Source organism: Meriones unguiculatus, chromosome 4, assembly GCF_030254825.1.
Source record: "Meriones unguiculatus strain TT.TT164.6M chromosome 4, Bangor_MerUng_6.1, whole genome shotgun sequence".
Taxonomy (NCBI): domain Eukaryota; kingdom Metazoa; phylum Chordata; class Mammalia; order Rodentia; family Muridae; genus Meriones; species Meriones unguiculatus.
The window spans coordinates 126,547,757-126,618,215 of record NC_083352.1 but is presented as its reverse complement, the minus strand read 5'-3'; the positions used below and the strand labels follow the sequence as shown (position 1 = coordinate 126,618,215).

Here is a 70,459-nt window from a genome sequence, read left to right as displayed (position 1 = left end):
ACTCCCTGCTCTCATCTTTTAGGCTATTGGCACTATGGGACTCTAAGATAAGTCAAAAAATCCTGGGGCAAGGCCTCCTGGGACTTGGTGACAAATGCACATTTCCCCCGCTAAAGGTTTTACTATCAGAAGGTAAGGAGCACCGCGTGGTGCCTCAGTGCCATAGTTTTGCTTTGTATTATGTCACGCGCTCAAAGAGATGGTGTTTGCAGCCTTAGATAATTAAGTTGTGTCAATCTTTGGAACTCTCGCACACCAGGGATTGTAAATAGGACTCTGTTTCTACAGTATGCCCAGAGTTCTACGAAATCCCACAAACATCAGTGACATCCTACTTGATTACTGTCTCCAGAAAGGATTACTTGGCTAAGTTAAATCGAGCCAGAGTCTTATTGCTAATGCTACAGACAGCTAAGATTGACTCCCTTTAGCACGCAGGATGTTTCCCCCTTGAATCAATGCCTGATCTAGTCGCTGGGAACCAGATGGGGGGGGGGGGGAGAGGGCCTTTGTTATTTCATGGGCTCATCACGCCATCATGTGGCCACTTGGTGGAATGACACCCTGAGGAGGTCTCTGGTTGGTACAGACATGAAGACAGATGTACTTACATCATAGTTTTCCAGCAGGAGGCAGGAGGATTTGGAGTTTGAGGCCAGCCCGGACTGCACAGCAAGGCCTTGACTCAAAAACACAAACAAAATAAAAAGTCAACCATATCAAGCCTACAGAATTTTTTTGATTGTAAAATCTTTTCACCTGCCAGGCCCAATTGACTCTGGTTAATATTTAAAGACAATAGAACAATTCACGTTTTTCCCACAGACAGAAAAGAAGTTTCACTTTAACATTAAATAATACATAAAATATCACCTAACATTGGGTTTGAGAATGTACCAGTTAGAAAAAATTGTAAATTAACCAGACAGCATAATTGTGCCCAAATTAGATCCCATGAGACTCCAACTGTTAATCTTTCATAGCTCTTGGGGCCTCTTAGTTTAACAAACTAAAGACAGACATAAAGAGGAGGAAAAAAATATCTAAGCCCAAACAGAAGGACTGGTTGCTACAAATGTCCAAACACACACACACACACACGCACGCACGCACGCACGCACGCACGCACGCACACACACACACACACACACACACACACACACACGCACGTATATAAATGGGTTTGGGATGGAGATACGGCTTAGCCAGCAAGTGCTTGCTGCTCAAGCACGAGGACCTGAGTTCAAGCCCCAGCACCCACATAAAGTCAGGTGTGCTGTAGTTCCCGTGCTAGGACGGCAGAGCCAAGAGGCTCCGCTGGGCTCGCTGGCCAGCCAGTCTAGCTGAATCGGTTAACACCAGCTTCTGTGAGAGACCCTGCCTCAGAAACTAAGGTGAAGGGGGATTGCAGAAGACACCACACTGACCTCTTCCTATATGCACACATGCCTGTGTGCATCCATGACACATGTGTACCGGAGCATGCTCGCGCATGTATGCACACATATTCATCTTGTTTAAAATCTAGTGATTCTACTTTTTCTAAACTCCTAGGAGAAATAAATGAGCTAAATATCTCACTGTTACAACTACTAAAGCCAGTTTATTTGCGCACAGTGGGCTTCTCTACCACAGGAAACCACCACAGATGTCTCAGATGAGGGCCACGGCTTCAGGGAGGAGCATTGTGTTGGAAAGAATCAGAACCAGGGCCATCCTTACAAATCCTTATACAAATACTGGGGTGGCGGTGCAGGGCTTAGGCGAGCTGGCTGTTCTTCCGGAGGACCAGAGTTCAATTCCCAGCACCTGAAACCCCAGCTCCAGAGGCTCAAATGCCTTCTGAGGGAACGTACGATGTGCACACACACGCTCATACACATACATTTTAAAATATTTTATGGGTTTTAGAATAACCTAATCCACAAATCCCTCTGTTAAATCAAATCTAGTCATTTAGCCAGATGTCAAGGGGCCCACCATGAATCCTGGTGTTCAGGAGGCAAAGGCAGACGGGTGTCTGTGAGTCTGAGGCCAGCCTGGTCTTCCCAGCAAGTTCCAGGCCAGGTGGGCTACACAAAAACAAGCAAAAGAAAATCATAGCTGCTTTTTCTCTCGTGTGCGTGTGCGGGTGCGTGTGCATGCGTGTGTGTGTGTGTTTTAAAACCACGTGACTCTGTTGTTGTCCCTTCCCTTTTCTGTGATCCGGGGGATTAGAGCAAGGCCTCATGCATGCGAGGCTGTGTACCCGAGCCATATTATTTTTGTCTTTTAGACCTAATAACCACAGTTTAAAACAGCTGGTCGGCATAGTGCTTGTGCTAACAACTTCTAAAAACCAGTTACCTTATTCAAATACATAAACCGCACTTGGTAAAATGCGCCACTCAAAAGTACACAGCCTGGGAAATTACTCACTGTGAGCACACCTGTGGAGTCTCCACTCCGGCCAAGAAGCAGAAGCATTTGTGACTGAGGACACTTGATTTTGCCCTTGCCTTGTGACCACCCACGATTCTTTTTCCATTAGCCACTTTGAGTTCAAGTCTGGCGCTACTTGTTTTTACTGCTCCTGCCTCTTCAGCTCACCAAGATGCCGGTGGGACTCTTGTATGGAGTGAACGCATGTCCATCTGTGTTCGTCACTGCCTATATTCCATTACCAGCGTGAAGCCAGCCATGCTGCCAACCACAGGCACTGGCGTCACTGAAGCTTGCGGCCGTTCCGAATACACTAAGCCGCCCTGCTCATCACTGGTTCCAGACTTGAGTGGGCATCTCTGTGCGGAAATAACAGGCCTTACATGCAGGTGCTCAGCTCTCGGCTCTGTTACCAGTTTCTCAAAGTGAGGCCCTGTTTGAGGACAGCTCCACTGATGCTGCCGTTCGCCAGGCCTTCTTACCTGTAGCTACTCTGCAGTCTTAGTTCTGCTTTTAAATGTGTGTTTCCTTAGTGACCAGTGAAATTAAGGCGACTTTCCTATTTTCACTGGCCACTTGGATGTTCAGTCTAAGACATCTCGGTTCTTGATGTGAATGCCTTGAGTTCTTTTGCCAGTTTATAAAAATTCTTTGTGCCTGGGACTAGAGAGAAGTGTCAAGGGTGGAGACCGCTTGCTGCTCCTTCCGGGGACTAGCATTCAGTTCCTGGCCACCACGTCAGGTGGGCCACAACCACCTGCAAACTCCAGCGCCAGAGGATCAAAGCCCTCCTCTGCTCCCTGGGCGGTGGTGCATGTGTGGGCGTGCAGGCAGGCGTGTGTGAATTTGCACACGCACACTCTCTCTCAAACACACACATCTTAAAAAACTAAACATAAAAAGGAATACAAAGTTGGAGGCAGAAGGGAGGTGAGGTAGATTTGAGAGGAGCTGGAGGAGAAGTCGGAGGTGAATATAACCAAAATACAGTGTATGAAATTCCTAAAATAAAAATGTATTTTAAAAACTCTTGATGTTTTCAGAATACAAGATCTTTATTGCTCCTTTACAACGGCTCCCACAAGCATTGCTGATTTAACATTTATTTAGTTTTGTGAACATGGATGTTCTGCCTGTATGTATGTCTGTGCACCACATGCGTGCCTGCTGCTCATGACGGTTGGAAGAGGGCAGCAGAGTTCCTGGGATGGGAGTTACTTACCACTGTGAGCTGCCATGTCGGTGCTGGGAATGGAACCCAGGTCCTCTGAAAGAGCAGCCAGTGTCCTTAACCCCCGAGCCACCTCTCCAGCTCCTTCCACAAGCTTAAGGCTCGTCTTTTCCCTCTTTCCAGGGCATCTTTTTTCATTCCTAATTCTAATGAACTCCAGTTAATCACTCCCTTACTTTACAGTCACCACCGTCTGTGCTCTGGGTCACTGACAGATCTCCTGTGTTCATTCCGGAATCTTTTGGTTTGGTCATTATTATTAATATCTACAGCCTTCCTGGATATTGGGTTGTGACAGAAGCCAACTTCGATGAACCTGTTAAAACGCCCTCTTTCCCCCAGTGCTTCACTGTGACACTTTGCTTGTGTAACCAAGAGCCCTAGTTCTCTTTCCCTTTTGTTCTCTCAGAAGTACTCCCTCTGGCCCCAGGGCTGTAGCTGAGTGGTAGAGTGCTTGCCTACCATGCGCAAGGTCCTGAGTTTGATCCCCAACTCGTCTTCCTCATTACTAGAGCTTATTGGAAATCATAATACCCAGCAATTTAAGTCCTATGTTTCTGTTGGAATTAGGTCAGCTGTTCTCTGCCATAAATCTTTGAATGAGCTCATCAAACTCCATAAGGCAGAGATCTGCACTGCACTTAGTACTGTAGTGCTAAGTACTCAGAAGAGTGCTAGGAGTCTTGGCTCCCCCTTTAGATTTAAAAGAAAAAGTGGATAAATTTTCTTTAAAGATTTATTTAAAAAAATTTTTTTTTAACCTAAGAGCTTTGCTTGGTGCACCACGTGCATGCGATGCCTTCGAGGGCCAGAGGAGGGCGTTGGTTGGATCCTATGGAACTGGACTTGCAGCCAGTTGTAGACTGCCACAGGGGCCTGGGAACAGAACTTTGGTCCTCTGCAAGAGCAGCCAGCCATCTTAACCTCTCAGCCATTGCTCTGGCCCCACCAGATTTCTTGAATCCATTCAAATGCCATGTGGTTTTGGCATTTAGTCATCATCATGCTTGTTCCTCTTCTCAAAGCATTTAAAATATTTTAACACGACCAGCTTCCAAAACATAAATTTCTTTCCATATGATCTGAGGCATTCTGGGAGGAGGACTGTCTGCTGAGGCAGAGATGCATCGCTGGACTTCTCTGGCACGTGACCATCCTCAAATTTCATATGTGTCCCAAATGGTTACGGGGTATTAAGCCTGTCATGAGGTTTCATTACCCACAGCTTTAGGTAAGATTTTAGAAGCAATGTGACCTACTGTTTACTACTGATTACTGTTCTTTTTAGTATATTTTATGAATTCTTTGAAAATTTTATACAATGTGTTTTGATCATAGTCACCTTCTACTCTCAGATCCCTTCCCACCTTCCTACCCAGCCCCCAACTCCTGTGTCTAAAAAAAATAATAACCCACTAGGTGTGGTGGCACACATGTTTAACCACAGCATTTGGGAGGCAGAGGCAGGTGGATCTCTGAGTTTGAGTCCAGCCTGGTCTACAGTGTGAGTTCCAGGGCTACACAGAGAAGCCCTGTCTCAAAAACAAACAAACATTTAAAAAGTCACCAAGCACCAAGGCTAACTGTGTGGTCTCTATACTCCTGGGTGTGGGGCTATCCAATAGAGGGTAGTTAACCTGCCGAAAACTGATGCACTCCTTCCCCACAGAAGCCATCAAATCTCAATGTCAGTGTGTGTGTGTGTGTGTGTGTGTGTGTGTGTGTGTGATTGTGAGCCCTGCCCCATCCTGTACTAAAATGCTGACTGACGGGCCTGATCCTGTGCAAGCAACCCCAGCTACTCTGTGTTTGAGTATGGTGGTCCTGTGGTGTTCAGAAGGTGCTGTTGATTCTCAGTCCACCCCGACCTCTCCAGTCCCTCCTCCTGAGGGTTCCTGAGGCTTGGGGTGGTGCTGACATCAATGTCCCGATTATGTCTGGGCTCTCCACTGTTGCCTGCTCTCTTCCCTCTGACAGTTGAGGGTACAAATTTTGGCCATGGCTTGATATTATGTTCGTTGAGGGTGGTTTGATGCTATGCACGTTTATCAGAATAATGGTTGTAGATTCCTCCTTGGGAACTTTATCTGCCTCTGAAATCACAGTGACACTAGCCTTCTACACCCTTTGGGCAGCTTGTACACTCCTCCGGTGTTCCAGAACAGGTCATACAGCATAGGAATTAGCCGTTCCTTCCAAGTTTGCTAAACCTGAAGTGATCACGCAATTCATCTACAGTTTATGTAACCAGGACACAGTATGAGAATAAATGAGCATCATTAACAATTGTGCTAGGGAAAAAATAAAACCAAAAACATGAGCAAGAGACTCAATACTCAGTACTCAGCCAGCTAGTATTCAGTGTCCATCCTTCATGCATCTGGCTCTTGATGGGAGGGGAGGTCTCTCCTATCGACCACCTGCATCTCTTCCAGGATGAGGCTTGCTGGACTGCTTTTCTTTGCAGCATTTTTTTCCTTATACATATTTACTCATCACGGAAACATTCGTTCTTCATTTTGGTTGCTGTCTAGCTATTTTCAGCTTTCTCTTGTTTTTAAGTTCATCTTCATTTTTGTCTTGGGAAAAAAACATCTCACGAGTCTGTTAATTTTGCTTACATATAGAAAGAATCACAGTTCTGGTGTTGTTACTCCCACTCTTGGGTAGCTTTTCCGATGACTCCTATTCCGGTGGCTCAGTTGCACTAAGGTCAAGTGGTCTAGGCTTTACTGACATCCCATACTCTTACTGGAACAAAATCCTGCTCTAGAGACTGTTTTATAATCTGCTTTAATTAATGGTTCATCTTCTTCAGCTTTGAGAAGTCCTGACGCACACCGACACTGTGAAACGTTTCTCAGAATTCAGACAACAGCACACCCAGACACTGCTTACTTTCTTCTTTTCCTCTTCCATTATGTGTGTGTGTGTGTGTGTGTGTGTGTGTGTGTGTGTGAATTCTTCAGGTCCACCAGTACATTGCAGGCCCACTGAATTGCTTGGTATAGTCCCCATGCTTTCTAGCCAGACTCTCGGAGTTTTTCTCATCTTGCAAAGCTGAAACTATGTGCTCCTGACCAGCAACCTCCCCACTCCTCCTTCCCGCTCCTTGACGACCGAGCAGTCTGTTTGATGATAGATTCCACAGATAAGTGACACTGGGAGGTTTTTGTCTCTCCCTGGCTTACTTCACTTAGCACACTGTCTTCTGAGTTTATCTGTGTTGTCACAGGTGCCAGGCTTTCCGTCTTTGTAATGGCTGGCTAATGTCTCGAGTTAATCATATTTATTATGATCTAGCACAAGCTCATCAGGGTTTTTGTTATTGGACCATCAGCAATGGGCATGTTGGATGTTTGTCATGCCTTGGCCGTGTAATGTGGGCAAATAAATGTCTTTGGAAGATATTGGCTTCATTTTCTCTGAGTAAATACTTAGAACTTGGACCGCTGTGTAAATACCTGTGCTGAATTTTTCTAAACATCCTAATAAATACTTCTTGCTGTAAAGGCTGCACCAATTTGCATTTGTCAAAGTGAAAAAATAGACAGTATAATTATTTCAAAAGTTCACTTTTCCTTTCCAGTTAAACATGAGTAACCGTGGGATGTTTAGGGGTCGGTAGAGCTTTTTTAAAGTTGATACATGAAAGCACATACACTGTACATCTATCTCACAGGGTCCGCATGAGGTTCCAAAGCACCTGTGTTCTGTGCAGTGTTTACATTGGAGAAACATATCCCTCCATTTTCAGGTAATCGCTCTTTCTTCAGTGGTGAAAACACTCAAGATCCTTTCTTCTAGCTTTTTCGAAACGGTACCTATATTGTTGTTAAAGGAAGACATTGAAAATGACAAGCTGAGGAAGGATTGGAGGAACCAGAGGACTCAGGGACACACCAGGAGAACAGGGCCTGTGAAATCAACTGACTAGGAGTCACTGGAACTGGCAGAGATCAGGGAGCCTGCAGGAGTATGATCTAGGTCTTCTGCGTTTATGTTATGGCTGAGTAACAGTGGGAAGAGGGCTGTCCCTGATTCTTTGCCTGCTTGTGGGACCCTTTCCCTCCTACTGGGTTGCCTTATCCAGCCTTGATGTGATGTTATGTGCCTGGTCTTATTGTGGCTTACTAGGCTTGTTTGGCTGACGTCCCTGGGAAGCTTATTCTTCTCTGAGTGGAGGCAGAAGAGTGGGGTGGGGTTGAACTGAGAGAAAGGAGAGATGGAGGGAGAGGCCATGGGAGGGGAGGGAGGGGAAATTGTGAAAGGGATGTAATGTATGGAAAAAACAAAACAAAACAAAAAGGAAATGACAAACTGTCTCCTCCTGCTATGAAAGGGTTTCTGGAGCATTTCTCAGGCATCCAGCCATGTGCAGGCACTAAAGAAAGTAAACTGTGGGAATGAACAGTATGTGTGTGTAGGAGCTGGTCATGGTAGCTTTTAATCCCAGCGCTTGGGAGGCAAGGGCAGGTGGATCTCCATAAGTTCGACTCACCATGGTCTACATGGTGAGTTCCAGGATAGCCAGAGCTGCAGGGAGAAAGAAAAAAAGAAGGAAGGAAGGAAAGAAGGAAGGAAGAAAGGAAGGAAGGGAGGGAGGGAGTGAGGAAGGGAGGGAGAGAGAGAGAGAGAGGTGAGGAAGGTCAGGGGAAGATAGAGAGGAAAAGAGGCCCAGGCCTGAGTGCCCAGTGTACAGATGCAGGCCACAGGGCTCAAGGGGATGGTGTTGGCTCCCCCAGGCCCCCATAGCTCCCAGAACAAGCAAGGGAGCACAGATTTATCTTGAACAAAGTATGGTTTCCTCAAGAAGACAAGAAAGGAATGATGCAGTTGTAGCTATATTTTCTGTATAGTCATTAAGACTCTAAAGGTACCTGGCCTTGGCTTAGATCAGAAGCCTCTGTGTTTTTTCTTGCTTAGTCTGTGTGTGTGTGTGTTTTTCTTTGTAGCACTTTATTTTATTACAATTTATTTACTTTGTATCCCAGCTGTAGCCCCACCCTCATCCCCTCCCTCCCTCATCTCCTCCCATGCCCCTCCCCCAGTCCACTAACAGTGGAGGTCCACCTCCCCTTCCATCTGATCCTAGCCTGTCAGGTCTCATCAGGACTGTCTTTCACAGTCTTCCTCTGTGGCCTGGCAAGGCTGCTCCCCACCCCCCCTCAGGAGGAGGTGATCTGTGTTTTAGGGGAGAATTGGAAGGACCAGTGAACCTCTGTGATTTTTCCTCTTTCAGAAAATACAAAGAGAATCACAAATGCATCACCATGACAATGTCTTTTGGTTATCTCAGTGGAGGAAGATGGGGGTTTAAAGCTTGAAATATAGAAATAAACACGAGGTGTGTGTGTGTGTGTGTGTGTGTGTGTGTGTGTGTGTGTTTGCGGCACCCTGACAATGCTCCTCCCTGTGGCCACTCGGTGGCGCTGTACCTCAATTTGCAGAAGCAGCTTTGCTTCTCCAGATTCTTCCGGAACTTGCAGACACAGAATTTTGTTGTCTGTAAGTCAAGGCTGCAGAATGTTCAAGAGTATGCAAGCACCCAAGAGTCTGCGGACATCCCTAAGCGTCACTACCAGAGCTGTTTTTCAGCACCTTCACAATACTGCACATATTAAAGATAAGAAAGCACAAACAGTGAGGTGAGCAAAACTCAACAGGGCACACTTGCCTGGAAAGCCTGACGACTCGAGTTTGATCCTCAGAACCCACAAAAAAGTAGGGGAGTACATAGCAAACGAGGTTGTCCATGGTGTGTGTTTGTACACATTAACCTTCCTCCCTCCCTCCCTCCCTCCCTCCCTCCCCCTCTCTCTCCTCTTACAGGGAAACTCACTGTGTCCTGAATAACGACTTTGAACCTGTGATTCTCCTGCCTTCAGCACTGGCTTTATGGGATGTGCCCCCACACCTGACTTATGTGGTGCTGGGATGAGACCGGGAGCTTCACCCATGATAAGTAAGCGGTCTATCACCACCGCCACATGCTCAGCCCAGCTGGACTTTTTAAAGAAATATTTATTTATTGCAATCTATTCACTTTGTATCCCTGCTGTAGCTCCCTCCATCTCCTCCCAGTCCCACTCACCCTCCCTCTTCTCCCTATGCCCTTTCACTAGTCCCCTGATAGGAGAGTACCTCCTCCCCTTCCATCTGACCCTAACTTATCAGGTCTCATCAGGGCTGGCTGCATCATCTTCCTCTGTGGCCTGGCAAGGCTGCACCTCCCAAGGGGAGATGATCAAAGAGCCAGCCACTGAGTTCATGTCAGAGACAGCCCCTGCTCCCCTTACTAGAGAACAAACTTGGAAACTGAGCCTCCTATGGGCTTCCTCTGAGCAGGGGATCTAAGTCCTCTCCATGCATGGTCCTTAGTTGGAGTATCAGTTTCTGCAGGCACTCCTGGACCCAGGTATTTTGGCTTGTTGTTCTCCTTGTGGAGTTCCTGTCCCCTCCAGGTCTTTCTATCTCCTTCTTCTTCCATAAGATTCCCGGTATTCTGGCCAAAGTTTGGCTATGAGTCTCAGCATCTCCCTCCTTACCCTCATGGGTATAGAGTCTTTCAGAGGCCCCTGTAGACCTGTCCTGTTCCCTGTCTTCTACTTCTGATGTCTATCCTGTTTGCCCTTTTGAATGAGGTTTGAGCATCTTCACTAGGGTCCTCTTTGTTGTTTAGCTTCTTTAGGACTATAGATTTTAGTATGTTTATCCTATATAATATGACTATTACCCACATTTAAGTGAGTATATACCATGTGTGTCTTTCTGCTTCTGGGTTACCTCACTCAGGACGACATCATGGCTTCACCACTTGGACTTTTTTCAGTTCTCTATTTAAAATGTCTTCAGCTACTCGGAATCCTTCCTTTCCCTGATGCCCCATCAGAGCCCATCCACACTTCACCCTCCACTTTTCTTTTTGATGTTCAAGACTTCCTGAAAACACTCTTGTCTCTTAATCAGAATACCATCATTGCTCCTATCACTTTAATATGCAAATTTACCCAAGAGATTAGTCCCATAACTAAAATAATCAAGCACTGCTTCTTCCTCAGGAGGCTGGTTTTGGGTGAGAATTTGTAAATTGTGGGTTAAAGGCTACCCAACAGCTGCAAAACCCAAACTTCTCAGGTCTATAACCCACGAATTTATAGCCCATTGTGTGGATTCAAATAGAAACTAATGGAGGCCTGGGGAGATGACTCACCAATTAGGAGTGCTGGCTGTTCTTGCAGAGGACTTAGGGTTGAGTCACCGCACCCACACGGAGCTCACAACCACCTGTAACTCCAACCTCGGGAGATCCGATGCCTTCTTCTCTTCTCCTCCACGAGAAGGCACACACATGGTACACATACATACATGCCAGCAAACACCCATACACATAGAATAAAAACAAACAAATCTTATAGAAATAACAAAGCCTGGAGCAGAAGGCCTTGTTTTTGCAGTCAGAGAGCGTGTGTCTTGGTCACAGTAGCCACTCACAGTTCCTTCAGGTTATCTAAGAGGTCGGCATTGAGAGGCTTCCAGAAGGGCAGAAGACACTCCATCTTAGACTCTAGGATATGGTGTGGCCTCTAGAGTGCCCAGAAGGACTAAAGCACGCCCGGCCTGGGCTGCGAGGGCGCTCACAGCCGAGTCTCTAGGGAAAGCGCCCCATGCTAACAGGTGGCTGCCTCCTCCAGTCTCAGCCTTGCTCCAGGAGGAGGGCTGTGGCCATGCTGCCTCAAAGAAGCAGATAAAGTTTTCTCTGCATTTCAAACTGAAGAGAGCCTTAGGGACCTGGATCCAGCCAGGAGCTCTGTGACATCTTCACTTCAGTTAGCTATAAATTACAAAATACTTTGCGTGGGTGATGGAAGTCATCACTGTTGCTCTTTGACAAATGGGAAAACACACTTGTGAAGGGGAGCACTCTGCTGGCCTGTACAAAAGCCCAGAGCACCATGGGATACTTACCAGCTCATGGTTAGGGCTTCTCTTTGTTCTTTGTTCTTTGTTTTTGTTTGTTTGTTTGTTTTGTTTTTTTCTTTAAAGATTTAAAAAATAATCTGTACAGGTGTATGGATGTTTTTTCTGCACATACATCAGTGCACCACATCTATCCTTGTATGCAGGGGGTCAGAAGAGATTTGAATACCCTGAGAATGCATGATGCCATGAGCCACCATGTGGGTGCTGGGAACTGAAACTGTATCCTCTGAAGGAGCAGCCATGCTCTTAACTTTTGAGCCATATCTTGAGCTCCAGATGGAACTTTGTTTTTGCTGATCTATCAGTTTTTTTCCTCTATTAATTCAAATTTTGTCAAAAGTTTTAACATCTCTTTTATCTGTACGTATATTATATATAATTAACCAATGATAAATGAACGTCATTTAAGCTTAAAAATTATGTTTGGAACCAACTCTTTGTCAAACATCTTTAAATATAATTTGGCAACTTGATTGTCCTTGATTGTTTAAACTTTTAAAACTTGGGTAATAAGATAAAATTAATTTATTTCAGTGATAATACATACATAAGTTTTAAAAAGCTATGTAGTAACTACAGATAATACTTTATCTGTTTCTCTACATTTAAATTTCTTTAAAAGTATCGAGGCATATGCATACACCTTTGACCCCAGCACTCAAGAGGCAAGGGCAGGCGAATCTCTGAATCCACAGCTAGCCTGATCTACAGAGTGAGTTCCAGGACAGTCAGGGTTACACAGAGAAACCTTGTCTCAAAAAACTTAAAAAAAAAAAGTATCAAGGCAGATTTTTGTACAGTTGTGAGACACTCGATTCTTCTGAAGATCTTCAATGAATGATAGATTTTAGAAGATATCTTCACATTAACTCTAAAAGACAATGAAATCAAAGCTCATGATAACAACTTTACAGAGAGAGAGAAAAAAAGGACACCATAAAACTGTACCCTGAGCTGGCAAAGTGGCCAGTTACATATGTAACCAGCACTCAGCAGGTGCAATAAGGACAACAGACAGCTGCAAGTTCAAGGACAGCTGGGGCTGCACAGCAGGGGAAAAGGGAAAAATGAAACCCCAAACAAACAACAAAAGCCTTTCCTTTACCCAGCGGCATACGCACCCAAAGTAATACTGTGTGCACAGCTGAGGTGCTACCTAAGTTTGTGACAACCACGTTCACAGATGCCACATGCTGAAATGATGACTCGATTCTCTCAAAGGCCTGTTTATGTTTGTATGTACATTCTGACAAGTTATTATAACTAACAAAAACCTGCCCAAACTACAAGCCAGCCATGAGGAATCTGGGTCTTTACCCCAAGCAGTCTGTAAAATGACAAATAATTTAAGTCTCTGGCAAACTAAAAAAAAATCTCTTATTTATATTTCTTTCCCACTGAGACAGATTCAAAGTGAATAAATATAAACTTCTTTTAACCCACCCTCCAACAACTAATAAAAATAGAAATGTTTCCCCTGCTTGGAAGTATTAATGGGAACTCAATATCACTATAAAAATCTCTCAACTGTGTGTCCTTACGCCCATCTCGGGGAGGCCGTGTTCCCTTTACAGTTACTCATAAACCTAGCAACGGCTTGTCCGCGTTCCTCATGTCCCCTCCAGAGGAACACCGAGGCTATTAACTAATATCAGAGTTGCCCTTCTCCCATGTGAAATCTCTTTCAAGTAGACACCATTAAAATTATTTTAAAGACCTTTGAGATTTTGATCGGGTCAGCACATGTTTGCTGTTTATGTATTTGCTATTTCATTTCTGAAAGCTCATAAAATTCCTTTATTTCTAGCTGAAGTGAACCCTTTGTAAAAAAAAAATTATTTTTCTAACCTTTTGTGGTGTCAGTTAAAACACACACGAACAAACAAGCCGTTGAGTTTTAAGTTTGTATTTAGGGGCTGGAGAGATGGTTCGGCAGTTAACAGCACTTGCTGCTCTTACACAGGACCTGGGTTCAATTCCCAGCACCTACACAGAGGTTCACAACCATTTGTGTAACTCCAGTGCCAGGGGCTCTAACGTCCCCTTCCGGCCTCCACAAGCACCAGGCATGCACGTGGTGAACAGACATTCAAGCAGCCAAAACACTCATGCACACAAAATGAAAATAAAGCAGCGTTTTTAAAAGTGTGTGTTCAGTGCTGTGATGCTTAGGTATGGTACAGGATTATATAATTGTAAACACTTGGGTGATTTCTTTACTTGCAAAGTACTAGTTGACTTACCGTATTTGCACGCTAGAAAGCAGCTTTCCTGATGGCCCAGTTCCTCTATTGCTTACCGCTTCACGGGGCAGGAGAGGTTTTCCTTGAGTTTAAAGCGTTAGGAATGTGTTGGTGTGTTTACTGAGTCAGTGAAACCTTTACACCCTGTCTAGTAACCTAGAGACATCCTGGGAGGGAAGCCCTGTTGGCGGACTTAACGAGTCTGTGCAGCTTTGGAGGAGCAGAGGCTCCGGAACTAGGTGCCCGGCATCTGCAGGGAGACAGCCCAGGCTTGCACACTCCTCGCGAGCCCCGGGATTCTGATGCCGACCTCCAGGGGGCAGCACCTCGGCGCACGGAACCAGGCGGCGCGGCAGAGCTGAAAGTCCTACCCTCACCATCACAGGAGTACAGCAAACAGGTTCCCCTTCCGACACCCTTACGAGAGCTCCTCAAATGAAAACACCGGAAGCATACACCAGACAACAGCAGCGACAGCGGATTTCTCGCAGACTCCTGCAAACACTGTTAGTGTTTTCAGGTCCCCGAGGAACCAATCTTGCTCTCTTTTGATGACTCACAGCGGTCAGCTCTATTGTTCGTTGGCTTCACCAACCTGTTGACTGGCATCATTTGCTGGGTGGTTAAAAGCTCTCAAAACTTTTGTTGGAAAAAAAAAAATCCAACCTAAATAACGTTTTGTCCTTTGGGGAAACGTTTTGTCTTTCATGGGAAAAGTAAGAAAATGCCAACCTTCCTATATAATGAAGACAGACCTCACTATTTATGGTACTGATGAAGCACAGTTGACGTTTTAGGGGAAGCTTCTAGAATATATGTGGGTCAGGGTAAAAAGGAAATGGAAACCAGCTTGAAAGGAATTGCTGTCCAAAGCAACTTGAGCTGAAATTAAAACAAGTTGAGTATCAAAAAGAACTGTTTCTCTCTCTCTCTCTCTCTCTCTCTCTCTTCTTCAGGTATCAATCACTGTGGCCTTTCTCTTCCACAGATTAAAATACCTAGCCCTAGACAAGAAGCAACTGTATGAGGAAAGAGTTAGAACAGCCACTGGGAAGCTGGGACCCGACTTCAGTGCCAGCCTGAAGACCGAGGGCAGATCCCTTGCACCCGCATAAGAAGCCTGGTGTGGTGGTGCACACTTCCAACCCCAGTGTGAGAGAGACTGACGCCAGAAGATTCTTGGGGGCACACTGGCCAGACATGCACTCCAGGCTCAGCTCGAAACCCCGTCTCGAGGCCTAAGGTGAAGAGCAACAGATGAAATCCCAGCCGCTGAGCTCTGTAAGCATGTGCACACACACAGGTGTGGTGCTCAAACTCCCTATAAGCCCATCTGCCAACTCACATGGGTACTGGGAATCCAACCTAAGCCCTTTGGAAGAGCAGCCAGTGTTCTTAACCACCGAGCCATCTCTGCAGCCCTCATTTATTAAGTTTTAGAGTTGGCATACAGAGTAACTGCTTCCATTGCCTGCTTCATTCTGGTTTGGTTGCCTCTTCTGCTGCCCTCCCTTAAGCTGCCTGCCCCTCATTCTCTCCCTCAATACTGCCCTTTCTGCTTTGTCTCATGCACTGCACACACACACACACACACACACACACACACACACTTCTGGGTTCCTCATGTGGTGTATGTCTGGGGCCAGCTTGTTTCATTTAACATGATTTCCAGTCCCATCATTTTCCTGCATGTTATGATTTAACTCTTCCTCCTGGAGAGTAATTCCATCATGTCTATGCGTATCACATTTTCTTTCCACATTTCCTATTGGCGGGCATCTAGGCTGCTACCATTTTCCCAGCCACTGTGACTGGTGCAGCAACAAACCTACACGTGTTGGCTTAGACTCCCTTGTTATATACCCAAGAGTGGTGGAGCTGGCTCACATGGTACTTCTGTAGCTCATCCTTTTCGTGTGATACTCACTCTTCATTGTCAGGTTGGAGTTAAGGCCAGACCACTGGGCGTGCCTAGGCAGATGTTTCCAGAAAGGTGTACCTGAAGAGAAAATCTGGCTCTGCCAATAGGCAGCACCACTCCATGGGACCCCAGACTGAGTTAAAAGGAAACAAGCAAGAGGGCTGGGGGGACTGGAGTCCTCGTGGCTCTTGCCGAAGACCAAGGCTGTGTTTCCCAGCAGCAACACGACGGCTCACAACCATCCACAACCCCAGCTACAGGAATCAACACCCCTTCCTCATCTCCCCGGGTACCAGTGATCAAGCAGCGATGCGTATAGGCAGGCAAAGCACCCATGCACGTAAAATAAGATAAACACATAAAACAAGAAAGTCAGCTGAGTGCCGGCTCTAGTCTCTCTGCTTCCTGACCAAAGCTGCTTTTTGCTCCCACCATGCCATCATGCTTTCCTCCTCATGATGGAGTTTACTCCCTCAAACCCTGAGCCAGGAGAGCACATCCGTTCCTAATTTGCTTTCGTCAGGCATTTTGCCAGCTGTGAGAGAAGTACCTGATACATCCCCACACCGATCTCACAGAGGCCTCGCACACGTATGCTCTCAAGGACAGTGGGCAAGCGGTCCCTGTTCACCACGCCTTCATTTTCTCTCTCTGCTGTGTTTGTTTGGTTGTTTGAGACAGGATCTCACTAGCTCTGGGTGGTCTGGAACTCACTATACAGACCAGGCTGGACTTGAACTCACAATGCACCACCATGCCTGGCTGTCACTCAATTTTTTGATGATAGCTATTCCAATCAGAGTAATATGGACCCTCAAAGTACGCTTAATTTGCATTTGTCTGATGGCCAAGGACACTGGATTCTTTTAAAATTATTTTTTGGCAGTTGTGTTTCTCCTTTTGAGAACTGCCTGCGCATTTCCTTAGTCTTTTACTGAGAGGATGGTGACAAGCCCCTCTCTGCTGTGTATGGGGACCCAGGCTTGTCCTGTGGGCCACCTCTTCACTCTGGTGATGTTTCCTTGGCCATACAGAACATTCTAAACTCCATGTAATCCCCTCTGCCAACTCGAGCTTATTCCCGGAGCCACCGGGCTACTTTCCAGGAAGCTCTTGCCTATGCCTGCAACTTGGAATGGTTTGCCCAGGCTCTCCCTTAGCAGATCCAAAGTTTCAGGTATAAATCAAGGTCTTTGAGTCACTGCGAGTCAGTGCGAGAGGTAGGTGCCTGGTCTCATTCTCTGCAGGTGGATATGCAGCTTGCCTGGTACCGTTCGTCAAGGAGGCTGCTTTTTGGTTTGTTTTTTTGTTTTGTTTTCCAATGTGCTTTTGAAAACCTTAGGTTTTGACAGATTTGATGGCTGTAGCGGTGGGGTTGTTTCTGGACACCCTGTGCTCTGCTACCAGGTTGTATGTCTCAAACAAAAGTCAAAGCTCTTCCCACACAGCAACAGTGGAGAATTGGAAGTCGGGTGTATTCTGAGTACCACTGATAGTGGAACCAAATGAAACCAGGAGGCTCAGATGACTGCAGGGGGCACTCTACTCTTATTAGTAGACAGCAGGGTAGTTTCAGAATAGGCCTTTTAAAATATATTTTTATATAAATAAAAATCCAAGCAGAATATATATATATATATATATATATATATTTTCTTTCAGGATCTTACTTTGCAACACAGTCTGACTTCAAATTTACATCAGACCTCCTGATTCTGCCTCCTGAGTGTTGGGATTACTAGTATAAGTCATCACACCTGCCTTCAGATTTAAAAACAAAAACAAAACAAAACAAACAAAAAAAAAAACTATCCCAAACTCTATATGGAAAACAAAAGGAGTCATAATAACTAAAGCAAAGTGAAGAATGACAGAGTCTGGGGCTTAAACCACCTGGCTTCAGAGCTTCAGAATCCATTACCGCAGAAAGACAACAAGATGTCCAGCATACAAATGGATGATACGCAGGATAGAGAGGAGTGAACCAGCAAACCCAGAGGTTGGCAGCACAGCTTCCTTCCGCACTCTCAGAGAAGTTTCACAGTCGTGACGCCTTAATTAACCGGAGGAGAAAGAAGCGAAACAGATTAAAAACCTACAAACCGAGGCAAAGGGTAATAATTTCTAAATAAAGTGATGTGTGGCAAAGTTCTGAGCTCCCTTAAAGAATGGGAGGGGGGCATGGGGAGAGTGTTTGAGATGGGACAGAAGCCAAAGGGAGTCCACTCATTAAGAAAGGAGGGAGACAGTTAGCTTTGCAATGCTCTGACCAGGAGACCCGACATGAGCACTTAAAGGAAGGCAGATTTAATGTGGCCCACAACTTCAGAGAATTAGTGCACAGTTGCTTGGCCCTAAGTATTTTCTGCCGTAGCCAGAATCACCCAGCCAGACAGGCCTCAGTCCCTGAACCGTGGAAACTGGGAGAGATGTGAGTGTCTACCGCCCCTTTAAGTCACCACACTATTGATACTGGTTGCAAGACAACAGCAGCAGGGCCAGGAAGATAGCTCAGTTGGTAAGGTGCTTGCTTCTCCTGCTGGTGAGTTCAAGTCCCAGGACACACATTAAAAAAGAGCAGGATGGGCTTCTAATGCCAGTGCTGGAGAGGCAGCCACAGGCAGCTCCCAGGGCTCACTGGCCAGCGAAGCTAGCCAAACTGGTGAATCCCAGGTCAACCAGTGTCACAGTCTCAAAAAAGGAAGTGGATAGCATGCCTGAGAAATGACACCTGAGGCTGGCCTCTGGCCACAGCACAGGCATACACACACAATGAAGAACTGAGCCGAATGGTAATTAAATTTAACAAAACAGCAGGAGATACTTAATATGCTTGTCCTACCCGGGTATCGGAAATCTCAGCTTGGCATGACGTCGTGCAGGTGAGGCTGCAACCTGGTGATTCACTGCCATAACTCTGATAGAGGAATTCAGCAAAGAGGGGTGAGCTCAGCGAGGCCACACAGGATGGAGGTGGGGTAGCGCCATTGAGCTTCTGTGCTTGGCACAGCTGCTCTTGTGAACTTGCCTCCTCTGTCTAACCGACAAACTGCGATATCTTGAGCCACATACTAGGTCTCACGATAAGATTGCCATTTGATCAGCTGAAGAGGAAGCCAAAGTTCATCAAGGAAATTATTGACACATGTCACAAAGTGCTTAAGGGCTCCCCAGATGTCAGGCATGGACGAAAAGCTGGGAAGGAGCCCTCTCTGAGAAAGGGAAAGAAACAGTAGGGAAGATTTGAAAGTGGAAAAGGGGAAGAGATGATTCATGAAACAAAGGTCTGGAGGAAGTGGGTTCTGCAGGGAGAGGCTGTGCGGAAGTGCTGCCTTGGGAGGAGCCGGCTTTCTCTTTTAAAGGGTGTGTCACAGAAAGCATACCAGAGTCATAAACCTCTGCTGACAGATGGCCATGGATCTGAATTCTAGCCTCTAGCCCTTGGGAAGTAGTGTCCGGCATCTATTTTACATGCCCCGGATCCACTCTGATTTGTATTTGGGTGATTATCATATGAGCTGCATTATGAGACCAATGTTGAGGAGAGCATGGCTCTGTCTCCTTGGCTCTCTAGGATGAAGGCAACGTGACCAGCAGCCTCCGCTTTTCCAGCTCAGGATGCTAATTCCAGGATCAGTTCACCTATCATAGCACTCATGGTCCCATGGTATTTTAAGAAGCCATTGTCCAGTGATTGGCAGCTCCCCAAAGGGTCAAGGAGTACAGACAAAGTCCACCTACTCACTCCTACTATATCCTGATGAAGCAAAACTAATAAAAGAACCAGATAAAAGTTTAGATGTTGGCACCGCAGAGTTTCAAGGAAGTACAAGTGGCACACAGGAAGGATCTTCTAGAACTCAAAACAGTACAATCAGTTTAACATCACAGTAACAGAAAGGCAACGGATGTCAGCAATAACCAAACTGACGGTGTACAAGGCGAGTGGGAGAGAGGGCTCATAACGGCCAATGAACAGCAAGAGGTGGAAACTGTCCGCTTGGGGAGAGGCTCTTACGCCCCCTTGTGGTTTTATTTCCGCAACTGAAGAGAGGTATGAATATTCAGATTGAAAGGGTTCACCAAATCCCAGGCATATTCATTTTTAAAAAAGCACAAATATAATACAAACGCTTTTTTTTTTAAGTCTCCATCCAATAAGATACAACCTCAGGATCTTCCACTTTAAATAGAGGCAATGAGTGTTGTCTCAGTTGCTCATAACCAAGGCAGCTTATGGGCAGGAAGGTTTGTTTGGGGCTTATGGTTCCAGCAGGTTAGAGTCCATCACTAGCATGGCAGGGAAGGGGAGAGGCAGGTTAGCACTGTGGCTGGGGCTGGAAGCTGAGCGCTCACACCTTGATCCACAAACTCAGGACAGAGAGTGAACTGTGCGGCTTTGAAACCTCAACGCCCTTCTCCAATGGTGTACTGCCTCTAGCGAGGTCGTGCCTCTTCAGTCACCCACACGGCTCTATCAGCTAGGACCAAACATTCAAACTGAGTCGCTGTGGGACTTCTGATTCAAACCGTCAGGAATGTATACAATGGAAACTGTAAAACCCTGAAGAAAGAGAGTGAAGAAGATACAAAAATTGGGAGGACACTACCTGCTCATGCTGTGGGTAAAGAAACATCGTTAAAAGGGCCCACACTGCTGGTGTGGATGAGAATAACTGTCACAGGTCTATGTGCTTGCACACTCAGTCCTCAGCTGGTGGCACTGTTTGGGAAATTTAGGAGGTGTGGCCTTACCGGAGGAAGCATAGCATGGAGTTGGGGGTGGAGGCTAACTTTGAGAGCTTATGGTCCGTCCTACCTGTAGTTGGCTCTCTCTGCTTTGTGCTTATGGTAATGGTGAAAGACATGCTTGTGGTAAAGAATGAAAGCTCTCAGCATCCTGCTCTAGCCGCCATATCTGCCCGCTGCTGGGCCTCCCTGCCCTGATAGTGATGGAGCTCTAAGTCCAAATAACTATTCCATCTCTAACTTGCATTGGACACGATTTTTTTTTTATCATGGCGACAGAAAAGTAACTAATGACTACCCAGAGTGGCCTATGTATTCAATGAATCCCCACCGAAGTTTCAATGCCATTGCTCACAAGAAGAAGAAAAAGCCAAAAATTTGCACGGAAACACACATACGTAGTACGTATGTACATCAAGGCCATCTTGAAGAAGAAGAGCAAAGCAAGACGCTTCAAAACATGTTATTACCTGATTCCAAAATATGCTACAAAGCTGTCGCAATCAAAACAGCCCAGTACTGGTATGAAAACAGACCCACAGAACCATAGAACAGAACACAGAGCAGAGCAGTAAGGCCTTTCTCCAACAGCGTGATCACATATGTCTTCCGCAAAGTCCCAGAGAACGCGCAGCTGGTGAGAGATTAGTCTCTTGAACCAGCTGTGCTGGAAAAGCGCATGCAGAGGAGAAACAGCTGACCTCATGGAGAGTAGAGTTCACCAGCGGTCATGGTGAGGGGGCCGGAGGAGCTGGAGAAAGGTTGGCCTTGGGGAATTCAGGTATAGCTTCAGGAAACTGTCCAATATTGCCTAAAAATATGTTCATTCGTGTCATTAAAATATTCTTTGGGGAGGCACCTGCAGCTGACATCTCTAGCCCACAAAGAATCTTCAGCTGACCCCACGCATCGTCTCACGTGTTGACGTGTAACGAGAGGCTGTGATGGAAGCCTCTCCACACTCTGTGCACGAAAAGGAAGCTGTCCTAGCATGAAATGTAATGGCGTTGTGTTAAAAATGCTTAATCTTGGCAGCATATACTCAACATTTTGGTGGGCACGTGATCTTCCTTGCTGTTTCTAGAATTAGGATGCTGTTTTAGCACACAGACAACTGAAAACATGACTCTGTGTAAACTTCCACGGTGTCCCTAACTCTCTCTCATTCTTCTGCCTTCCCTTCAAGCACCTAGAATACTGTCTTGAGTAGTGGACAATCAAAACTGCTGTTGGCCAAGAACCAATGCTCTTTATACTTCTCTTTGCATCATTCCATATCCGTGGCTCACTCTCTGGACTCCACCCCATGGAAGCAAATAAAACCTGAGTCCAGAGCCCCACCACAGAATGTTCTAGACTCTTGGGTGTGCTACATCCTCAAGGATCATGAAATACTTGCACCTGACTCTTTTGGTATTTCTTATCCTGTTCCAGCTGTTTTCAGGTAAGCACGACCAAGGAAATGGATGACAGTTAGGTTTGGAGACTTGCTGGTGGGAGGTTTGATATCCTTCCATTCATTGTGGGCAGGGTCCTCTGGGGGTGGTCCTCTGCTGCACTGCTTCACCTGCGTGGAATGATTGGGAGTGTATCTGGCCAGCATCCCCGGGGCCATGGGATCAGGCAGGGTGTCTTTTGAGAAGTCCAATGATCCCTGCCAAGGGGCTGTCTTACTTCAGCAATTTTCCCAGTCTCCATCGATGGTGAGTCCTGAAGCCTTCCTTAGACGTTAAGTCTGTTATCGCTTCCTTTCCAGACCTGTTTCCTGGTCTGGAAAGTGGCCACAGAGCAGTCATGTGGACGAAAATGTAGACCTCACTGCTTTTTCTCAGCCATGAAAGTCTGTCGGTTAATGATTTACACTATGATTAATAAACAAATGGTCAGAGTTATGAAATTACATACAGGCTTGGATGTTTTTGTTTGTTTGTTTGTTTTTTGTTTTTGTTTTTGTTTTTTTAGAAAAAAGATGCTTTCCCCTTTCTGGTGTGTGGAAACCTTTTCTTTGTGCGTATAAAAGTCCACATAAATATGGATGCGAGTGCAGTTCCTTTTAGATGAGATGTAATTGCATTACATTTGTTTCAAAAAATACTTATCTTGGCAGCATATACTCAACATTTTGGTTGGCACACGGATACCTTCCTTGATGTTTCTAGAATTAGTATGCTATTTTAGCACACAGATAACTGAAAGTGTATGCATCTATTTTCTATTGGGGGTGAAATCAAGCATTCCCAGGTCTTTCACAAAACAAACAAAAAACTACAACTGAGTTTTGCACACTTGGACAAAAATTTCTAAATAATTTTCTAGAAGTCAGCTTACTAGGTTATGATCTCAGTTTTTCTGAGTTTTTTTTTTTTTTTTTTTTTTTTTTTTTTTTTTGGAGTCTCCTTTGAGCCACATGTATCTGGAAGAAGTCATTCCCTTCTTAGGGCAAAGGGGCTTTAGAAGACCTGAAAAGGCATTCTTTGCACAAACTTACAAACTTGTAAAAATGTTGCTAAAGCAACTTTCCGTTGTAGCTGGTGTGAATGAAAAGGAAAGACTCTGAATTGATCAGGCAAGAACTGTGTGATCCAGTGAGGTGGCCAGCTCCACTGCCGTTCACATGGGGAGCTTGAGGAAGATGGTGTCCAGCTTCTGGGATTGTACAGGTTTGCCACACGAATATAAAGAGGAAGAATTCAAAGAAACAAGGAAGCCACCCAGAAGGGCATTGGGATTCATGGCATGCAAGACTGATAAATTATTTATTGCTCTTTAGTTGACTTAGAAAGGGTTATGGATGCAGCTTGAGGCTCTGAATACAACCCACAATGGCAAAAAGAGAGAAAAGGCGTCTAGAGAGTGAGAGAATGAATGTCTTAATTCCATATAAATTTTAGATAATCAACACCGGTAGGGAGGGGACAGCCAGCTCTCAGTGAAGAGAAGGGCAATGGATGTGAGCACACGTCTCACTTACCTCGAATGAGATACAATAATTTACAAGTTTCAAACGTCACTGAGGGTAGATGCTTCAAGCCACAGGGCAGAATTCTTACCTGTTTAACAGCAGGATTCATAGTTCTTCATCCTATCCACAAAGAAATGTTTTCCAGCACCAAAACTCCACCCCAGAGCCTTGGGCATGCTCTAACACTGAGCTATACCTCCAGTCTTCAACCCAGTAAAGCACACTGACAATCTGACCAGTGCATTTTAAAGTGTCAACTTGTCAAGCGTGAACTGTCATCAACAAATATTCTTTATGAGCAACAAAAATAACCCAAATTTTAGGCCACAGAGAAAGCCTCTTTAAACGATGGTATGGCAATCGTATTCATCACCACAGTAAATAAAACTAATAATAACGGAAGCATAAAGAACACATTACTTAAAAAAGAAAAAAAATGTTGACAAATAAACCCTGAGCTAAAAAAGAAATCATAATCACTAACAAGCCTCCCAAGAAGGTGGGAAGTTGGAAGGTGATTCCCTGACCACAAGGAGGGTGTGAAGAAGAGCTACATAGCAAATAGTGTGGGCACAGCAGCCAGGAGGCTTTTGCTTAATCTTTTCTTATTTATTTCTTTGCTTGCTTGCTTTCTTGTTTATTTTGCAGTGTAACCAGAGGTATTAGAGGACAGGACAAGAATACCTTGGTGGGGGAGGAATATTATTAACTAGGAGAGGTTCCCAAAGACACTCTTGTTTTTTGTTTCTGTTTTTGTTTTTTGAGACAGGGTTTCTTTGTGTAGCCCTGGCTGTCCTGGGCTCATTTTGTAGACCAGGCTGGCCTTTAACTCACAGAGATCTGCCTACCCCTGCCTCCCCGAGTGCTGGGATTACAGATGTGTGCCACTGTGCCTGGCCAAAGACACTCTTAAGTGCTAGCTACATGAACAGTCTCTCTTTGATGGTCCAGCCAGCTGTGCACCAATGACTATGCATAATTCTGGAAATCTGTTATGCTTCCATTAAAAGTCATTTTTTGGCTTTCGTGATATTCTAGTGACTGTCCAGCCTGCTGTACTTCAAGATGTACTCACTAAACTATGATTGTTATTTTCTTAAAATCAGTTTTCAAAGCTCAATAGGAATTCTCATTTCTTTTTGCTTTGTTTTTTTTAATTTGTTTTTTAAATTCTTTATTAATTACACTTTATTCACTTTGTATCCCGCTCGTGGTTCCCTCCCTCCTCCTGTCCCAATCCATCCCTTCCTCCACCCTCTGCATGCATGCCCCTCCCCAAGTGCACTGATAGGGGAGGTCATCTTTTCCTTCCTTCTGATCCTAGTCAATTAGGTCTCATCAGGAGTGGCTGCATTGTCTTCTTCTGTGGCCTGGTAATGCTGCTTCCCCCTCAGGGGGAGGTAATAAAGAGCAGGCCAATCAGTTCATGTCAGAGACAGTTGAGACAAGGTTTTTCTATGTAGTCCTGGATGGCCTAGAACTCACTACATAGACCAGGCTGGCCTTACAGAGGTCCATCTGCCTCTGCCTCCTAAATGCTAGGATTAAAGGCACAAGTTCATGTATCTACTAGATTTGTGCTTAGCATAATTACATACTTTTTTTTTCTAGATGTCTCTTTTTACTTGTTTTCACCCTGATACTTAAATGACATTTTAAATTAAAATTATGTATGTGGTTCCTCTTAAAGTACATAAGGCAGTAAATGAGGGAGGTAATTTTTATTAGTTTTTTGAGAATCTTCACAGTATATTTTGATCATATTCACTTCCCTAATACCCTCCAGATCCCCCTTCCCTACCTACTCATCTTTGTGGACTCCTTTCAAATATAGTATCTGCTGTATAGCCCTGCTGTATAGGCTCAAACTCTAGATCCTTCTGCGTTTAGAGGTGTGTACCACCATACCTGCTGATGAATAGAAGCCATTGCTGATTAAGTACTTGACTGAGTTCCCAGAAGTCAGTTTTCCAAACCCTGTAAATCTTTAGCCATGAGAGAGAAAAATAAAACTTTTGGATTTCATGTCATTCTAGCCAGGACAGAACAACAGACAACAAATGTGAGGCTGTGGGGAAAGGGAACCCGCACACACCGACGGTGGGAAGACACACCAGAGCAGTCAGAATGGGAACCGGCACAAAGGGTCCCCAAAAACCTAAAAAGACACAATATGTGACCCCGCTGTACTGCTTCTGGGTGAAAAGCCGAAGGGCTCTACAGCCATACCTGCGATGTTTAACGCAGAGTTGTTCAAAACAGCCAGTTTTTAGAGTCCGCTTGGCTCTTTGTCAGAAGGTAAGGTGTGGCGGATACGGGCATGGCGGGATTTGAGTCAACCGTTAAGGAATCCAGTTACATCATTTCCCACAAAATGGTTGGAATCATATTAAGCAAAATAAGCCACACACACACACACACACACACACACACACACACACACACACAAAACAAACAAACAGAAAAACAGTATCACATGTTTTCTCTCACTCGTGGTTCTTAGAATTCTTCCCAGGTGCCTAAGCCATTTCTCTTGGTCTGTAGATTGTATGACAGCTGCAGGGAAGCCAAGGGAAGGGAGGAGACCATGGAGAGAGGGAATGAAAGGGGGACTACGGAGAGGGCATGGAGTGGTTACACACAGCCAGAGGACACAATCACCCGGGACACATCACCTGTGTGAAAGCAGCAGGCTGTACGTGGACAGACGCCTCTGTGGCTCGGGGAAACTCTGTGGTTAATAACCTAGCATCCAGTCAACACCCAGATGCAGCAAATGGTCGATGCTGTTGGGTGTATTTCCTGATTCATTTATTTCATTTTTCTTAATTAAAATGTGTTTCATTAGAAAGCCCATTTAGGTCCACTTAACCATCAATGGGCAGACTTCTAGATTTGTTTGTTTTATTTTAGGCATCTGGCCGTTTTGTCTGCGTGTACCCATGTGTCCCGCTTGAGTGCCCAGTGCCTGCAGAGAGCATCAGATCCCCTGGAGCTAGAGTTACTCATAGCTGGGAGTCACAGTGTGACTGCTGGGAACTAGTACTTTTAAATTAAAAGGCTTCTCTCTAGCCCAACAACAGACAGATTTTGAAAGGTGAATCCAAAGCTCTGTAGGAGCAGGTCCCAGCAATCTTTGATTTAGTGAGCGAGTCCACAGGGCATTTTGTGACACTGTGAGTTGAAGTTAGGATCAATGCATGATTTCGTACAGCTGTGTTTCTGTGGTCTCCCATGCTGATTTCATTGTATTGCCGTAAGATGCTTTATCAAGCTATGATTGATAGATGGGAGCTGCAAGTATTTAATGTGTGCTAGTAGATGGACTTGGAGGTGAATATAGGCTCATTACTGCATACTGTCTTGCTTACTTATATATTGCTGAGAAGAGATACTATGACCAAGGCAACTTATATAGAGAAGAGTTTATTAGGGGCTTACAGTGTCAGAGGGTGAGTCTATGATACCATCAGGGCAAGACCATGGCAGCAGGCAGACAGGCGTCGTGCTGGAGCTAGAACTGAGAGTTCTCACGTTGAGACAACAGCCATGAAGAGAAAGAGGCTGAGACAGCAACCATGAAGGGAAAGAGGTTAACTGGGAATGGCGTCGTCTTTTTCAGCCTCAGAGACCACCCCCGGTGATACCCCTCCTCCAGCCAGGCCACATGTCCTGATATTTCCCAAACAGTCCCACCAACTGGGAACCAAGCATTCAAATACACCAGCCTATGGGGGACCATTTCCGTTCAAACCAACCACAGTACCATAAACCCAGTCATTGTGTCCAAGAGCTTCCTTCTTCCTGAAGCAAAGGTTATTAATACATTTCTGACAATTGCAGAGCCTGTTGGAGTCGGAGTCCTGTAACTGTGGAATAATAAGCCTGATTATAATTCAGCCAGCACAGAGTGGAGTTGGCCTGCTGTGTGCCTCATCTACACGACCACATGGCTGCTTATCAAGCCATCTCAGTTCCCGCTAGCTAGTGAATTCCTTTGGCATTGATGATAAGATCTTTGAGAACATGGCGTAACCCAACCTTTCGTTGCTTTCCTTGCATAATCTCCTTTAGTGAGTCCAGGGCTGTTGTGGAGATAATTGTGGCACTGGCCCAGTGGTTCCTTTGGATAAGCCTCCGTATTTTGAATTAGCAGCCTTCCTTTCTTCACTTACTTTACTTTCAGTCTGCAGGTGCCGCAAAGCTTGCTGGGTCATAAGAGGACACTGCAGGGAACGCTGCAAATCTGGGGAACGGGTGAAAAAGCCATGCAACAATGGGGACTACTGCTGCACTGCAAGCAAGATGGACCCTCGGCCACAGGCGCCTGTAAAAACGTTTGGTCATAATTTCAAAGACTATCCCAAATCTATGCCAGTGATATTCGTCAGTAACTACGATGAGTTAGCGTTCACCTGAAAATAATTTGGTCCTCTGCAGAGGGGGCGTTGCCAGCTCAAGGGTACATTAAACATATGACCTCCTCTCCGCAGTCTCTCATCTCTGCTCTCGTGGGGCTGGCGGCGACACTGAGGTAGCAAAAGCATGGGAAGCACCCAGTGCTAAACGTTCCAACAGCTGGATGGAAGCAGGAAACGGTCAGCATTCCAGGGACGTTTCCTCAGATAGAAACACCAAATTGTTTCGCTCACGATGGTTTTTCATTTCTTCTGGGTCTCCTTGCTGGTGCCCTATGTCTGTGGCTCCGTGTTCTCCATCCAAGTGTCTGCCTTCAGAAAGGCCACAGGGAGCCTCTGAGAACTCTCGTGTGTTGGTTTGCCTTCTAGTTCAATGTAGGTAACTCCCTGCTGAGTGCTTGTTGTGGTCCCCTCAGCTACGAGGAGCCTGGGAGTTCTTGTCAAAACACGGAAAATACCCCTAATTCGCCCATCCTGTGTATCACTAGCTTCCCTTTTACCCTAAGGGAAAAATGTTCTGCCCGAGGGAAACAGGGATGAAAGTACTTCTGCCTACTTTGCTGAAGTAAAATGGGCCAGGGAATATGTAAGTGGCAGAATTCTTGGCTAGCCTGTGTGAGACTCTCTGTTCAGCCTTTTCTCTCCCCTCTACTCCTGTGTGTGTGTGTTGGAGAGGGAAATAGACAGACAGACTGACAAACATGCTGGAAGATCATACAAAATGTCTTTCCCCCTCATTAATAAATGATTCAGGAAAACAGGAGATAGATACGAACAAATGCAGTTGTAATGTAAGGCACAATTATAGAGATATGCATATAGACGCCTAAGAATGCCTCAGGACGGAATTCGACCTTTGCATCACATCACTTACAAAGATCAGCAGCACACAGGTTAAGCATTGACTCGAAATTACAAAATTACTGCAAGGAAACATGGCAGAAAAACAGTCACTAGTCTAGGCTGCCATGCTTTAAATTTTACTCAAAGTCTCAGGAAACAGAAGCAAAAATAATAGACGGAGGGCACCACATCAGAGTCAGTGCTTCTGTACAGCTCAGGGAACACCAGAAACCTGAGGCTATAAGCTACAGACAGAGAGAATGCATCTGCGCCCATGTACAGAATAAGAAGAGATAGATCTCAGAATAGAAAAGACTGAACTCTATAGAAAGAAAACAACAGATATGGACGTTAAGCTGGAAAGGACTCTCAACAGACATTTCTGTAAAAACACATACAAGTGGCCAACAGGTATGTGAAAAAAAAATGCCTCCAAATCAGCCAAGGAATACAAGTTAAACCACACTGAGCTATTACTGGCACGTGTTGAAATGGCTAATGTCAAAAGGAAAACATATATACTGGAAGGAAATAGGCAAATTCCTCATACTACAGCTGCGAACGTAAATTAGGATGCCCATTACAGAAAACAGTCATATAGAAGTTGGGAGGGGGGTTGACAAAAAACAAAACTAAAACTAAAAGTCAAATTGCTGAATGATCCAACAATCCAGCTTCTCAGTATTTATCCGCTGGCTGATTTAAACTCCGCACACTCCACTAAGAGACTGGCTGGATAAAACTGCCGAAAGCAAATTTGATCTTTCCCGCTTAACTGGACCTTCAACAAGACGAGGTGAGTACTTACAGTGGGAAAGACAAGGCAGCTGAGTACAAGCAGCATCTCCCCAGAAGATGCCTAAAAAAGAGCATCCCCAAACCAGCAAAATGTCAAGAGAGCGCAGCTATGGGGTCGAGAGGGGCTGGCAGGGTTTAACAACTGTCAGGTTCAGTTCTGCCTAGTGCTAAAATCATCTCTGTTGAGGCATCGTTGCACCTGCTGACGGATTCCCCAAGCACCCTCTGAGGTGTAGAACAGAAGCCAAGGATTTCAGTAGGGATATGTCACCCAAGCATCACTCCAGCCAATTCTGCAGATCCAGTGAAAAGTGAATCAGAACAAAGAAAACCCCTCACTTTCACTCTGGGTTTTCACTCTTGTGGGTCCTGATGCCAAAGCCCGTGAGGTTGTTGTTTACATTGGGGGGGGATCGGTGAGCTCTGGCTGGTGAGCTGGCTCAGTGGGTAGAGGTGCTCCCTGGCAAGGCTAAGGACTTGAGTCTGATGCCTGGATCTCAGATAAAGATGGAAAGAGAGGGCTGGCTTTACAGAGTGGTCTCAGACTTTCACATGCACACATGCACACATGCACCCGGACATCATCCATCCCTCTTTTTCTTCGTCCTTCCTTCCCTCCCCTCCCCCACTAATAATAAACTATTAAAAAATAAACTCCATAAGACTCTAGAATCTGTTCCATACGTATCCTGCAGGTTATGCTTAAAGAAATTAACAGTATCATATTCTTCTGACACGGAGGTTGTCTCCAGAGGACAGTCTTTGCCACCCTCACTCTGCATGCTGAGCCCTGACCCTCGTGGTCCAGCAGCCCTAGGGACTCATGGAATGGGTCTCAAGAGAAAAGCCATCAGTTTAGAAGGCTGGATCTTAGGCTGTCACGAGGAAAGCTTTCAGGCAAACTGGCTGGCTTCTGGACCACAGAGATTCCAAATTTCTACTTCACCTGATTCTACATACCTCTTGAGTGTCAGGTCTCATACTTCACCAAAGCTTGGTGTTCTTTTTCTTTTTTTTTTAATTAAATTTTTATTATTTACATTAATTACATTTTATTCACTTTGTATCCCAGCTGTACCCCCTCCTTCCCATGCCCCTCCCTAAGTCCACTGATAGGGGAAGTCCTCCTCCCCTTCCTTCTGACCCTAGCTTATCAGCTGCCATGGGCTACATCTGAGCAGGGGTTCTAGGTTATCTCCATGAATGGATCTTGGTTGGAGAATCAGTCTCAGAAAAGACCCCTGTGCCCAGATATTTTGGTTCTGTTGCTCTCCTCGTGGAGCTCCTGTCCTCTCCAGGTCTTACTATCTCTCCCTTCTTTTATATGATTCCCTACACTCTGCTCAAAGTTTGGTTATGAATCTCAGCATCTGCTTTGATACACTGCTGGGTAGAGTCTTTCAGAGGCCGTCTGTGGTAGGCTACTGTCCTGTTTCTTGTTTTTTCTTTCCATCCCATTTGTCTTTTTGAGTGAGGATTGATCATCTTACTCAGGGTCCTCCTTCTTGCTAAGCTTCTTTAGGTGTACAGATGTTAGTATGTTAATTCTATCTTATAGGTCTAGTATTCATTTATAAGTGAGTATATATCGTGTGTGTCTTTCTGCTTCTGGGATACCGCACTCAGGATGATATTTTCTAGATTCCACCATTTGTCTTCAATTTTCATGATTCCCTTGTTTTAAATTGCTGAGTAGTATTTCATTGTGTAAATGTACTACAATTTCTGTATACATTCCTTCATTGATGGACATCTGGGTTGTTTCCAGCTTCTGGCTATTACAAATAAAGCTGCTATGAACAAGATTGAACAAATGTTCTTGTGTACTTGAGCATATTTTGGATATATGCCTAGGAGTGGTATAGCTGGATCTCAGGGAAACACTATTCTTAATTGCCCGGGAAAGCCAAAGCTTGGTTTTCATGTGATAAAATTGAGTTGGTGTGTTAAAGCTTACACTGACAGTGTACGAACGTCAGAACTAAGAGTTGCATGTTTTATGGACTGAACTAGCCCCAGATCTCATCAACTGTGCAATTAAATCTGAAATCTGGGGGCTGGAGAGATGGTGCAGCTGTTAGGACCACTAGCTGCTTTTAAAAGAAGCCACAGTTCCCAGAACCTGTTTTCAGGGGGTCACTATCGCCTATAACTCCAACTCCTGATCTGACGCCCTCTTTTGGCTGCCTCAGGTACTGCACTCTTGTATACAAACCCCAACACAGACATTCACAAAACAACAACAACAACAAAATCTTCTCATTAAATCTGGAGTCTGATTTTTAACAAGTGTGGCCCTCAATTTATAGGAAATAAAAGATTTTACTGAGCCTCCAATACTGCTCTGCTGAAAGATCCCAGCCCTGGCTGCCAGGGTTTCCTGTGGGCTTTCAAACAGCATCTCCCCACAGTCTCTATGGTCATCTTTTCTACTGCAACCATTGAGGTGGCTGGACTCGTTTTGGACTCGAAGCATTTGATTCTGTAATTCACTCCCAAGCCACCAAGGTCACAATTGAATTAATGATAGGGTCACTGACTACAATGAATTACCCACTTAACACTCTTCCACTGGCAGGAAGTTCAGCACTGTCTTCAAACCCAAGAGCAGCACGAACCCAGCTTCCACCCCCACAGCTTTATAGGAAAACACAGAGCCAGAGAGGAAGGACTAAAGACGAGGTTGGGCAACCTGGAAGCTTAGACAAGTGTTCTGTGTCCTACAGGTCTATCTAGACGCTTGGGTCTCTGCAGAGAATGCCCAGACCTCCAGTGCCCCCACGTAGGTACCCGGGTCAGCAGTAACACCCCAGTCACCGTGAGTACCCTTGCCGGAGGCAATTCTTGGCAACAGTGGCTAACTCTCGCCACTATACAGTGAACTCCTCACACTCTAGCGTGAGTCAACTCTACCATCAAGTTACACTGTTGGAATGTAAGTAAGCGCTTCAGTGTCTGTACTAACACATGTTCATTACCTTTAGTTTCCATACACCTTCACTGAGCTCATGCTTCGTGTCTCAGGGTCCTTGTCCCTACCCGTAGCAACCTTATAGTCTAATGCAGAGAGACACTGATAAGGAGAGAACTTCTTGGTGGGCGTCGGGGTGGGGGTTTGAGACAGGGTTTATGTGTGTATGGCTGGCTGTCCTAGAACTTGCCCTGTAGACCATGCTGGCCTCGAACTCAGAGCTCCATCTGCCTTGGCCTCCCAACTGCTTCTGCTGTTGGCTCTTCCTGTCCTTGCTCTTCTCTCCCAAATGATCCCAGGTAACAGAACCCAGGGAAGTGACCACAGTGAAGGGCTCGTGGTCCCTGGCCTGTGGGGCCCAGTGTGCAGCTGTTCTCCCTCACACAACCAGCACACCTTTCTCACGGAGACTGTGTCTCTGATAAGGGTAGGATGGAGGAGGAAAAGGTGTACGCCACCACCACCCGGCTGGAGGAGAGTCTTGAGAGCAGACTGCAGACTTAGTCTAGAGTGCGGGGGACTGAGGGCAAGGGGTGGAGCCCTGCCAAGAGGGCTGGAGAAGCTAAGGTGGAGTCCTCATGTGCGTTTTCCTTCTCTGGACTCCCAAACACGTCCTCAGGGCCTGTGACTTACAAGGTTCCCATGTGCTCTGAGGGCCTGTCTCAGATGCTCAGTCCGCACACCAGCCAGCAGGCTGATGTCTTGCTTGGGTACGCTTTTACATCTCTCTCTGGCTCAATGCACATTCCTCTGCCCCCCACTACAGAAAGGCCAATAAAACTCTTGGCCAGAGTCACACTGTACCCAGTGTCCTGGATGCCTAGCTCTTCCGCCTCCTACTTCCTGAGAAGCATGAGGCTTCTGCTGCTGGCTCTTCCTGTCCTTGCTCTTCTGCCCCAAGTGATCCCAGGTAACAGAACCCAGGGAAGTGACCACAATGAAGGGCTCGTGGTCACCGGCCTGTGGGGCCCAGAGCGTGGCTGTTTTCCCTCACACACACCTTTCTCACGGAGACTGTTTCTCTGACAAGGGTAGGTTGGAGGAGGGTCAGGTCATCCTCAGGGCAGTTTGCACGACCGGAGTTCCCCTCTCGCCATGGTTCCACCTAAGGAACAGGGCTAGCCTTGCACCCGTGTCCGTTTTATTCCCCGCTTGCACAGCTCTTGAAACAGCCACCCAAAGTCGCTAGCCCAGTGGAGTCTCCACTTTTTCAAAGTTTTGTTACTGCTTTTGAGGAGGGTCTTCGTCTTCCCACGTTCTGGAGTTTGGTGACTGAAATATCTGCAGAGGTGTTACATGGGTGGACAGAGATGGCTTTCTTTCTCCCTTGTGCCCTGAAAGTCTAGGGCTTGATAGCCACTGCTTTAAAAAAGTTACCCAAAGGTATGGCCAGAACCCTGATGCTACTGCTCTCCAAAACCTGCATCCTCCCTACTGGCAAAGATCACTCAAGGCAGATTTCAGAATATGGGAAGCTCCTTACAGTGACCCACATATTTGTCTCATTAAAAAAAAAAAACAAAAACACCTAAATATACTATCCCCATGGTTACACAGCATTTTTGTTTCAGTTAATATTTTCTGGCCACCTACAAGTCTGCCTCGTTCTTTACAAACTTATAAAATTCTACTGTAATAAAAACTATGGCCAGGAACAGTGGTACATACCTTAACACCAAGTGCTTGGGAGGCAGAGGCAGGTGGATCTCTATGAGTTCCAGGCCAACCTGGTCTACAGAGTGAGTTCCAGGACGGCCAAGGCTACATAGTGAGGACTTTCTTGTTTTGTTTTGTCTTTTTTTAAACAAACAAACAAAAAGAAAGAAAAAAAATGAAACAAAACCCAAACCAAAAACCTATCAATTCATTCAAGTCATTTGCCAAGTTCTGAAATCTGCCTTGAGTGATCTGTGTAAGATCAGAGGGTTCAGGTTTTCTGAACTCAGTCACAGTCGTGAGGGGAATTTCTTTCTTTTTTTATGTAATTGTTTACATTTATTTACTTACTTATTTTTTATTTGGGGGGGAGGAGAGCACGTGTATGTGTCTCTGTGTGTTTTATAATACATGAGTGAGATCAGAGTTAAAAAACTTGGAGTCAGTCCTTTCCTTCCACTGATGAAAGTCTTAGGGTCAAACCCAAGTCCATGAGGCTTAGAGCCAAGCACCATGTAATCATTTCACCAGCCCCAGGTGGGCTTCTTGAAACGGGTAACTTGACACAGGTCAGGGAGCTTGTAATGACTGTCTCCAATGCCTTATAAGTAGCAAGTTTACTTTCATTGATGAATGATAGATCACACTTTGAGAAAAGCTTAGACACAGGCAAGGAAGAGGTCAGGAAATGTTACTTTAAGAAGTTCGATATTATCAAGCTGCAGCAAGGAGTCTGACAGCTGTCCTCCTGCTCTGGGCCTGCTGTTATTTGTGGAATGCCAAATCCATAGCCACCTTGCAAGAGTAACTTAAAATCATTGGTCTCTCCTTTGATCATTTAGCCTATGGTGGTGAGAAAAAATGCCTGAGCAAATCGGGGCACTGCAGGAAAAAATGCAACTATGGAGAAATGATTCAGGAAGCATGTAAAAATCATCGTGTCTGCTGTGTCCCAGACACCAGGCACCGCAAGCAAAAGGCCTTTATCGCTTCAACCACGGAGCCAACCTCTACGACGGAGTACGATCTGCCCTCAGACTTCATGGATGTTCTTAGCATGATGCCAGATTCAGGCAACTTAGCCGGGATAGATGACGGAGTGACAAAGACACCCGGGAGGTGGCTGGGAAGCTCTGTCCCCAGAATTTATGATAGCTCATGACTTCTCAGATGTCACTTGTTCATATCCCAAGAAAGATGGACTATGTTGCATATATAAGGCACTGAAAGACCTATGATGCACACCCACCCCTCTGATTGTGTAATTCTAGATAAACACCCCTGTGTGAGACATCACAGTGTTTCCAGTGGCAAAGTCTCTGATGTTCCTTAAATGCCGGGGTCACTCCAGACCACAGCAGTGTTCTTTTCCCGAGTGCTTCCTTGCTGGTGATCTGTGTGCAAGCTGAAGCGCTTGAGGAAGAATTAATTTCCACACTGGCATTTCCTCTGTCCTTCTGTCTGTCTGATGAGAGTTTTGGAGATACCAGAGCACTTCCCTCCAGACGAAAGCCCATGTGGGCAAAATAAAAATCCTAAACCTTTGCATTTACAACACTATCCATTAGGATGTAAATGCTTGCTCCAGGGGCTAAAGAGAGGGCATTCAAGTGCCCTTATTCCCTTCAGGCCCTAGCTAGGGACTTTTCACAACTATTTCCACTGAGGAGGTCAGATCTATGTTCTTCCTGAAACATAAGTCTGGAGAAGGCACTTTCTCTGGATCTTTGGCTCTGTTGTATGAGGGGACAGGGGGTGGCATGGAAGAGAAGAGAAAAGATCAGAGGATAGAGCCATCACTCAGTGTGACTTTCCCCACACAAACGCATGGCCAGCCAGCAGAGCAAAGGGTCCTTTGCTTATGCAGCTACTGGGGATTGTCTTGGGGACAGATGTAGAAATGGGTTGGTGATGGTGTGTGCACTGTGGTGAGCTCAGAGCCCACTGAAATGCCATTGCAAAGCAAAATGCCATCAGGGAGTATTAGTTTTCAAAGGGGAGTTTGCTCAAGAAACTTCCCATTGAAGAGGCTGTAGAAATAGCAACCTTTTCCTAGGAAAGTAGAGGTTTTAATTCTCCAAACAGAGACATAACCCCAGAGGATTGCAAAGAACCAGCTAACAGAAAGTGAATCCTCCTAGATAACGGGAAGGCAGCCGTGGTGGAAGTGCTACCTAGAGGCAAAGTTCTGAAAGTTTAAAAGAGTCAATCTAATAGTGGCTGGACCATAACCAGCTCCCTAGAGCAAGCTAGGCCAAAGCCAAGTGTACTGAGTCAGCATAGTCAGAGAAGCAGAGAAAGACAAATCTTTTGGTAGCTACTCTCCCACTGACTAGAATTAAAGAGAGAGAAACAAGACGTTAGCAGGAAGTAATACATAAAAGGAAAATATTATGTCTGGCAAGATGGTTCAGTGGGTAAAGGGCATTTCTCTGAAAGCATGATGATCTGAGTTCAATCCCCAGAACCCACATAAACGTGGCAGAAAAGAACTAATTATACAGAGTTGTCCTCTGACCCCTACATGAGCCTGATGGGCTTCCCTCACACAGACACAAATCATAGACACCCACAATAAGAATGAGTTATTTTTAAATATAGGTTTGTTTGTTGTTGTTTTTTAAAGCTGGGTGGTAGTGGTGCACACCTTTAATCCCAGAGGCAGGCGGATCTCTATGAATTCAAGGCCAACCTTGTCTACAGAGAAACTTCCAGAAGAGTCAAGGCTACACAGAGAGACTTTGTCTTGAAAAACATATATATGTGTGTATGCGTGTGTGTGTGTGTGTGTGTGTGTGTGTGTGTGTGTATGTGTATGTATGTATTAAGCCCTCTAAGAATGAGAAGAGCTTAGCAATCATGGAGGAGGGGGTGTGTTACTAAAATTCCTTCTGCAATTACCCCAAGCCAATTCCAGCATCACAACTTGAAGCCATGGCCAGACAACCTACTCTGAGTCTACCGTCTCTGCTTAGAAGCTCTTCCAGGCTTAACCAACTAGGCCTGCAAGACTACACACCTCTCCCATCCTGCCTGCTCTGGTACTCCCCTCCCCAGTTCCACATGGCAGAGATTGTCATGGCTCATCCCAGACCCCAAACCTCTCCTTCTCCCCTCCCCTCCCCCTCCCTGGCTTCCACCGTACCCTCTCACATTCAGTGGCTGCTCAGGGCTCCTCTCTGAAAGTCACTCAGGTGCCCATACCCTTCTCCAGCAGTATTCAGATTGGGAGAGACCTCACCATGCAAAACCCGATTTTGCACTGTACCCAGTGGAGGAAAGACAAATACGCATGTAGAGGCATGCGTTTTAATACAGAGGTAGACAGCAAAGATGGCTTCCCTGGAAGTTTCTGCATGGTGGTCACCAGCTTTCACATTTGTTTTGTTTTTGTTTGGTGTGTGTTTTTTTTGGCCAGCATTTCTCATAAGACCAGTTAGTGTCTTCATTTACCACCCGTAAGGCTGATCCTCACGTAGGGCTGGAGGCAGCATCTCTGGTAATTTCTACAGTAGAAGTAGGGCTGTTCATCCTTCTTGCAGGAAGGCCTACAGAATCCTAGGTCAGCCATGCATGGAAGGGGAGAATTTTTGCCTGGTTAAAAAAAAAAAAGAATAATGATAATTAATTTCTGCTTACTAGTGCCACAGACTGGGGGAGATAGGAGCACAGAAAAACACCTAATGGTTGACAGTGAGTACCACAGCCAGTGAGACAGTTCCTCTGTCCTGCTGGGTTCAGGGCAAGGCTCTGGACGTCAGTATGGTGAACACAGGAGGATACCAGCACAAAAACAGACAGAGAGGTGGGTGGGAAAGATCAGAGGGCTCATACGCAAGCCCACACAGCTAGGGACACCTAATCTTGGCAAAGAGTCACAAACACATGCTGGGAGGAGGAGGCTTATTCAGTAGCTGGTGCTGGCAACCCTGAATGTGAGGCTGCAGGCAGGCAAACTAGATCTGCAGCTCCCATGCTGAACAAAAGTCCTCTCCAAGCAGATCAGGGGCCTTGATTCAAAACTAGAAACACTGGAAGTGCTAGGAGAAAGTGCTTCAGGATATAGGCACAGAAATTTTCTCAGTCGACTCTAACTGCCCAAGAAGTGACTCCAAGAATTTACAAATGAGGTTAAATTAAATTAAAAAGCTTCCTACAGCAAAAGAAACTATCGGTAGAGCGGCTAAGAGAAAGAGGGAACAGTATTTTCATCTAAACCTCAAACAGAGGATTACTATCTAGAATATATAAAGAATGGCAAAAAACCAAACTATAGGGCCTGAAGAGATGGCTCAGTGGTCAAGAGCATTGGCTATTCCAGAGAACCTAGGTTTGCTTTTTCAGCACCCACATGGCTGTTCATAACTGTCTGTAGCTCCAGCTCCAGGGCACTCCAAATCACCATCTGGCTTCCATGGGCATGGGAAAACATGCAAGCCAAACACCCACACATACAAAATAAAAGAAACATTAAAAAAAAAAAAAACCGGACACCCCATCCTTTCAGCCCCAGACAGGTGGGAACCACTGCACTCACTTTTAAACCAGAGTAGGCTGTAAGAAATGTTTCATTTTTTCCCCATCACTGTTTCAGAGTGGAAAATAAACCATTACTCTGTAAAATAACTTAAATTTTATGTTGAAATAAAATCAACTCCTCTGCTACTCTAAACGAAGATGAAGAAGAAGAAGAAGAAAAAGAAGAAAAAGAAGAAGAAGAAGAAGAAGAAGAAGAAGAAGAAGAAGAAGAAGAAGAAGAAGAAGAAGAAGAAGAAGAAGAAACAGACACCAAAGAGTAAAATTGCCAATCAATAAATAGGCCAATGAGCTGACAAGACATATATCAAAAGAAGAAACACATATGGCCAAGAAGTCTCTTTGAAAGTATTTGATATCTGTAGCCATAAGGGAAATGTGGGAGGAGAACCCTTGTCCACTGTTTGCAAGAATGTAATGGGCGCAGGCCTGTGGAAATCAACCTGGAGGTTTCTGAAGCAGCTAAAAACAGAGCTACCACACGAGCCACATACATACCTGGTATATACCCAAAGGACCATGCAGCACTTCCACGGCCACCAGGCTCCACAGTGCCACTGGAGGACACGTGGAAGAGAGGGTGCACCTCCCAACTAGGGTGCCATCGAAGGACAAAAACTTAGGAGCTGGGACCTCCAAGTGCACTTCCGCTGCCCCTAGTTATGTGTGTGCACCTGTGTGTGTGATATGCGGAAGCCAGACGCCAACCTTGGCTGTTATCAGAAACCGTCTACTTTGCTTTTTGAGATAGGGTCTCCCAGTGGAGCCTGACCTGGGTAAGTTGGGCTGAAATACTTGGCAAGAACCCCAGGGATCCTCTTGTCACTGTCCTTCCAACACTGAGAAGACGACTCACTCCAGCATGATCAGCTCTCTGTGGCCCTTGGGAATCCCAAGTCAGGTCCTCAAGCTTGTGCACTGAGCATTTAACCACTAAGCCACCTCTCTGGCCCCCACACAGGCCTTATTAAAACATCCTGGTTAAAACCACGAGCTCAAGGGCTGGAGAGAAGGCTCAGTGGTTCAGCGCATTTGCTGCTCTTGCAGAGGACTGAGGTTCAGTTCTCAGCACTCATATGGTGCCTTATAACCATCCATAACTCCAGTTCTAGGGGACCGGGTCCCCTTTTCTGAGCTCTGTGGGCACCAAGCATGCACATGGTTACATATACACATGAGGCAAAACACTCAGACACACACACACACAAATTTGAAAAATGAGCTCATGACAGCATGTGATCCAAGCTCGGCCTTGGCTCCTGAAAACAGAACATGATTGACTCTTCTCCAGCTGCCTACTGGTACAATCCCAGAGTTCATGGGTGAACCTAGGGAACAGCCCGTGTTCTGGAAGTAGCCTCAAGGGAGCCTTGGACAGACAGCACCAGACCCTACTGATCAAAGCACAAGCCTGAAGGCAGGGTGAGAGTCACTGGACCAGTATTTTCTCACTCTGTGGGAGGGGCTCAGAGGAAGCCCAGAGCAGAGGCAGGATCACGAACAGGAGGTAACTTGGTGCCTCTTTCTCTAGGATAGTCTCTGCCTATATCACAGTCAAGTTCTGCCTTGATGGCATGTGTCATGCTTCTGGAGTCCCCAGGTCCTTCACCTCATCCTTAGAAGCATAGCTCAGGAGTGAGCAACCACACTGTAGAAATGACGCCCCCAAGACCAGGATTTGAAGACAGCCACAGATTCCACATCAGGATCCTTAATTCCCCGATTTCTAGTCTCACCCGTGTTGATTTATCCACCCCAATGATGTAGATTCTGTCCCTTGGCTCCCCCTGCCAGAGACTTCCGCTTCCTGGGCCTGCAGAAACTGAGGAGGGACTCAGACGACATACCTGAGCCCTTAGACCCCTGCTCTGTGCCCCTTTAATTCCTACTGTAACCCTGAGCTACATGATGCTGTCTGTTGTCTGGCCTTTCCAAAACGAGATGCTGAACTCTGGCAGACTTGTAAGCTGGGCCCATTAGTGGTAAGAGGCAGAGCTGGGATGGGTGAGTGTGTGCAGAAATCTGTGAGAGAATGCTAAAAAAAGTGAGTAGTGAACAGGTTGGTCTATGACTGAATAAACGGTAGGTACTTTTCATATTTTGAAACTTTCTGGCCCCCGAGGCTATGAGCGATTAGGCATTAATGAAGCTATTTCAGCTGATGGCCCTAGAAATCCAAAGATTTAGGTTCCACTCAGCCCTGCCCATCTTTGACCCATTTTCTCTCAAGACGAACCACCCACCCCTGCACCCTCAGCTTTCGTTTGTCTCAACAGCTGCTCCTGGGGCTGGCGGGTGATACCACCTTCAACAATGTGCTCCCCACCTGACTACCAGGATCCAGTCCTGACGGCTTCTTTCTGCTGCCTCTGAACTCCATGACAGACAGACAGACAGACAGACGAAACACTCAATTCTGTGAACTTTAATGTGGGGTGGGGACTAACGGACGAGAAGCCACATCTGTTTCTATCCATAGAGGGATCTTTTTTTCTTTTTATGGACTTTTAAGGGCATCGTAGCACTGGTCCAGTCAAGGACTCCATCAATAACCTCAGCGGGGATTGTTAAGTAACGTTCTGGGACACAGCAGCGTTTGCGATTTTGGCAGCGTATGACACTGTCTTCACCATCCTTGCACACCACCCGGCAGTGTCCGTCCTTCCAACATTCATCTTTGGGGCATAGGAACAATTGTTAGGTGTGCATTGGTATTGCTCAAGGGACAGACAAGAAGCAGCAGAGCACAGGCGGGCAGGGGAGAAGCAGCCACATAGTTGGTGAGCCGTGCTGATTTGGGTCCCCAGAGAGTCGAGTGGGCCTGAGAGGGAGAGCATAGAGGTGACTGATCTTGGAAAGCTTTCAGGAAATCTCTCCTTTGTTTTTGATATGGAGTCTCAGCTCCTGGCCTGAAACTTAGTTATGTAGAGCAGGCTGGCCTTGAACTTACAGAAGTTTGCCGGTCTCTGCCTCCAGTGCTGGGATTAAAGGTGAGCGCCACCACATCCAGCCAAGAAAAGTTCTTTTCGGAGTATCTCCCCAGCCACCATCCTGGCCACCCCCAACTTCCTAGCACTTACTTCCTCCAGAATTGATATGTGTGAGCCTGGGAATGGTAGGAACAGCACAGCACGTGCTGCCACTGTGGACAGAAGAGCTCACTCCATCATGGTGCTCACCGGAAGCCCATTAACAGCTGGTGACAGGAGCCAGCAAGCCCCAGCCGCAGCCACGGCCCAGTGTCCAGTCCCCCTTGATCTCATACTCACCTAATTTAAACTCGAGACCCAGCCAAGCCTCCTGCCTCAGCACACTCAGTGATCCCAGTGGCCTCACTCCAAGCCAAACCCAAACTTGATCAAGTCACCAGCCCAGTGCCAAGCAGCTGCCCGCCACCAAGCTGAATCCAAGTACCCTGCACACCAGGTGCTTGTCCCTTCCCCCACCCATGCCCAGCCATCAAATGCCAGCAGCAGCCCTACTCAACCAAGTCTCACCCCTCTCCGTGTCGCTCCAAGCTGTCAGGAAAACCAGGCCGTCACTTTCAGTCCGTGCTGTGGCTCTGTCTGTCACCCCAGGCCCTGAAGGCTCCCTCATCGAGAACCAGCCCTAGCCAAATCCCCAACCAGAACCCAACCCTTCACTCTTCAACCCTCTCCCAAGTTCCCACCAGAATGCAACTCTTGCCCAAAGGTACCAGACCACACCCCCAAACGTCTCTTATGCAGCCACTTAGCAAAAGAGATTGAGAGAGAGACAGACAGAGAGAGAGAGAGAGAGAGAGAAAGAGACAGAGAGATAGAGAGAAAGACAGAGACAGACAGAGAGACACACAGAGAAACACATGCAGAGAGAAATAGAGCACAGTATGAATGACAGGATCTTGAGGAAGCTTCCGAAGCTGTGTGAAAGCTGAAAAGCCTCGGGTGTCGCCCCATTGAGAATGAAAGAAAGGAAAGAAATCCAGAGACAGGAACTGGATCCTAAAAGAACCCAAGGTACCTGCCATCACCAGTTCTGTTGCCACAGATATGGCAAGAAGCAGAAGCAACAGCTTCATGGCGGCAAGAACTAGACTGAAGATGGTAGCAGCTGCAGAGGACAAGATCAGTGTTCCCTAGGGAAGGGATGAGCCTCCTTTTATCAGTAGGCCGTGGGCGGGCACTTAGAACAAGGGGGATTTGTACAAGGTCAGCGCAACCAAAGGACAGTACGTGGCACACACAAAAAAGAGGGAGTGTGGGAAAGCAGCTGGCACCTACGCCAGACATGGCTTCCCTCTGGGGGAGCACAGGAGTGAATGAAAACTGTGGACTTTTGAGACCTATGATTAGTTCATTTATTAGACATGAATACGTGTCAATGGACGTTAAAGTTTGAGGAGTTATTGGTACTTAGCTTTTTTCTCTCTCTTTCTGTCTCTCTTTCACATACAACCATATGTCTCATGAAATCTTGAACCTTCTAGCACATTCCACACCAAGGCGTCAGCCTACGTTTCCCTCTGCAAGGCCTCCAAGCTTCCTTGGACAACTGCTGGCTACCTGTCACTTCAGGTGTCTCTGGTGGGTGTCAGGCCTTTCCTTGTGGCCTTCATCGGTTCATATGAGATTTTCACATCTCTCATATGAATTTCATCTTCGTGTTTCTCACTGAACTGCCAGGAACCTGTCTGGAGTTATGGCCTTCAGATGATCATGTGCTAGAAGCTTCTCAGTGTCGGGAGGGGGTAGAGCCTTTAACAGGGAGGGCCACCTAGAGCTGGGCAGATGGCTCCATGGGTAAAATATTTGTTGTGTAAAAGTGAAGACTTGAGTTTGAATCCCCAACACTCACAAAACCAACCAACCAACAAACCAACACACTCAGTATCAAACATCTGTAATCCAAGAGGGGGAAAGCCAAGACATGGTTGACCCTATGGCTCCCTGGCTAGCTAGGCTAGGCAAATCAGTGCATTCCAGGTTCAGCAAGAGACCTTGTCTTAAAAGGAGAGCAACTGGGAAAGATACCACACACTCACACACGCACACATGCTCACTCACTCACTCACTCACTCACTCACTCACATACTCAAGAGATTCATAGCTGGAAATCTGGACTCTTGTTAGATCCCAAGAAAGTGGGTTGTTGTAACAAGAATGAGCTTGACCGCTGGTCATCTCTGGCTTCCTGCTTTGACATGTGGTCTTCTCCACTGGGATGCCACCCAGCAGGTGACCTTTGGTGAGGAGGGTGAGATTCATATTTGTGCTGAACCGTGGTGTGTGTGTGTGTGTGTGTGTGTGTGTGTGTGTGTGTAAATTTTACACAAGTATGTATGCTCACGTGGTAATATTTAGGTATTTCTTGTGGTTTACATATGTACTGGATATGGGTGTGAATGTTTATATTGTCAAGTAGTTTGTGTGGAGACACAGAGTTGGTGGTTAAGTAGGTGTTTGCAGATACCCCTCTGTCCTCAGACCTACACAAATAGTGTCCACCTCAGTTCTCTCTATATCCCATCACTGGACACTGGCAATGTCTTGGGAATTTTCCTTCTGAGCTGGAGATGTGGGACAGAGCTAGGAGGAGAGGCTAAAGGAGGCGTGGAGAGCAGGGGCTGACGTTGTAGGCAGGGCCCGAGGGCATAAGGAAGGAGGTGAGCTTTGCCTGGAGGGACAGCTTGGTAGTGATTGCTGCAGAGTGTCTGTGAGAGACAAGATGAGAACAGACTGCACTGTCCAACTTTAGAAGTCTCCCACACAAGAACAGCACATCCTGGCTCACTAGAAAGGCCACCTCACCCTCAACCTGTTTGATCTGGGCCACTGTTCTCTCAGCTCCACAGGGAGGAGAGGAAAGAACACTGGTGGTCAGGGTTCCATGGGGAGGCCAGCACAGAACTTCAACCTGATCTCACAGGCTCCTCTCAGGAAAGCCACTAAGTGAATGACAAAGTCTTTGATGAAGACTCCTCCCCTCTGTACATTCACGCTCTATCTGACCCCTGTGACCCAGGAGGAGGCAATGAACTGCCAAGGTTTCAGAAAGTATGGTAAGGGTATCTCAGAAAGGCCAGGGTCTGAGCCAACCCTCCACACCAGCACATCTCCCTGAGAGACACAGATGCCAGAGTGAAGTAGTTTACCTGTAAACTAGTGTGTGTGTGTGTGTGTGTGTGTGTGTGTGTGTGTGTGTTGTTGTTGTTGTTGTTGTTGTTGAGGGCTGAAGCCAAGGATTAGTATAAGCTATACAATGCGTTCTACCAACCAAGCTACACTTCTACTCTTTTTTTTTTTTTTTTTTTTTGGTTTTTTGAGACAGGGTTTCTCTATGTAACGGCCCTGCCAATCCTGGAGTCACTTTGTAAACCAGGCTGGCCTTGAACTCAGAGAGATTTGCCTGCCTCTGCCTCCCAGAGTGCTGGGATTACAGCGTGCACCATGCCAGGCTTAGTCCTTTTATCTGTAAGTCTTCAAAACAGTAAGAGAAACACTAAGAGTGATCCATCACCCTCAGACTTGAGGAAATGCTGTATTGATTTTATTTTACTTTAACCTGGTAAGATGTTCGTTGTCCATCGTTACTGGGTTCATGCCGTTCTGTCCTCAGCTTGATCCTCCCAGGACAGCCAGTGTCTAGGAATGAGAGTCCCATTCCCTAGCCATGAGTTTGTGTTGGGAGCTGAGGATGTCTTGAATGAGTGTGTAAAGATGGAATGAAGTCCTGAGTGAATACATATTCTCTATTTGACACGGGCATGGCCACATTAAGGTCAAAGACCTCAGACCCACAGAAAATTGGCAAAGCATTTCCCCGGGGTCAGACTAGGAAAAGCAAAACCTTTCTCTGGCCCAGGTACAAGCTTTTACAAATGGTTGACCAGTGTGTGCAAAAACTAACACGGGCACCCCCCTCTGCCCAGGAGTTTACATTCTGAGACCGCCCACCTACGGAGACCTTTCACTAACACTAGCTAGCCTCTCCCACGGTGCTGAACGTCATCCGCCATGCTGAGACTCCAGGTTGCTGAGGCAGTTGATACCATGCCATCCGAGTGCTCGGGAGCCCCTGACCCGAATTACCTGCGTATCTGTCCTTTCTCCACTCCCTTGCCACCACTCTTCAGGCTCCAGACCCGAGCCTGTTGGCATGCAGAAACTTTAGTCTTCTCTTTTCTGTTTCTCAGGATCAGGCTGATCACGCTTTCTGTTTCTCCGGCCGCTTAGCCTCACCGAAGCCCAGGCTGCTCCATCCCTCCAAATACTGTCGACCAGATGCCAAACCCATTTCCTCTCCCATCCCAGTGAGGACCAGCTTCCACGTATTAACAGGAGTCCACTAAAACAAACAAACAAACAAAGAGAAAGACAAATGTGTAAATTTGTCTGTTAGGCACGGATTTGTTGTGTTGGATTAGAAAATATGGTCAAAAGACTCCAACAGCAGCTGTGTTGCTGCTGAGAGGGTGGGAAGCTGTTCGTTGCTTTGTCCGCGAGGCTGAGCACTCCACACTGCCCAAGGCCTACAGTGGGTTCCTGGAGAGTCACTGGTTTCCAGTCTGCGCTGGAGGCCTGAAGAAGCTGCTTCCAACACCAGCTAATGAAATCAGCAGCAGAGATGGGGTAAACAAGCCTGTCGGAGGGAGGAAGGCCAACAAAGCAAACAGCAAACAATCCCACCTCTCCCCTGCCTTGAAAAAACAAAATCTGGTTGTTACCAGACTACGCCATGTACATTTGGAGTGGGTCTTCCTGCGTCAGGCAAGAGCGTACCCCACAGATGCACCCACAGCTCACAGGCCAAGCCGAAGCAGGCAATTCCTCTTTGAGGATGCATGATCAGTGGGTAGGCCTGGAGGACGCACACTTGAAATGGCTTCCTTGTTTCTAGGTGGTCCTAACAAAGATGGGGGGCAGGCAAGGAGCAGTCTCCCGGGCTGCTCCCGAAACACGTGCACATATACACACCCACTCATGCTCATTTTCAGTGTCCCACCTGAAAAAGGAAGAGCACTCAGAGCACAAGGACTGGCTTCTCTTTCAAAGACAGAGAAAAATCAAAACAAAACAAACAAACAAACAAACAAATAAACAAAAAAACAGTATGTTTTCGCCGATGCCCACTCAAAGAAAATAGGGAAAAAGTATCAGGCAAATACTACATTAAGTTCTTGCAAAGATCTATTTATGTTTGTATGTTTGTTTTATATGTGTGAATGTTGTGCCTGCATGTACGAAAGTAGATCTTGTGCTTGTCTGGCACGGAAGAGACCAGGAGAGGGCATCCAGTGCCCTGGGGCTGGAGTTAGAGAGGATTGTGAACTGCCGTGTGGGTGCTGGGACTAGAATTTAGAACACCATGAAGCCATCTCTCCAGCCCGTGTGTCAAATTCTTAGTCTGTCACCTTCCCAGCAGTGGTTTTGAAACACAGGTGACATACGTTTTCGGTCTTACGAACTATACAAATAATGGTCTAAGGACAAGACAGCTTGTCTTTAGTGAGGGAAGGTCTGGGGACAAAGTTATATAGCTCACTGTAGTGACTCGTGTCTGGTACAGCAGGGTCTTGAGTTTCACACCCAGCATGGCAAAAATAGAAACAAAGTCACCCTTGGGTAGGACTAGAGTCATGTGGCTGAAAGTACCCTAAGAGGGAGAGTACCCCGAGAGTAGTGCTGCTGGTGTGCTCAATCCAAGGCATCTCTCCCCATGTTCTGGGTCTGGCTCTGGCGAAAGGAAACAATCCAGAAGGAGGGCAAAGCTATTGCCCTCAAAGTGACCGTGGGCACCTCTTCAAACTCAGCCTCCGGAGCCCTTGTATGTTTGTGGCAAGGAGAATCATCTCCCACCATAGAAGGTGCCAAAGACTCTGGCCTGGCTGTTGCATGCCTATAACCCCAAGCACTCAGGAGGCGGAAGTAGACGGGTCTTTGTGAGTTCAAGACCAGCCTACTGTACATAGCAAGTTCCAGGACAGCCAGTGCCCTGGAGGCTAGCCACTGCTGTCAGCTCTCACTTTCCTGACTTCTCAGCCTGTCTCCTGAGGTCCCTCTCCTTCCCTGCTATGCCCCTGGCTTGCCTTCCTCACCAGCACAGTTAAGGCCTAGTACAAGAGACACAGACCTTTCTACTAACTGCATATCAAATGAAGTTCTGACATTTCAAACCTTTGAAAGTCTAAAGCTCGGAATGCTTACCCAGAATTGGGTTCAAGGCCAGCCCCCTCTTTTGTGTCTAGAATGGACACAGAGTAGTTGTTGAGGCTCCGGTGGAAGCTGGGAGAGAAGGATGCTGAAGTTTTATCTGAGCATGTTCCGGAGTTTATCGCTTCCTCACACTCCTTGTGCCTCTGGCATCTCTCTTCTGGCTTCTCATTGTTACTGGAGTCTCCTCCTTTCTGGATGCTTATCCCCCAGTCTTTCACTTGTCTTCTTGCTCCTCAGAACCAGCTGCTGCCCTCCTAGGGCAGATCATGTCTCTCTGTTTCTAGTACAGATTTTTCTAACACTCCTCCATCAGAACTGACCAGGCCACTGTAAAAGCAATAGAAAAAAAAAATAGAGAAACAGACAACCAACTCATATTTGGTTACCTATGGGCCAAGGGCAATATGTTACTCCCAAAGAAGAGAAGAGAAAGCGCACTGACCCAGATCATCATAGCCAAGTTAATTAAAGCAAAATTTTTTATTCTTATACACAGGCTGCCTCCCCCTAAGGCAGGATTGAAGAGGTCAGCCTTGGACATGAGAAAGACACAGCTTTTATAGCTCTGGGGGTAAGGGGTTTCTAAATGGAAGATTTGTTGGGCAAAATACGTGGGTTATGGGGGCAGAACATAGGCATAAGCAAGTTAGTCATAATGGCCTCCCAAAACAAAGACATGGCTACAAGATGGGCACAACAAGATAGTGATAAGAACAGCCAAGCTGAGGTGGTCAGAGGTGGTCACAGAACCTTTGAAACCAAGGTAGGGTTGCAAGACGGTTAAGAACTACTTTTGAAACAAAGACATGATTTCCATTTCTGGAACAAGATGCGTTACAGAACCATTTGTAGTTAGTGTTGCAGTTACAGGTGGGGCATAGCCCAATCTTTGAGAAACAGAGGTTTAATCACAAACAGGAGTGAGCCTAGATGGTCCTTACTGTAAGATGGCTCTTAAGGACAGCACAGGAAAACCTACAGAGTAAACTAATCTGGGCCCATGGAGGCTCACAGAGACTGAACCACCAAGCAAAGAGCATGCGTGGGCTGGACCTAGACCCCTACACATATGTAGCAGGTGTGTGCAGTTTGGTCATCATGTGGGTCCCCTAACAGTGGGAGTAGGGGCTGTCTCTGACTCTGTTGCCTGCTTTTGGATCCCTTTCCTCTAGCAGAGCTGCCTTGTCAGGTCTCAGTGGGAGAGGATACACTTAGTCCTGCTGTGACTTGAGGTGCCAGGGTGGATTGGCAACCCTTGTGGGCCTCCCCTTCTGTGAGAAGGAGAGGTGGGCGTGAGGGTGGGACTGGGAGGAGAGGAGGGAGGGGGCTGGGATCAAGCTGTAAAGTGGTTAAATAAAAACAAAGATGGCTTTTAAGCCTGAGATGGAGACAGACTGGGTCATCAAAAGATGCTGGGAAGGGGGAAGTAAAACTCGAGAGTTCTGTCCTAAAAAACAAGGTGCTGGGTTTGTCTGGTTGTTTTGAGACAGTAAATAGCCTAGGCTGGCCTCAGATTCCTGATCCTCATCCTTCTGCCTTTCTGGTGCTGGGTATGTGCCAGCACGTTCAGCAAAACAAGCATTTAAAAATAAGCTTCATAACGTTTGAAAAAAAAAACCAAAAACTCAAGAAACACTTGTTAAATAAATACCAACTAGAGATTTATCATCTTTACAGTTTTCTCTGCTGAGCATCAACCAGACAGAGCTGGGATCTCAGCTGTTCTCAGTGGGGCTTTGTGACGATTCTGGGCTCCTTCTGGCTAAGTCTGGTGTAAGGATGTGCTTTGTCCACTTGTGGTTGGATGTGGCCATGGAACTGTTGTTGCCAGTGGGCTATGAGTTATCACCAAGATCAGACCAGGTAACTGCCAGTCCAACTCTCTCCAGACCTTTGCTCCTCCTGTCATCAGCATAGCAACAAAGAAAGTACTGTGAGGTCAGGATTTCACAGCAAGACAACACGGAGCTGCTACCCAAGCTGAGCTGCAGTGTATACGGAACTGAGCTGCAGTGTTTATAGAATGAACAGGACATAAAGGCCTGCTTTAAAAAAACAAGTGAATTTGCATGTATTTATTTGCTCCTTTGTTTATGTGCACACCTGCACTAAATTCAAGCATGGATATTACAGGTCAACTCTGCCACCTGTCATATGGGTCCTGGGGATCAAACACGGGTCATCAGGCTTGGTAAGAACACTTGGGGTAAGATTTTAGTGACTGTTACAGATACACTAAACACATTTTGCATTATGACCTGGCCATGAGTATTTAATGACCACAGATGGAATGTGGTGGTTAAAAGCTGTGTGTTTGGATGTTACATTGATAAGAAGGAAACTTGTGATAGTTAACTTTGACCGCCAATTTAATTGAATTAAGAAAATATGGCACAGTGAAACATGCATGTAATCCCAGGACTCAGGGAGGCAGAGGAAGGTGGATCTCTGTGAGTTCGAGGCCAGCCTAGTCTACAAAGTGAGTCTAGGATAGCCTAGGCTACACAGAGAAACCCTGTCTCAAAAAATCAAAAGAAAAGACAAATGGGGCATTAATGAGGAATAATGAATGTGTCTATAAGGGTATGTCTAGAGAGGCTCAACTGAGGAAGAGAGGCCCACCCTGACCATGTGAGGCCCCACTCCATGGGCTGAGGTCCCACACTGAGGCAGCAGGTGGGGGGGTGGCAAATGTCAGCACTCACCTCACATTGCTTGTGGACTATGGACACAGATTCACCAGCTGCCTCACGCTCTTGCCCATGTCTTCCTCTCCATGACTGACTGTCTCTTCAAACTGGGAACATAAATAAGCCCTTTCTCCCTTAAGCTACTTCTTGTCAATCACTTTGTCATGGCAACAAGAAGAGTAACTAACTCTGTGATGGATGGATGAGTTCATTCACTCAGTTGTGCTGACGCTTTCACAGCACAGATGCCTGTCATCGCCACGTCACACAGCCTATGTACACATGGCTTTACTTGATCATTAGGCCCCATTAATGCTATATAGACATGTTCAGGAACATCTTTTGGGTGTATGCTCAGGAGTGATATGATAGGACTTGAGGTAGCGCTATTCCCAGTTTTCTGAGAAAGCGCCAGATTGGTTTTCAAAGTGGTTGAAGAAATGTGCACTCCCATCAGCGGTGGAGGAGGTGACACTTTCCCACATCCTGGCCAGCATGTGTTGTCACTCGAGTTTTTCATCTTACTAATTCTGAGAGGTGTAAGATGGAATCTCAGAATCATTTTAATTTGCATTTCCCTGTGGGCATCTCAGGCTTCATGTGGACATACCAGTTAGGGGCGTGGGGCATATCTCTGATGCTGACTATGTTGCCTGCTTTTTGATCACTTCCCCCTGATGGAACTTCTCTACCAGGCCACAGGGGAGGAAGACAAAGTCAGTGAATAGATGAGCTGGACTGTCTGGGTAGGAGGAGTACTCTAGGGGAAAGGAGATGGAGTAGGGAGGGTGGGGCTGAAAGAAGAGGAGGGAGGGGCATCTGACCAGAAGGGAAACTGAATTAACTAATAAAAATATTTTAAAAAGACAAGTCAAAGAATGGTGAGATCGAAAGCTTGCACTGTCTCTAGTACATTAGACCCAGCTTCCCTGGCTGCCTGTGCGGTCATTTACACACTATTTACAAATGCTTCCATTCCATCAGGTGACAAGTGACATAGACATGACCTGAAGTACATGAGGGAGTTGGGTTTGCACAACCCTGATGGCTAAAGATGTTAATTTTTTTCATGTAATTATTGGTCATTTTTTATCTGGTTGAGTTCTTGATGTATCCTGGGTACAGGTCCTCTGTCAGATGAATAGCTTGTAGATATCTTCCCATTCTATATTAAAACTAACAATCACTGAGAAAAAATAAGATCCTGGAGAGGGTGAAAGGGAAACAGAGCTCCTACATCCTGCTTCTGAGAATGTAAATTAGTACATCCACCACAGAGATGACTATGGTAGTTCCCCCTAAACAATTAAAACTAGAACTGCCACTACATGGCCAGCCTAGTCCTGGACACACACTGGAAGCAAGCTAAGGAGGCACGTGTTATGGCTACCTGCTTCTCAGTGATTATCACAGCGCTCCTCACAGCAGCCAACTCATGAAGACAGCCTGAGTGTCCACCAGCTTATGAACGGATGAACACAACGTGGGACAGTCAGGTGTGGTAACTCACACTGGTAACTGCTACACTCAGGAGGCTGGAGCAGGAGGAGAGTCACAAGTTCAAGGCCACTTGGATTCCATAGTGATTTCCAGGGTGTCCTGAGCTATGGAGTGAGACCTTGTGTCAGAAACCAAATGTAAGAAAGTAGGAAGGAAGAAAATATGGAATAAATAGATAATGAAGTGTTATTCAGTCATAGACAATGAAATCATTTATTTGAAGGAAAATGGGCAGAAGTAGAAGTTATTATGTAAGTGAAATAAGCCAGGGTCAGAAAAACAAAAATCATGCTTTCTTTCAGATGAGGAATCTAAAGAAGAAAATTTAAAAGACACAAATATTGAAAGGGGCTATTAGGGAAGCTAAAGAGGGCAGGGGGGACGTGCAAGAACGTAATGGGGATGAACGTGATCAAAATATACCATAGGCCAGGTGAAAATGTCACAAGAAAATCTACTATCTTTCACAATCAATATCCCCAAATAAAATATATAAGAAATAAAGTAACTGAGGGAGAGTGCACAAGTTACATACAAACAGTGTCACACAGTATGTGAGAGAATTTGGATACACATACTTTGGCATTTCCAGGGACTGCAGACCCTAACCATATACCGACATCATGTCTAGATCACCTGTAATTCCTAACACAGTGTAAACGCCATGATCATAGTTCTCAAATGTATTGTTTAAGAACAACTAGAAACCAGTAATTACATATTCTGCATCAGTACTTACATATTTTTTCTGAACATTTTTGCCATGTACTTGGTTAACTCCACTGAGGCACAACTCCTAGGTAAGGTGAACTAGATACATCCTTTTACCAAATGCCTAACGTTGGCCTTTGGTTACCCATACAAAGAGGCAGACACACAAGTCAAAAAGATGCTTTAATGAAGTTCAGGAAACCGCTGAGGTGAGCATAAACACCTCCGTTTTTTCTCTTAGAGTGCTAATGCAAATTCGGTGAAATACTTGGTACATTCTTGAGCTTCACACAGCATGGTTTGCCATTCCAGCAAAAGATGTAGAACATTTCCTTCTTAAAGCATCTGTCACGGCAGGAACCAAGAGAATTCCAGCATTTTTCACTGTGCCCTAGTCCAGAGCAAGAACAAGGACACCTGCATCAGTCCTGAGGTTCCAGGTAGAGGCCGGAGGCCCAGGCGATAAAAGGGAGGCAGTGGAAGGAGTGGTCACCTTGGGGACCTCGTATCATGTCACATCCTTTAAGGACACTCAGTACCAATCCCAGCCCTTCATAAATGCTTCCTCTTGGAAGTGCAGTAACTTACAGGGCTTAACAAGCATGGTGGGTTATGAGGTTAACAAAATGAACCATCAGAACCTATCGACCTGGATTGAACTATCTGTGTACCAAGCCAGCTGGTAGACCTTGAGCTGGTGACTTCCTTCCTAAGAATCTGTTTGCTCTCTTCTACAGACGTAGATGTCTCAGAGAGCTGTGGGAATGAATGGCACAGACAGTGTAGCTCAGTCAGCGCTTGCATGCCTGAAACCCTGGGTGCCAGTCCTAGCATCGCATAGAGTGGGCAAGGTGGAACATATTTATAATCTTAGCACTCAAGAGATAGAGGCAGGAAGATCAAGAGTTCAAGGGCCTTGTCAGCAATGCATGAGTTCCACCAAGAACAGCTTCAGCTACATGAGATCCTGTCTCAAACAAAATAAGAGTAAAATGTGAATAAATTATTAATTAATTTGCATAAAAATACTACTATTAAGTAAACCTGGGCATGAAATGTCACAAACTTAGCAGGGATTGAACAGTTTAAACTATTTTTGGGGGGGGATGCTGAACTAGAAAAACAGATTTCAAATAACGAAGCCTAATAACTTAAGAGAAATACAAAGTAGAAAGCATATTTAAAGAAAGAAGAAAATACAACTGACAAAATGTACATAATTAATAACCATAGGGATCCTGACCCAAGTACTATGTCTACAATAGAACCCATCCACTCAGGGACAGCACAGGAGAGGAATGGAAGGACAATAGGAGACAGAGGACCAGGACACCAGCTGCTAAGTACTGTCTTCTAGATGTGACTGGGATGCTATGCTCATGAAACCCTAACATTATGGCTACAGACTAAATGACAAGTTAAAATCAGGCCATCAAACTCCACAGGAGAGCAACAGAACCAAAAAATCTGGGCACAGAGGTCTTTTCTGAGACTGATACTCCAACCAAGGACCATTGATGGAGATAACCTAGAACCCCTGCACAGACCTAGCCCATGACAGTTCAGTGTCCAAGTGGGTTCCATAGCAATGGGAACAGGGACTGCCTCTGACATAATCTGATTGGCCTGCTCTTTGATCACCTCCCCCTGAAGGGGGAACAGCCTTACCAGGCCACAGAGGAAGACAATGTAGCTAGTCCTGATGAGACCCAATAGACTAGGATCAGAAGGAAGGAGAGAAAGACCTCCCCTATCAGTGGACTTGGGGAGGGGCATGCGTAGAGAAAGGAGAGGTAGGGAGGGGCTGGGAGGGGAGGAGGGAGGTGTTCATGGGGAGGGATACAAAGTAAGTAAAGTGTAATTAATAAAAAATTATTAAAAAATCAGGCCATGAGAGCTCAATGACAGAGTATCTGTCCATCATGAATCACAAAAATACAAACATAAAACAAATACATAAAGGACTCAGTGGCTACACATTCAGACATAAGAGCCACACAGCACGAGACAAAGATGGGAGCATACTGAGAGTATGTTCCGTGGCTTGAGACCAAGTTACTGCAGAGGTATTTGTAGCTAACAATGAAAGGAGAATGGAGGGTCTATCCAAACATTCACAGCAGGCCGGTGTGTGACTTAGTGGCAGAACATTTCTCAAACATCCATGCAACAAAAAGAGAAAGAAAGAAGGGAATCTAGAAGCAGGTTGTGAATTTAAATAAAAAGTACCAGTAGGAATTCATGGGTGCTTATTTTTAAAAAGATTTTTCCCCCCACGGCTCTGGTGACTCCAAAGCTTAGAAACATTTGCCAGCCAGTAAGAATTAAAAAGCATAATTGTGGAGACCATTTTTTGCTCAAGAAACTACTAAGCAAGCCTGAAGAATCCTATCACACAAGAGACTGAGGAAGCTATGAAAGACAAGAAACACAAAGATCAACACCTCAGATCTAAGGCTCTCCCTTGACTGCCTTCACTAGGAGTTTGTCCTGCAAGAGGGATGACAGTAGCAATAGATTCAAAGTATGGTTTAGAATAATTAGTTTAAAACTTGTGAGTTCAAAGCCAGCCTAGTCTGCAAAGTGAGTTCTAGGACAGCCAGGGCTGTTACACAGAGAAACCCTGTCTCAAAAATAAGAGAAAAAACAAACACTAACTCATTAATCTAAAATAAATAATATTTAGCTGAATAATGATGTATCTACTGTCTTCTGAATCCAGCTGTTATTGAGGGAAGTAGAAAGGGGAGGATGAAGGTAGAAACCCTGGATGCCTAACCCTTTCTCCAAGCCAGACCTGTATCTCAGATCATAAGAGGCTGATGTAATTGGCTACAGATTTATATGCAATCCCTGCAGCTCTAACTCCCAAGTTTCCTACCAACAGAATAGTAGGTTCTGCTACTTTCCGACGAATTACAAAAAAACAAAGAAGCTGCCTTGATTGTACACCAAAATTTCAGTGTTCCTAGTCTTGACATTTCTACCTATTTTTTATGTTACATAAGAATTACAAATTAGGCAATTGAAACACAGAGAAATGAGTTGCCGGGCAGTTGCTGGGCAGGTTTAATCCCAAGGTCTGAGGCTCTTCCCACAGCCCCAGACAAACAACCTCAAGCCCATCCCACCATCCACCCAGACCCACTCTCCAACTCTGTCCCTCCTCTGAAGGGGGCTAGGTTACCTGGAATGACCTGGGACTGAAGCAGCAGCAGAGCCAAGGCCAACACTGCAGTCTTCATGGCTTTAGGAAATCCAGGGTGTTGACCTGTGTCTAGCAAAACACAAGGCACTGGGTGAGAGCTCTGGATGCCTGCTGCCTGTAATCAGCTGGGACACGTGTTCTCAGAGGAACAGAGGTACATTCTGCCTCCCCACCCCAGGCCTCCACACCCACAGCACTGACCACACACTCCTAAGCTAACACTCCCTTATCCTCTCAAGGACCAGCAAGACTCACTCCTTCAATGGCCAGAATATACCACTGTAAGTACATGTCAGTCTTTATCAAAAGCCAACCCAGAATCCTCTTCTCTGCAGGTAAAGGAGCTTGAGTCCACACTTGTAAGTTGGAAACTGTTCACAGTTGGTGGCTGCCAGGAGATGGACAGTCAGTTTTCTTTTAAAAGTGTGCGGCCCCTAGTTGATTGTCTATGCTCCACTGAACAGCCCGCATCCTTGAGTTTATGGGCAGCACAAATTGGACTGGTTGGGATATTTTTTTAAAGGGTGGGGCTGGAGAGACAGCACAGTGGTTAAAGCCACAGGCTGCTCTTCTGGAGGAACCAGCAATCCACATGGCAGCTCACAACTGTCGGCAACTTCAGTTCCAGAAGACCCAGCACCTTCTTTTGTCCTCTATGATGCAGGTGGTAAACAGACAGACGTTCAGACAAAACACCCAAAACCCAGCCCCACACATAATAATAAAATATTTTTTAAAGCAAGACAGACATAAAGTTGGAAGGAAGGTGGGGAGGTGGAGATGGACCTCTTTGAGTTTGTGTCTAATCTGTTCTACATACAGAGTTCTAGGAAAGCCAAGGCTACATAATGACACAGCTGTCTCAAACAAACAAACAAACAAACAAACAAATAAACCTTAGAGGTGTGCTGGGAAAATGGAGACAGGCACTCTGGAGCCCTGGAGCTCACTGGTCAGCCAGCCTAGCTTAATCATCTTGTCCCAGGACAGTGAGAGACGATGTCTCAAAACACAAGCTGACGGCTCTTGAGAAGTGACTCTCAAGCTTGACCTCAGGCCTCCATATTTCAATTGCACATATCCAAACACAGCAGTCATGATTCTAAGATAGTTTAGATGAGCTACATAAAAAATCTCTTTAAAAGAAAGGTTAGCTGGGTAGAGTTGCACAGGTGTTTAATCCCCAAATTTGAGAGGCAGAGGCAAGTGGATCTACAGAGCAAGTTCCAAGACAGCCAAGACTTCACAGAGGGACAATGTCTCAAAGACATACATATACACACACACACACACACACACACACACACACACAAACTGTTTTCTTTTTAGTTACATGCATATGCGTTCCTGTGTGTGGGTATGTGCACACGAATGCAGTTGCCCTAAGAGGCATTAGATCCTCTGCAGCTGGAGTTACAGGCAGGTGTCAGGCACCATGGGTGCTGGGCACTGCACTCAGGTCCTCTGGAAGAGCAGGACACACTCTGAACAGCCTTCGCTCCAGCCAGACAAGTCCTTTCTCCAGGTGCTCTTCTCCATGGGAACTAAGAGAGGACACTGCCCACACTTTCAGCAGAGTGAGTTTATCAAGATGCTCTCTATCAAAGAAAAGTGCTCCCACTGCCTAAAATGCTCCGTTTTAGGAAAAACTTTGTCATTGAAGCCAAGAAAGGTAGAAATTAGTCAGCGCACTGTCCCAGCTGAGACCCCTGTTTGTGTGATCTTAGAGTGAATCCTTTTCTCTCTAGGATCAGTCTCAGCAGTGAGCAGATTGGAGCCCACAGAGTAAACACTCAGTCCAATCCTCTGTGGTTCCCAGGTCACTCCAGGTACACAGAAGATGAAAGGCTACAGAAGTCTGAGGTTTTGCCACCAGCGTGGGTCCAACTACATGTACTCACCTCTAGAGTCAGTCCCAGGGCCATGACCCCTAATCTTTAATTCTGTACAATTTCTTTACCTCAGCTGCCTCAGCAAGGTTACATGGAGATCCAGGTAAGGGGTCTAAGAAAGACACCCCAGCCTGGATATCTTTCTGGACAAACTACAGACTCTTCTTGATTCCACTGCTGATGGCAGCCTTGGCTCTCTTCTTGGAGCTGGCTTCACAGAATCTTAATGCTGGCCCCACTCAGCCTTAGGAAGACTGGTTACAAGGAGTGTGGGGGTGATCTTGGTTTTCAACTTGACACACTTGGGAAGAGAGAACCTCAGCTAAGGATTGGCTCCATCAGACGGGGCATTGGGCCTGTCTATTGTCATGTTGTTGATTGTTATTTAACACAGGAGAAGAGTAGCCACTGTGGGCAATAGCAACTTTAGCTATAGATGTAAGCTAGTTAGGTAGAGAGAAAAAGAGATAGAGACAGAGAAAGACACAGGGACAGAGAGACAGAGTAAGTAGAATATATTCCCCATGGTCTCTGCTTCAGTTCCTGTCTCCAGGCCTCTGCCCTGAATTCCTGCCATGTCTTCTATCAATGATGGGCTATAATCTCAAAGCCAGATAAACACTACCCAAGCTGCTTTTGGTCAGGGATTTCATCATAGCCAGAGAAAACCTTAACTAGGACAAGATGATCTTGAGTGTTCTCTCCTCTAGACCCCAGAAGCAGTCTTAGCTCTTGTGTTCCCAAAAGAGAGGAACTCAGACGGGACACAGTAATGCAGAAAGCAGACAGGGTTTCCTCAACTCAGCAGGGTAAACTGAGGTGCACACTTTACAGCAGGAGACAGCTGTGCCAAGCAGAAATGGTGCTGATTCTGGCAGGCACAGAGCTTATGGCTCTCTTCTCTCTGTCACCCTCTCCCCTGTGCCTCCTCCAGGATATAAACTCCCAGAAACAGGCAAGCTTTTCTTGTCACCCATTTTACCCACAAGTCAGTCTGTCTATTATAAGCAAATATACATGACTCAAGAATATTTACAAGTGCTTAAGTGACCCTAAAACTGCAAACTTCACCTGGTAAGGGTGAATGTGGTCTGGGCATGCGCCCCTGGTGAGGTCATTTCTGGAGCTGGTTTGAATTGAACTAGACCTGGTCCACCACCATCGATTTTCTTCACAACTTGTTTGAGCTGGCCCACCCAGAGAGACCATCACCTCTCTTTAAAATGTGTTGTGTTAGCCACCACTGCCTGTCTTTTTGGTCCACCTGAGGTACTTGTGGTCGTGACACTAATGCCCTGCCGAACCAAGACCCTCTCATTCCGTGTCCCTGAAATAATTGGGAAGAAGTTGTAAGATTCTCCAACCGTCAAAGTCTTAGTCCTTCCTGTTGGGCAGACTTGACTGATATTTTTAAGTTCCTTTACAAGGTTTTCCTTTGTCTTTCAAACCCCTGAGAATTACAGAATATTCCATTCCAGCAAGCTCTTATTGACGCAATGGCTGCCAATGACCTTGGGCAGTCAACTATGTCATGAGAAAAGGCAGGAGGGGAGGGCAGGGCAGAGCTAAACATCTTTACACATTAGTCCTGAGATTGTAGCTCGGGAAACAGATAGCATTGGTTCCCCCAGAGAAGATAGAAAGTGGCTACATTCTCCTGCAGGGCCAAGGGAAGGAGGGGAAAGATTGCAGTGATGCCTCTGCACAGGAGACTCACTGCTGAGTACAGGAAGGGCAGGCTGAGCCCACAGCTCTTAGTCTCTTCTGTGCATGGATTCCCAGAAGAATGAGCTACCCCTGCCTGCAGCATGATTCCTTGGGAATGGGAGTGGATAAGAAACAGGAAATAGTTCTTTCTTCCCTCACAGCAATCATCCCCTTCAGCAAGAAACAAGGCAAAATTCTAAGACAGAGAACATGGGGTTTTGAAGGGTCGCCTTCTGACATTTTCAAATTTTAAGCTGTCAAATGATCTTGATTTCACAATAAACCATGTTGTTTTAAATTTCACTTTGAATCAGTTCAGCACATGGTTCCTGTAAATTTCTAAAAATCCCTTTTGTTTTTATGAATATGGGTTTTGTGCCAGAATGTATGTTTGTGCACTGCATGAATGCAGTCTCCCAAAATGGGTGTCCAGGAGAGGGGTGTGCTTTTCTTTGCAGCCCGATTTCCCCAGAAGTCAGTCTGCTATAGATATATTCATAAGATCCAAGAATATATAAGGGGTTTAAGCACCCCTAAGATTGCAGAGTTTACTAGGGAAAGGGCAACTGTACTCTGGGGATGCTCCCCTGGTGAGGGGATCCCTGGAGCTGGCTTGAGCTGAACCAGACCATCTAGCGCCATCTTTTATGCCTCTATTGGGGTGAGGGGTAAACCTGACCCAGCCAGACAGACTATCAGTACCTATGGATCTTTATGTTTTTTTTTTTCTCCTTGTTGTTTGCTTGTTTGTTTTTTGATGGGTCTGTTAGGCAGTTTCCTGGTGCTAACCTCCTCCTAGACACTGGTTGTTCAGAGCTTGCAAGGGGCTAATATCACACCTTAGCAGTCGATGACTCGTGTGCCAATATTTATTCAAGATTGTTATGATGCAACCAAAATGCTCTTTTCTAGCCATTTCTTCCTCTGTAATCGGAGACAAAGGTCTCTGGGTTGATACCATCACCACATAGATTTTTGGTTCTGTTGTCTTCAATGGTGTTCTTGGTGTTCATAGCATGCAGGTAAATGCAGAGAGAGTTTGATTCCCCAAATGTCTTATATAATTGCTGGCCCAGAAGGAAGAAAAAAGAAGATCATTCCCACTGCACAATCATCATGAGCAGCCAAAGATATCATGTTTTCTAGACTTAACATCCTTGTGGCAAAATACTGGAGAGAAGCATGTTAAAAAGAGAATATGCTTTCTTTTCTTTTCTTTTCTTTTCTTTTCTTTTCTTTTCTTTTCTTTTCTTTTCTTTTCTTTTCTTTTCCTTTCCTTTCCTTTCCTTTCCTTTCCTTTCCTTTCCTTTCCTTTCCTTTCCTTTCCTTTCCTTTCCTTTCCTTTTTTCTTTTCGTCTTTCTGGGTCTGGGTTATCTCACTCAAAACTTTATTTTTTATTATTTTTAATAAAATTTTTTATTTGTTAGTTTATTCATTTTGTATGCCAGCTGTAGTCTCACCCTTGCCCCCTCCGTATCCCTCCCTCTCTCCCTCCCTCCCTCCCTCATCTTCTTCCATCCCTCTTCCCCAGTCCACTGATAGTGGAGGACCTCCTCCCTTCCATCTGACCCATATCATCAGGACTGTCTTTCGTAGTCTTACTCTGTAGCCTGCTCCCACTTCCGGGGGAGGTCAAAGAGCCAGCCACTGAGTGCTTGTCAGAGACAGCCCCTGCTCCACTTACTAGGGAGCCCTTTTAGAGACTGAGCTGCCACAGGCTACCTCTGTGTAGGGGTTCTAGGTTATCTCCATGAATGGTCCTTGGTTGGAGTATCAGTCTCAGAAAAGACCCCTGTGCCCAGATTTTTTTGGTTCTGTTGTTCTTCTCGTGAAGCTGCAGAGCCTTCCAGGTCTTTTCTCTCTCTCCCTTCTTTCATAAGATTCCCTGCACTCTGTCCAAAGTTTGGCTATGAGTCTCAGCATCTGCTTTAATACCCTGCTGGGGAGAGTCTTTCAGAGGTCCTCTGTGGTAGGCTCCTGTCTTGTTCCTTATTTTCACCTTCATCTGATGTCTATCCCATTCGTTTTTCTGAATGAAGATTGAGCATCTTACCCAGGGTCTACCTTCTTGCTTAGCTTCTTTAGGTGTAAATATTTTAGTATGATTATCCTATATTATATGTCTAATATCCACTTTGAAGCAAGCATGTACCATGTGTGTCTTTCTGCTTCTGGGATAGCAATCATTGTTTCTGAGTCATGGTGAGATGGAGGATTATAGCAAGTGACAATAGCAAAGCTGCTTACATTTTGATGGCCACAAAACACAAAGAAAGAGAACACCAAGCGAGCTGACTTTTCTCTTTGGCCCTTGCTCGATGGGATGGTGCCCATAGTCAGGGCAAGTCCACCTTCCACATTCCTCTCTGTGCATGCCCTCAACAGACAAACCCAGAGGTGTGCTCCACTAGTCTCCTAAACACTTCCCAACCCAGGCAAGCTGACAGTGAATGTAACCATCACAGATGCAGCATGGCCTTGTAATAACTTGAAATGATGATCTATCTGGTTGTTAGGGCTGACATTCAACACCACAATGGAGCAGTAAAAACAGGTTTTTTTTTTTCTCCACTATCCTGGAAGTTACAAGTTCAAAATCAAAATGGTGACAATGCTGGCTCCTCCAGAGACCCAGAGGTGTGTGTGCTGTGTGCTCTCTGCTGGTCCCTTGCTGCTGCTGGCCCTTGGCGTGCTTACAACTGCACAGCTTCAACCTCTGCCTCCATCATCATACTTTTTTTTTTTTTTTTTTTTTTTTTTTGTATTTCTGTCCAAATTGCCTTCTCCTTGTAAGGACACTAGCCAAGCACATTTTCGTGATTTGGGTATTGGCCAGCACCCTGCCAAAAGGATGCAGCAGCCTTATACTCTTATACTAAGAGTACTGCTCTCTCCCTATACAAGTGACTCTGTTGGGGCTGGGAAGACAGCTTGGGGGTTAAGAGCATGTGATGATCTTGCAGAGGACTCGGGTTCAGTTCCCTGCACTCAGGTCGGCCAAATCACAACCTTCAGGATCCAGCTCCTGGATCAAAGCCCTCACTGGCCTCCTCAGGCACTGCCCTCATGTGCACAAAGTCACACTCACACACATACACATATGGACAAAGAAAATAATTTGAAATGTCTGGAATTATTGATAAAATAATAGTATTGTTAATTTAGTAGTAGAAAATGATACCACAATGATTCCACCTTGTCATTTGAGTGTCTTTTCTTTGGTTCCTGATCAGAGTGGAAGTAGCCTTTCTACCTGTCCATGAACAGGCCATGATATCTGAGGTGTGCCTGGAGGTATTCACACAGCATCTTCCTCTGTCCCCTCACCAGGTCCCTTTTCTCTTGTAACTGAGAGAACCCACCATACTAATATCTATTCTGGGACGGTGTTTTAAAGGCTCAGTGGTACATGAATATGCATGGAATGAGCCCAGGAGGAGAGTGTGGCTTTCCAGGTGCCACCATGTACTTTGGAGTTGATGGTTGAAAGGAAGCTTCATGGTCGAAGGGTTTCACAGCCTGGATGGCTGAGTCCAAGAATATGTGAGTGAAAATGCCACCTCCCTGCCATGTGTGGGTGCTGAAATCTTTGGGTTACTGTATGCATTTGCATTCTGTGTCATTTTCATACCTACAGAACCTTATATAGATGGGTCATTGGACCCCCATGGCTCATCTGCTCTAAATACTTGATGAAAAAGATTGAAACCTAGAAAAAGTTGAATCTTGAAGCCCTGGGTTTAGCATAGTAAAAAAGGGGGAGGAGGAGGAAGAGGAGGAAAAGAAAGAGAGATAGGAGAGGAGGACAAAGAATCTCCCAGTATTGCTTAAAGAAGGAGGAGGAGGAGGAGGAGAAGCAGCAGCTTCCAATATCATATAAGAACTAAAGAGATGCCTTAGCAGGCAGGCTGTTTGCTCTGAGTTTAAGGCCATCCTGGTTTACAAAGTGAGTCCAGAATAGCCAAGGCCACACAGAGAAATCTGTATAAAAAATACATACTGCTGTTAGAAGGGAACTGAATTCAATTCCCAGCACCCATGTGGAGGGTGGCAGCATAAGAATCATCCCAAATCCAGGAAACCTTCAGGCTCCAGTGCACTTACACTCACATGCACACACACACACACACACACACACACACACACACACACACACACTTACATATAATTAAAAATAAAAACATTAAATTTTTTTTCTTCACAGTTTATTCATTATATATTCTAATTGAAGCCCCCTCCCTCAACTTTTCCAGCCCCACCCTCTCTCCCTCTTCCCCTCATCCCCTTCCCCTAGTCCATTGAAATGAGGAGTGCCATCTGCCCATAGCTTGTTAAGTCTCATCAGGACTGCCTGGATCTCCATAGGAAGGAGTGTGAGAGCCACCTGTCCCACACATTCAAACATTATGCTTTTTGATATTTTTAATAGTTTTTATTATTATTATTAATTACACTTTATTCATTTTGTATCCCCCCATAAGCCCCTCCCTCCTCCCCTCCTGACCCCATCCTTCCTCCCCTTTCTGCATGCATGCTCCTCCCCAAGTCCACTGATAGGGGAGGTCCTCCTCTCCTTCCTTCTGATCTTAGTCTATCAGATCACATCAGGAATGGCTGCTTTGTCTTCTTCTGTGGCCTGGTAAGGCTGCTCCCCTCTCAGGGGGAGGTGATCAAAGAGCAGGCCAATCAGTTTATGTCAGAGGCAGTCCCTCTTCCCATCACTATGTAACCCACTTGGACCCTAAACTGCCATGGGCTACATCTGTGCAGGGGTTCTAGGTTATCTCCATGAATAGTCCTTGGTTGGAGTATGAGTCTCATCCAGGCAGGTAAGAGGCCCTGGCTAGAATGAAATTCTTCTCCTCAGCTTCCTTTCCTCTATGGACTTGAGTGTCACTTTGCAGCCACCATTTTAAATGTGAATGATCTCTGGGGACAGCAAACATCAGAGGAGGTAGCCATTGTGTGCTGTCCTTGTCACCAATGAGAGGTGGTAAGGACAAGGTGCAGTTTTCAGGTGTTTCTCACAGTCCCCAATTTCATAACAGCTCTCCTTCCCCACTTCTGTCATTGCTGACCAAACTAACCCCAGAGGCCAGGTTCACCACTAACCACTTCTCTGTGACTGCCACAGACAGACATCAGGAGTCCAGCAGAGCCCTGCACTGAAGTCCTGGGGTGCCTTCAGTTCCTGGCCCATCACCCTTGGAAATGAACTAATATCCTCCGTTCCTCACCAAATCTTTGCTTTTCCAACTCCTTCAACAATTAAGCTGAGACTCATTTTACCATTGATCCCTTAGTCCATGATGCTGATCGTGGCTGTCCTCAGACTGAAACTTCACAGGATGACGAGAGGCAGCAGGCCACCGTGGTAGAGCTGTAGGACTGGACACTGGATCTCTTCCCAGACCATCTCATTCTCTCTCTCTCTCTCTCTGTCTCTCTGTCTTTCTAGTTTTTAGAGACATGTTTTCTCTATTTGCATTGGCTGTCCTTCACTTACTTTGTAGACAAGGCTGGCCTTCAACTCACAGAGATCTGCCTGCCTCTGCTTCCCCCAGTGCTAAGATTACATGCCTACACCACGGCTCCTGGCTGGTATTCTCTTTCTTATAAAACTTCTTGAAGGAATTTCTGAACACCTAGGACCTCATGCTTTCACTTACCTTTGTGTAAATCTTGGTCAGAACATTCAATATTCTCTGTCCCACAGATGGTTTGCTCACTATCTTGGCTTGTAGACTCTACCATGTTTGATCCTCTTGACCTCTATACCAAGAAGGTCCAGTCAGGAAGGAGACCTCACATAAATAATGGAGACAGAGGATAGTTGATGGAGGGAAGTTCTTACTTTTGCTGGAAAGTTCAAAAAGGAGAAGAATGCACTACTGCCGGGGCCCGCCAGCAGAGTCGAACAGTACCTGAGTGGGGAGTGAGGACAAATCACACTTCACACGGGATCGGCTTGAGGGGGCTGTCAGTCTGAGTGAAGCATTGAGGGTTTATTAAGCAGTGAGGTTCATTACTTATAGGCAAGCAAGTAACATCAACACAAAAACAAAAAGGTGTGGAACCACCTAACCTTTTTTCAAAAGCTACTTCCCCAGGAGAAAACACAACAAAGCAGCTTAACAAGCAGCTCTCCACACCACAGTGTGAGTCCTGGTGATCCAACTCAGCTCGTCAAGCTTGGCCGCAGGTGTGTTGCTTTAGCAAGAGGCCATTTGCGTCCAGGTGCTGGAGGCTTCCGGGTTCCCTGGAGCATCCGGGACTGTCTCTCAGGCTGGCTTTGTCTGTAGCTGTGTCCCACGGCTCTCCACACACTACCAACTGCAGAAGCAGCCACCTCGCTGCTGCTAAGGGAGCTAAAGAAATGAGAATGAATGAATGTTCAGACCAGGCCTCAGGGAACCTCTCTTCTTGCATCCTTAAGGAAGGGGCTCAACCCAGCACCGAGAGCAACCCTGTGATTGGTTAGTACAGGGCTGGTGCTCAGAGAGCCCTCCAATGCCATTTTCCTCCCGGTTCTTGTTCCTCTAATGTTGTACTTACTCTTAAACAGACCTTGCCCTGCCTGGAACCCCATTTTCTCTTATCTGCCAGTCTGGTGTTAATTCTGCAAGCCAATGACGTGTGCGCAATTGCATTTGTGTTGTGGCGCCCCCTTGTGGTCCCTTGGATAATGCGGTGCAGAGCTGGTGGGGAAGGGCTGTATTTTGTAGCCTTGGACCTTGGATGTCCTCATCCTCCTGATCCAAAGGCCAAATGGCTGTGGCCCGCCTGTCCTGCAACGATCCCACCGGCTCAGTGGCACGATGCCCTTTGACTTCAGGAGGTTTGATACCTACAGGAAGGTGCCCAAGGATCTCACACAGCCAACGTACACTGGTGCCATTATCTCATCTGCTATTGCCTCTTCATCCTCTTCCTATTAAGTGTTTACTGGATTCATCACGACAGAAGTGGTGGATGAGCTCTACATTGATGACCCAGACAAGGACAGCGGAGGAAAAATGGACGTCAGCCTCAATTTTAGCTTACCCAGTATGCACTGTGAACTGGTCGGGCTTGACATTCAAGATGAGATGGGCAGGCACGAAGTGGGCCACATCAACACCTCCATCGAGATCCCACTGAACAGCGAAGCCGGCAGCCTCTTCCAGGGCCACGTTAGCATCAGCCAGGTCCCCAGCAACTTCCACGTGTGGCGTGGGCACAGTGCCACAGCTCAGCCACAGAACCCGGACATGAGGCATATCATCCACAAGCTCTCCTTCGGGGATACACTACAGGTCCGGAATGTTCACGGAGCCTTCAATGCTCTGGGAGGAGCAGACAGACTCACCTCCAAACCCCTGGCCTCCCGTGACTACATCTTGAAGGTTGTGCCCACAGTGTATGAGGACAGGAGTGGCAAGCAACGTTACTCCACTCCTACCAATACACAGTGTTCACCAAGGAGCACGTTGCCTACAGCCACGCGGGCTGCATCATCCCCACCATCTGGTTCCGCTATGACCTCAGGCCCATCACAGTCAAGTACACAGATGCTATCCAGGTTCATCACCACATCTGCATGATCATTAGCGGGATCTTCCCTATGGCCGGCGTTCTGGGCTCCAACATCTTTACAGCCCGGAAGTGTGGAGGAGAATCCAGCTGGGCAAGATTCACTGACTTCTTGACGCCCAGTGACTGAGGACCAGGGACTCTGCTGGCCCTGCCTCCAGCGTCCTATGTCCTTCTGCCTTCTCTGGCCCAGTGTGTGCAGGTGAAAGGGAGGGGTGGTAATGGGTGGCACAATTTTCCTCAGCTACCCCTTCCCCCATGTTTTAGATAGATTAACACTACCGGGAGTCATGGTGTTCCTTTCCCTGCAGAGCTCCAAGACCAGAGTCAGGCATGGGGAAGTACTCCAGGGATGCTGGTGATGCCTCCTGGGAAGGTTGCCGTCTTTTCTCTCTTAAGGACTAGCTTAGAGTCCACACAGACCAGCTTTCAGACAGGCTTTGACAATCTTAAGCCCCCACCATTCCGACACACCAACAGCTTGATTTCTCACCCAGTAGCCAACCTGAGCTCTCAGCCTTGGGACCATGATGCCCACAGGTACTGCTGCCTGGCACTTTCAACATGGAATGGTACTCGGCAGGCCATCCCCTAAATACGGCTCTGTGGCTGGAACCTGTTTCTGCCCCATTGCCTCATGCCCAGGTCTTTTCTCTTGCCCCACCCCTGCCTCGTTCTATGAAGCAGATGCCCACTTGCTTGGCAGAATGGTGGAGACTCAGACTTGCCTGGCAGGCCTGAGGCAGCTCACAGGTGGCCCTTCTTCTTTTGTCTTTGCTGTTCTGAATCCCCCACCAATGTGCCCCAGCCACTGTGCTATTCAGCAATAGCATTTCTTGGTGAAGGAGCTGGTTCCCATCATGAAGCCTCTCTTTCCCACACCCCACTACATTCTGCAGTGCCAAGGGACAGGGCCATGTGGCTGGGAGGTCATCCTTGGAGGACCACAAAAGGCACAGTTTGTGCACTTCTGTCCAATCCCAGAAGCATCCTTTCCTGAAAATCACAACTGATCATGTCTTGACTGCTACCTTTGGTCCTAAGGCCTTAGCTGGGGAAATGAAGCAGGCCAACCTTTTTTTTACACCTCCACCTTGCAGGCTCCCAAGGGATTTCCAGCATCTGAGACCCACTTGCTATTGAGACCCCCTATTAACTGAGGACACACCAACTCACTCCCAGCCCCTGTGGGGCTCCAGGATCTCCTCCACTTTCTCCTGAGGTAGATCCCTTCCCTGTTACCCACCTCATCCTTCCTTTTTTTCCATAAAGAGAGGGGCAGTGATCTAGGCATGCATTCCATCCAGAGAATTTTAACTATGCTCTCCTGTCCAGAGGAGAGAGAGAGAGAGAGAGAGAGAGAGAGAGAGAGAGAGAGAGAGAGAGATATGCATGCTTGGGCTTCATTTATATGGACATTACTTGCATAATTTTGTAATGAAGGAGCGTACCCAGTAGGAAGATTTTGGGGTTTGTTTTTTGTTTGTTTCTGATTTCCTTAAACAATCTCCTATGAGTAGCTGCATTCTCTGCCATTTATAAAATTTGCCTCTGGATTCCAATTAGCAAAACTTCCCTTTTTATATGAATCTTGTGTATGTAAACTGCCCCTGAGTTATTCCTGGTATCTGGCACTTGGATAAGTATCTTTTCTTAGACATTCTGTTCCACAGCTTCAGAAACTAGTCCCCTTGGTGTGTGAACCTGTCACCGGCGAATGGGAGGAGAGGGTGGGAAGAGGGAATGCATATGAATTGTGATCCCACTTTTGTGACTACACAGGGATGTCAGTTTCCCATGGGAGAGGCGCCTCTGGCCTGTTATTCTGGTAAAGGTATTCTCAAGGGGACATAGGTTTCTATTCTTTCACACTCACTGGGTTTGAATAAATTATTAAAAGGTGGCTTTTCAGAAATAAAACAAAAAAAATCAAAAGCCAAATGGGGCATTAATGAGGAATAATGGATGTGTCTATAAGGGTGTGTCTAGAGAGGCTCAACTGAGGAAGAGAGGCCCACCCTGACCATGTGAGGCCCCACTCCACGGGCTGAGGTCCCACACTGAAAATGAGGCGGCAGGTGGGGGGGTGGCAAATGTCAGCACTCACCTCACACTGCTTGTGGACTATGGATACGGATTCACCAGCTGCCTCATGCTCTTGCCCCGTCTTCCTCCACAGAGATGCCTATGGAAGTCCCCAGCAAACAATTAACACTAGAACTGCCACTACATGGCCATCCTAGTCCTGTGCACACACTGGAAGCAAGCTAAGGAGGCACGTGTTATGGCTACCTGCTTCTCAGTGATTATCACAGCGCTCCTCACAGCAGCCAACTCATGAAGACAGCCTGAGTGTCCACCAGCTTATGAACAGATGAACACAATGTGGGACAGTCAGGTGTGGTAACTCACACTGGTAACTGCTACACTCAGGAGGCTGGAGCAGGAGGAGAGTCACAAGTTCAAGGCCACTTGGATTCCATAGTGAGTTCCAGGGTGTCCTGAGCTATGGAGTGAGACCTTGTGTCAGAAACCAAATGTAAGAAAGTAGGAAGGAAGAAAATGTGGAATAAATGTGGAATAAATTGAAGTGTTATTCAATCATAAAGAATGAAATTTATTTGAAGGAAAGTGGGCAGAAGTAGAAGTTATTATGTAAGTGAAATAAGCCAGGGTCAGAAAAACAAACATCTTGCTTTCTCTCATACGTGGAGTCTAAAGAAGAAAATCAAAAGGACACAAATATTGAAAGGGGCTATTAGGGAAGCTAAAGAGGGCAGGGGAGAAAGTGTAAGGAAGTAATGGGGATGAACATGATCAAAATAGACAATTCACCAGATGAAAATGTCACAATAAAATTTACTATCTATCACAATCAATAAACCCTAATAATATATATAAGGAATAAAGTAACTGAGGGGGTTAAACAGTTACACACAAACAGTGTCATACAGTATGTGAGAGAATTTGGATATACATATTTTGGCATTTCCAGGGACTGCAGACCCTAACCATATACCGACATCATGTCTAGATTGCCTGTAATTCCTAACACAGTGTAAACGCCACTTTCATAGTTCTCAAATGTATTGTTTAAAACAACTAGAAAAGGTAGCCTGCACCAGTAATGACACATTTTTTTTCTGAACATTTTTGCCAAGCAGTTGGTTAACTGCACTGAGGCAGAAGTCCTAGGTAAGGTGAACTGGATACATCCTTTTACCAAATGCCTCATGTTGGCCTTTGGTTACC

At 46.1% G+C, this 70,459-nt stretch overlaps 4 protein-coding genes and 1 pseudogene across 4 annotated transcripts; 3 read left to right on the top strand and 2 right to left on the bottom strand.

Annotated features, from left to right (window-relative positions):
- The first annotated feature begins 21,934 nt into the window (after window positions 1-21,934).
- On the top strand, window positions 21,935-27,960 carry LOC132653542 (beta-defensin 122-like). Its single transcript, XM_060381327.1, has 2 exons — window positions 21,935-21,992; window positions 27,697-27,960. The coding sequence occupies exons 1-2, from the start codon at window positions 21,935-21,937 to the stop codon at window positions 27,927-27,929; spliced, it is 291 nt and encodes a 96-aa protein (XP_060237310.1). The 3' UTR covers window positions 27,930-27,960.
- Window positions 27,961-33,392: 5,432 nt separating this feature from the next.
- Window positions 33,393-35,358, top strand: LOC110562358 (defensin beta 118). Its single transcript, XM_021659072.1, has 2 exons — window positions 33,393-33,450; window positions 35,039-35,358. The coding sequence occupies exons 1-2, from the start codon at window positions 33,393-33,395 to the stop codon at window positions 35,356-35,358; spliced, it is 378 nt and encodes a 125-aa protein (XP_021514747.1).
- Window positions 35,359-37,641: 2,283 nt separating this feature from the next.
- Window positions 37,642-42,792, bottom strand: LOC110562361 (beta-defensin 19-like). The gene is made up of 2 exons (XM_021659074.1): window positions 42,735-42,792; window positions 37,642-37,790 (listed from the first exon to the last, which is right to left on the bottom strand). Exons 1-2 carry the CDS (start codon window positions 42,790-42,792, stop codon window positions 37,642-37,644), a joined length of 207 nt encoding a protein of 68 aa, XP_021514749.1.
- A 3,125-nt stretch (window positions 42,793-45,917) lies between these two features.
- LOC132653808 (beta-defensin 36-like) lies at window positions 45,918-56,072 on the bottom strand. Its single transcript, XM_060383249.1, has 3 exons — window positions 56,015-56,072; window positions 53,103-53,218; window positions 45,918-46,058 (listed from the first exon to the last, which is right to left on the bottom strand). The coding sequence occupies exons 1-3, from the start codon at window positions 56,070-56,072 to the stop codon at window positions 45,918-45,920; spliced, it is 315 nt and encodes a 104-aa protein (XP_060239232.1).
- Window positions 56,073-66,414: 10,342 nt separating this feature from the next.
- LOC110540317 (endoplasmic reticulum-Golgi intermediate compartment protein 1-like) lies at window positions 66,415-67,315 on the top strand (annotated as a pseudogene).
- The last annotated feature ends 3,144 nt before the right edge of the window (window positions 67,316-70,459 follow it).

What these genes read in the sequence shown, in the direction of transcription:
- LOC132653542 (XM_060381327.1), top strand. Translation starts at nt 21,935, where the DNA reads ATGAAATACTTGCACCTGACTCTTTTGGTATTTCTTATCCTGTTCCAG. An exon ending in CCTGTTCCAGCTGTTTTCAG is followed by an intron (nt 21,993 to 27,696) that starts GTAAGCACGACC and finishes CTTTACTTTCAG; the next exon opens with TCTGCAGGTGCCGCAAAGCT.
- LOC110562358 (XM_021659072.1), top strand. Translation starts at nt 33,393, where the DNA reads ATGAGGCTTCTGCTGCTGGCTCTTCCTGTCCTTGCTCTTCTGCCCCAA. An exon ending in TCTGCCCCAAGTGATCCCAG is followed by an intron (nt 33,451 to 35,038) that starts GTAACAGAACCC and finishes TTGATCATTTAG; the next exon opens with CCTATGGTGGTGAGAAAAAA.
- LOC110562361 (XM_021659074.1), bottom strand. Translation starts at nt 42,792, where the DNA reads ATGAAGCTGTTGCTTCTGCTTCTTGCCATATCTGTGGCAACAGAACTG. An exon ending in AACAGAACTGGTGATGGCAG is followed by an intron (nt 37,791 to 42,734) that starts GTACCTTGGGTT and finishes TTTTTTAACCAG; the next exon opens with GCAAAAATTCTCCCCTTCCA.
- LOC132653808 (XM_060383249.1), bottom strand. Translation starts at nt 56,072, where the DNA reads ATGAAGACTGCAGTGTTGGCCTTGGCTCTGCTGCTGCTTCAGTCCCAG. An exon ending in TCAGTCCCAGGTCATTCCAG is followed by an intron (nt 53,219 to 56,014) that starts GTAACCTAGCCC and finishes GCTCTGGACTAG; the next exon opens with GGCACAGTGAAAAATGCTGG. An exon ending in GCTGTGTGAAGCTCAAGAAT is followed by an intron (nt 46,059 to 53,102) that starts GTACCAAGTATT and finishes TGTTTGTTTTAG; the next exon opens with TGGACTCCTGTTAATACGTG.